This window comes from Armigeres subalbatus, chromosome 3 (assembly GCF_024139115.2).
Source record: "Armigeres subalbatus isolate Guangzhou_Male chromosome 3, GZ_Asu_2, whole genome shotgun sequence".
Lineage (NCBI taxonomy): Eukaryota > Metazoa > Arthropoda > Insecta > Diptera > Culicidae > Armigeres > Armigeres subalbatus.
The window spans coordinates 23,461,894-23,533,982 of NC_085141.1; the positions used below are offsets into that span (position 1 = coordinate 23,461,894).

Genomic DNA, 72,089 nt, shown 5'->3' on the forward strand with positions numbered 1-72,089 from the left:
TAGAATGCTTTCGACTAGTATTCTCTATGTCGTGAAGCAGTTATCGGCTCTTTAAGTCAACGAAAAACGGCTAAAACGAGATGGTGTTTATTCTCCGACGTTCCGGTGCGTATTTCACCATCCATTAATTCTGTCCAACCAACCCCGAAGAAGGTGAATTACACACCGAAACGTCGGAAAATAGACGCAATGGTATTGGATTAATTTAAATGTTAATTTAAAAAAATCAGCCTGATAATTCTACTTTGCGCTTGCTGCACTGCAATATATCAAAGCTTAACTTCATAAAAGAAGCTAGTCGTTACTTTTTGGTTGATGCCTTCGCAAAAGCACACTTCATGCATGGCTTCAACATAATGTATTCGGTACAGTTCCATTTTAATCAATGGAAGGATTGAAGTGGAATTTTACAAAATAAACAAAAAACGCAATTGGAAATTTGATTCATATAAGCAGATAGAACGTCTCTGATAAGAATTATAAAAATAAAGCTATAAAATTAGAATATTTCTCACTTTTATCATTTTTTTCCACCTCTTTCGCAGACGAACGCTACTCCCTGCTAGCATCGATTCCGGCCGGCCTGTTCCTGTTGAGTTCGTTCGTGATGTTAATATTTTCGCAGACCAAACGAAGCTGAGGTGGTTGACTAGCCTCAGCGGGAACTCAATCGCGTTGCAAGTTTTATTCCAACAGTGCAATATACGAGCAACCGTTGATGGACGGGGTCAGTTAGTTTTAGGGTAAGCCTAAAGTTACAAACAATCTGACAATTAAAACTCTGGGGGTGCTCAAGTTTCCAGTACGTTAGATAGGTTAGAAAGCGTATGAATGATTAGAACGAATAGCGAACCAAAAACCAAAACCGGTGTGATGCTTCCATGCAGTGAACAGTATAGATGTAGGTAGGTAATATTATGCGAGTGCACAACGCGAATGGCTCTACCCAAGTGCAACTGTCAAAAAGTACCTTTCAATAATTTTACAAAGCTGTTGGCAAGCTAGCATTTCATTCCTTGTAGGTAACAAATTGGAAATAGTTCTTAAAAAAAGACACAAATAGGAGATTGTAACAGTCAAGTACTTATACAATAACGAATTGAACATTTGCTAGGAACAAAAGGAAAAATTAGGATGTGATTTGTTTTTTACACAAACTGTTAGGGTTGATTTAATTGTTGGAATGATGATGCGTTTGATTGTGTTAGATGCAGCTTTAATCGATTAATTAATTTGTTTGTCAAATTATGGACCCTATTCCTAACATATAGAGAGTTCAATTTTATTGTTGCCATAAGCAGGTAGATTATTTTACAGTAATCAATTATATTGTGAATAGAAAGTAGTTTTACTTTTACCGAGTAGCAATCCAACGAGAAACGACGATTGTAAGACTTTTTTATACAGTACTTAATGCTACGTTACAAAAGATTTTATTATACACAATATTTTGCCGATGAGCTGCGATGTGTTTAGTTTGTATCCGAAAGTCACCCTTTTAATACTTTATAATTATGATTTCAATAAATAAATATAACCAGCGATAGAAAAAACACGAGAAGGATGTTTGTTTGAATGATTTGCACAATTCCGAGATTATTTCGATCACAGAATTGCAATTTTCAAAAATGGGGTTCGTCGCTTGAAAGTAGTTCTTCGAAGTCGTTGAAGTCACTGAAATTTTTTAAGGTAAATGAAACGGGATATGTAGATATTGACGCCATGTTTTTAGATAAATTGATCAAGGAGTAATGGTCTCACATATTTGAAAAGTTGTATGTTTCCCATATAAATACCGTCATTCCCATTGAAAACTTGAAAGCATATTAATAAAAAGGAAATAGTTAAGCTCTTATAATGGAATGTCTTCAACTGTCATAAGACTCGACATATGAAGCGACAACAGTGCCGGTTCGGCCCAAGAAAGGAAATTGAGAAGATGCAAGGAACAGTTTCTATCTCCGGAAGTGGTTATTTTTAGTAACATGATCTCGTGTACACCTCCTTTAACAAAATTTGCTCAACTTTGTATAAACTTAGAGGAGACCGGAGCTCACAATAGGGGCTTTCCTGGAAAAAGGCATTAAATTCAATATCTCATGAATCCACTGGACTAGAATCCATATTTTTACATCAAAAGATAGATTTTTCGATAAGGAATTTGATAACCTGTCGTTTGTTCACGGCACGCATCTATTTCTGGCAGTTTTAGCCAGAAAACAATGTTTTCACCCTATTTAAGGTCGATTTTTATCGTAGTTTCGATTTAATTAAGTGCGGTGTCCAGATTCCGGACGGATCCGGAATTATTCCAGATTCCGTTGGGGTACCTACGATTTGGCGTTTAGCATATTTCGACGGAAAATTATGTGGAACTCTTCTCAAACTCAAGCCCAAATCCTGGTGTTAGGTGGGACGCTAAACAGCCCTGACACGACAGCTCTCCGACGAGACAGGAGATTTGCGCAGTCCCAATAAGCCTCCTTTAAAGCAACTATTACGAACGACATAGAAGATAATACGACCCGATACAATCGGCAACGACCTAGGCGACGAATAAAGGATCACGATTGGACGCTTGGAACATGGAACTGCAAGTCGCTAGGCTTCGCAGATTGCGACAGGATAATCTACGATGAATTACATCCCCGCAACTTCGATGTCGTAGCGCTGCAGGAAATCTGCTGGACAGGACAGAAAGTATGGAAAAGCGGGCATCGAGCGGCTACCTTCTACCAAAGCTGTGGCACCACCAACGAGCTGGGAACCGGCTTCATAGTGCTGAAGATGCGCCAACGCGTGATTGGATGGCAGTCAATCAACGCAAGGATGTGCACGCTGAGGATAAAAAGCCGTTTCTTCAACTATAGCATCATCAACGTGCACTGCCCACACGAGCGCAGCTGGAGCAGACATACGATGGATGCCCACTGCGGGACGTCAAAATCGTCATCGATGACATGAACGCTCAGGTAGGAAGGGAGGAAATGTATAGACCGGTCATCGGACCGTATAGTCTGCATACCGTATCGAACGACAAAGGCCAACGATGCATAAACTGTGCAGCCTACCGAGAAAGGGTAGTCCGAAGCACTTTCTTCCCCCGCAAGAATATCCACAAGGCCACATGGAAATCACCTAATCAAGTAACGGGAAACCAAATCGACCACGTTCTAATCGACGGCAAATTCTTCTCCTACATCACAAACGAACGCACTTACCGCAGTGCGAATATTGAATCGGACCACAACCTCGTTGCAATATGTCTGCGCTCAAAACTCTCGACGGTGATCAACACGCGTCGGAGTCGTCCGCCGCGGCTAAACATTGGGCGGCTACAAGACGGTAGACTAGCCCAAGACTACGCGCAGCAGCTGGAAGTGGCACTCCCAACGGAAGAGCAGCTAGGCGCAGCATCTCTTGAAGATGGCTGGAGAGATATTCGATCCGCCATTGGAAGCACCGCAACCGCTGCACTAGGCACGGTGGCTCCGGATCAGAGAAACGACTGGTATGACGGCGAATGTGAGCAGTTAGTTGAGGAGAATAATGCAGCATGGGCGAGATTGCTGCAACACCGCACGAGGGCGAACGAGGCACGATACAAACGGGCGCGGAACAGACAAAACTCGATTTTCCGGAGGAAAAAGCCCCAGCAGGAACATCGAGACCGTGAAGAGACGGAGGAACTGTACCGCGCTAATAACGCACGAAAGTTCTATGAGAAGTTGAACCTTTCACGTAAGGGCCACGTGCCACAGCCCGATATGTGTAAGGACATAAACGGGAACCTTCTTACAAACGAGCGTCAGGTGATCCAAAGGTGGCGGCAGTACTACGAAGAGCACCTGAATGATATGACAGACAACGGTGGCGGTATGGTAATGAACCTAGGAGTACGCGCGCAGGACATGCGACTTCCGGCTCCGAATCTCCAGGAAATCCAGGAGGAGATCGGCCGGCTGAAAAACAACAAAGCCCCTGGAGTTGACCAACTACCATTAGAGCTGTTTAAACACGGTGGTGCGGCACTGGCTACAGCGCTGCACTGGGTCATTACCAAGGTTTGGGAGGATGAGGTTCTGCCGCAGGAGTTGATGGAAGGTGTCGTGTGTCCCATCTACAAAAAGGGCGATAAGCTGGATTGTAGTAACTACCGCGCAATCACATTGCTGAACGCCGTCTACAAGGTACTCTCCCAAATTTTATGCCGCCGACTAACACCAATTGCAAGAGAGTTCGTGGGGCAGTACCAGGCGGGATTTATGGGTGAACGCTCTACCACAGACCAGGTGTTCGCCATACGTCAGGTATTGCAGAAATGCCGCGAATACAACGTGCCCACACATCATCTATTCATCGACTTCAAAGCCGCATATGATACAATCGATCGGGACCAGCTATGGCAGCTAATGCACGAAAACGGATTTCCGGATAAACTGATACGGTTGATCAAGGCGACGATGGATCGGGTGATGTGCGTAGTTCGAGTTTCAGGAGCATTCTCGAGTCCCTTCGAAACGCATAGAGGGTTACGGCAAGGTGATGGTCTTTCGTGTCTGCTATTCAACATCGCTTTGGAGGGAGTAATACGAAGGGCAGGGATTGACACGAGTGGTACGATTTTCACGAAGTCCGTCCAGTTATTTGGTTTCGCCGACGACATTGATATCATGGCACGTAACTTTGAGAGGATGGAGGAAGCCTACATCAGACTGAAAAGCGAAGCTAAACGGATTGGACTAGTCATAAACACGTCGAAGACAAAGTACATGATAGGAAGAGGCTCAAGAGAGGTCAATGTGAGCCACCCACCATGAGTTTCTATCGGTGGTGACGAAATCGAGGTGGTTGAAGAATTCGTGTACTTGGGCTCACTGGTGACCGCCGATAACGATACCAGCAGAGAAATTCGGAGGCGCATAGTGGCTGGAAATCGTAAGTACTTTGGACTCCGTAAGACGCTCCGATCGAATAGAGTTCGCCGCCGTACCAAACTGACTATCTACAAAACGCTTATAAAACCGGTAATTCACTAAGGACACGAGACCTGGACGATGCTCGTGGAGGACCAACGCGCACTGGGAGTTTTCGAAAGGAAAGTGTTGCGTACCATCTATGGTGGGTTGCAGATGGCGGACGGTACGTGGAGGAGGCGAATGAACCACGAGTTGCATCAGCTGTTGGGAGAACCATCCATCGTTCACACCGCGAAAATCGGAAGACTGCGGTGGGCCGGGCACGTAGCCAGAATGTCGGACAGTAATCCGGTGAAAATGATTCTCGACAACGATCCGACGGGAACAAGAAGGCGAGGTGCACAGCGGGTAAGGTGGATCGATCAGGTGGAGAACGATTTGCGGACCCTCCGCAGACTGCGTGGTTGGCGAAGTTCAGCCATGGACCGAGTTGAATGAAGAAGACTTTTATGTACAGCACAGGCCTCTCCGGCCTTAGTCTGATAATAAACTCTTCTCAAACATTACCTTTTAACAAAGCTACACATAACACGGTTCTATTAGTGATTTTCAGAATTTCTGAAGTGTTTGTGCGTCTCTAGGATGTACCCAGATTTTTCCGGGGAAGTAGTAGGAAAAGACATTCTCATTTTTAGCCAAAAACATGTCATGCGTCTGCGCATTCTGCGCATACAAAAGACCACTCCCGGAACCTTGCGTAGTGCCCCGAGGAAACCTGTAGGAGATACCATTTCCGTTTTCGACCAAAACAGGTCATGCGATAGCGCATTCTTCACGGTTTGTCTGGCGAACCTGTGACGTTTTTGTAAGGCACATTGGTCACACTCGGAACTTTACGGGATTCCCCAGGGGAACCTGTATCAGGGAACATTTCTGTTTACAGACCAAAACGTCTCATGCGACAGCTCATTCTTCACGGTTTCCCGCGAAGAAACTTCTAATAAGCCAGTAAAGTACGATCAACCTGCCCCTCATGGGAGCGGATATTCAGTTTGTAGACGAAAATGTGTCATGCGACTCCTCTCTATTCATGATTTTTTACGAACAAACTTTTAGTGATTCTGTAAAGTAACAAAGACCTCATTGGCCACTTCTGATACATCAAGGAGCTCCCCAGGGGAACTTGTAGGAGGGAAAGTTTATGTATGCTGGTTGAAGCATGTAATGGGATAGCTCATTGTTCGTGATTCTTCACGAATAAACTTCTTATAAGTCGGTGAAGCACTCCAGCAGACCAAAAAGTGTCGCTTATTCTTCACGGTTTCTTACGAATAAACTTCTGGCGTTTTTGTAAAGGGCGAAAGACCTCATTGACTTTTTCCGAAATTGCACGGAGTACCCCTGAAGAACTTATATGGGAAGCTTTTTCGTCATTTTCGTCACCAATAGTCTTTTGATAAGTCAAGGACAATTGACCTTACATGGACAGGTGTGCGCCACCGCGCTACACAATCTCCGCCAAGATTTTTACGCCGTCGCCGACATTTTTGCATCGTTTAAATTCTTAAAATCTAAATTGAAGAAGTTCGCAGAGTTTCACGTGGCAATTCTGAAGTACTCGCGGAATTTCTCGATGAAATTCTGAAATGCTTTCCGTAAAAACTAAGAAGCACTTTCAGTGAAAAATTTCCCGCCGAAATCCTAAGAATTTATTTCAATATTTTTGTTGGAAATATTTTTGTTGGACTCCCGAGTTAATTTCCTTGAAAGTTCGATGAATTTTTCGTGGAAATTATGAAGAATTTTAGTGCACATTGCGAAGAATTTCCCGAATAATTAACCAAGAAAGTTTAAAAAAAATATTCGTGCACATTCCACACAACTTCTTGTGAAAACTCCGAAGAAATTCCTTTAGATTTCCCTACTCCTTAGGATTTCCGTTGATATCCAAAGAATATCTCGTTGAAATCAAACGGCAGAAAGCCAAAGCCGAAAACCACAAGGCCGATAATTGTTCTGAACGGCATTTTCGGTCAAATGACATATTAGGGCAAACAACTTTGAGTCAGTTAGGCCGTATGTCTCTTTTTCGACTGTTTGTTAGTTTCGACCAAATAACATTTTCGGCCAAACCATTTTCGACATAATAACCGTTTCGGCCAAACGTTCATTTCAGCCAAATTGTATTCGGCTAGTGACTTTCAGATTAACGTGTTATCCGGCCAAGTGACATTAGAACAAATGGCTTACGCCGAATGATTTTCGGCCAAAACGACGAGAAAGGGCCGTTTGACTGAAAGTTGTTGTAGCTATCAGGCTGATACCCCTCTGATCGAATATTTAATTTGCCCGAAAATGTCGTTCGGCCAAAAAAGTCGTTTGGCAGAACAGGTCATTTTTTTCTGAAATGATCGTTTGAGCTTGAGCTTGAGCTTGATTGACTGCTCGTAGTTGCTACTCCATTATGACCAGATCAGCTGTTCTTGCACAGGGAACCAACAGATGTTTGCTTGGGACTAGCACACATCTTCAATGTACAAGTACTGGTGATCTCATTTGTTAGGTCATACTGGCGCCTGCCACGTCAGAATGCAAGTCAATGTAGGGAAGGGGAGGAAATGATGATGCAACCACTCGCCCACTGCAAGCCGAATATACCTTTGCACTTGCCACGAGTGCATGCGGTTTTTTTAATGAATTTTTGGGTTAGGTTCGAGAGGCAAAGGTTCGCCTTGGTTAGCGAGCTGCCAATGTGATAGAAAGGAGAAGCAATTGATGTAATTTCAAATTGAATGTAGGAAACGAGCTCTATAGTTCATTTCAAATTTTAGGAGATTACTGTTAGAATACTGAAGTGGAAGGTAAAGGAATAGTAATGGAAACGTTATGGAAGTCCATTTCCAGTTCTAGCGATAGCTCTCCTGCGTATGAGGCAGAAGCAGTAGCCATATGACTACCAAGCCTGCTCTCATTTTTTTCTGAAATGATCGTTTGGCAGAAAAAACTATTTGTAACCCTCGTCCACCCTCCAGTCCAAGTCTGGTGCCAGACCAGGACTGACAAACGTTACGTCAATCCATGACTCTGAACGTGCTAGCGGAACCATCATTGACTAGCACTGCGTCGAGCTTCGCTAGCGCCTCTAGTAACGCTTGACCCCTTCGGTTGGTACAGCGGCTGCCCCACTCCACTGCCCAAGCGTTAAAATCTCCTGCTATGACGACCGGCTTACGACCCACTAGGTCAGACGATAGCCTATCTATTATCTGATTGAACTGTTCTAATGGCCACCTTGGTGGGGCATAGCAGCTACAATAGAACACACCATTGATCTTAGCTATCGCGACACCCTCAGCAGAGGAGTGTACCACCTCTTGGATCGGGTACCATCCCGTCGTGCAAATAGCCGCCATCCTAGACCCGTCCGCCACCCAATTGCCGTTATCGACAGGGACGTTGTACGGGTCGGACAGGATGGCCTTGACTCCGAGACCGACTTCCGCAATAGCTGCTGGGCAGTTGCACAGTGGTTAAGATTCAGATGTGTAACTTGCACGGCTTATTATTATTTTTCTCTCCGATGGGACCCACCCGTAACGTGGTTACAGGCCTGCTTTTTGCTGGCGCAGATAAGGCACTTTGGTGCCTTATCACATATATCGCCTTGTACCCTTCCTCACCACAACTACGACAGAGGTTGCTACGGTCTGGGCCCTTACAGCCCTGTCGTCACCCAAGACCTCTTGGGCCAGCTTCCTGTAGTCAGTCCCACTAGCCTGCGTTCCGCGTTTCAGAACCAAGATCATTTCACCGGTCTTGGTGCGTCTGACGCTTCGCACGTCCTGACCTAGCGCCGAAAGCTTTACGGCCGCCCGCATCGATTTAAGGACTTCAGCGTACTTTGCCTTATCAGTTTTCACCAACAAGGCCTCGCCTCTGTCCTTAGCTTTCTTTGCGGGTCGAGATGCGTTCGACTTCCGCTTTGCCCTACTGACCAACTGCCAGGGATTTTCGGTCCCTTGTGCCGATGGCACAGGCTGGCTGGTACCCTCTTGCGGCCCGGCGACTTGCGCCTGGTTGATGCCTTTCGCCTTTTTGGGCCGAGAAGTCACCTTTTCGGGTCGACGCCCTTCGGGCTCCTCTGCTCCACCCAGACGACGTTTGGCCTTTACAATTGCACGTCGTTTGGCTTTGCTCTGAGCGCCTTCGCCGGATTGCTGCCTGAGCCGTTTCGAGTTAGGCGCAGTCTTTTCTTCATTAGCCGTCAAGGCGAAATCAATCGCCTCTTGGGCCATGGTTGCTCCTCCAAGGAAGGAGAAGGCATCGGTTTGAGCACCTTTGTCGGCCTTCTCTCTTCCCACCACCCGCCTGATAAACGCATCCTGTTCTTGTCCTGCGACTCGAACAGCCTGGCGAAGCATCCGAAGGTTCTGTTTCAGTTCCTTACTGATGTTCTGCCTTGCGTTCGCGAACTCGATGATATCATCGAGTTGCTCGGCGACCACCCGCATCCCGGGTAGAAGAATTATTTTGTTTTGTTTCACCATGGGCGTAGCCAGGATTTCGAGCAGGGGGGGGGGCAACTTTTTAGGTCTTCTAATTCGTAGTTTTATAGTGGTTTTATGAAAACACATGAATATTAGTGCTTGGCACTATTTCCTTCTAAGTTCCAAAAACTTTGAATTTTTTTTAACTATTTTCATGAATTAAATGCAAGGAATGAATATTCTTCATGTTCTTTTATTTTGAACCTAATTTAAAAGGCTCAAATATGGAAAAGCATGACGGAGCCAAATTTATTAAGTTCAACATTTGGCTAGCAAACATACTGCTTCGCAAGGGTTGAACCCACTAATATTACAGTGTTTGTTTAGTTTCAATTTTATACTTTTTGGATTTAAATGAAAATTAGCGAAATTCGTAGAAATTATTCCAGATAATTGAGAAATTTCAAATTGATTGTTTGAGCTCAAAAAACGACAGGATTCAGACATTCAAGACATAACGATTTCTGAAAACCTAATGATTTTTTATAACATTTCCAAGATAATATAAAACTATTTTAACCTACCGAGATAAGCATGCCAAGACCATGCTGCAGGTGACTGAGTTGTATTCCCGGAAATGTTTAGGTTGGACATTTCCTCGGCATTTCTATGTGGGATGGTTTTATAAAGATATTTTTGGTTTTGAAAGTAAGGAATACATTTTATTCTATGGAGTTTTTATAAATATTAACGGGGCTTAATAATTAGTAAAGCTTTTCCAAATTGCGCTTCTGATCATTGTTGAGCTAGATTTTTTCCACTATTTATTTATTTATTTATCATCAGACTAAGGCCGGAGTGGCCTGTGCTGCACATAAAAGACTTCTCCATTCAGCTCGGTTCATGGCTGCACTTCGCCAACCACGCAGTCTGCGGAGGGTCCGCAAGTCGTCCTCCACCTGATCGATCCACCTTGCCCGCTGTGCACCTCGCCTTCTTGTTCCCGTCGGATCGTTGTCGAGAACCATTTTCACCGGATTACTGTCCGACATTCTGGCTACGTGCCCGGCCCACCGCAGTCTTCCGATTTTCGCGGTGTGAACGATGGATGGTTCTCCCAACAGCTGATGCAACTCGTGGTTCATTCGCCTCCTCCACGTACCGTCCGCCATCTGCAACCCACCATAGATGGTACGCAACACTTTCCTTTCGAAAACTCCCAGTGCGCGTTGGTCCTCCACGAGCATCGTCCAGGTCTCGTGTCCGTAGAGAACTACCGGTCTTATAAGCGTTTTGTAGATAGTCAGTTTGGTACGGCGGCGAACTCTATTCGATCGAAGCGTCTTGCGGAGTTCAAAGTACGTACGATTTCCAGCCACTATGCGTCTCCGAATTTCTCTGCTGGTATCGTTATCGGCGGTCACCAGTGAGCCCAAGTACACGAATTCTTCAACCACATCGATTTCGTCACCATTGATAGAAACTCGTGGTGGGTGGCTAACATTGACCTCTCTTGAGCCTCTTCCTATCATGTACTTCGTCTTCGACGTGTTGATGACTAGTCCAATCCGTTTAGCTTCGCTTTTCAGTCTGATGTAGGCTTCCTCCATCCTCTCAAAGTTACGTGCCATGATATCAATGTCGTCGGCGAAACCAAATAACTGGACGGACTTCGTGAAAATCGTACCACTCGTGTCAATCCCTGCCCTTCGTATTACTCCCTCCAAAGCGATGTTGAATAGCAGACACGAAAGACCATAACCTTGCCGTAACCCTCTACGGGTTTCGAAGGGACTCGAGAATGCCCCCCCAAGTAACACAATAAAACATATTGAAAATTGCAAAGTTTCAACGTTTGTCATATAAGCGTCACAATGACGTTCTAGAGGAACAATTTGGTCATTTAACTGTTTTCAAGGCGTTTTTCTAAAACAATTTATTATTTGTTTTTAAAAAACTGCTTACAAACAGTTTAATAACCAATTTGTTTTTCCAGAACTTCAATATGACGCATATTTCCATGATATGTTTCATTCTATGAATTGTTTTAATTAAGAAGTCATACATTTGTTTTTCATCTTGTTCGATAATAAGTTAGATTACGCTTCATGTCCAAGCTGTGCAACCAACGAGTATGGAAAATTATTATAATCAGTATTAGTCTCATGTAGGCTATATTGACGTTCAAAAAGACATTATTATGTCACAGGACATATTTTCATTTTTCAACAGAACAAACTATATCAAAACGTTGTCATGTACAAGTTTTTCAACAATAAGTAGTCATGTATAAGTTAATAAATTATTTTTATTCATATTCCATAAAACACAATTCATACCAATATTTCTTCATCAATTTTAGGAATCCATGTCTTCAACACGTCATTTAGCATAAATAAATTTTGTCATGATTCTCACTATATGTCAAAATCGTAAATTTAGACTTATTTGAATCGATCACATTTCTCAACATATGAAGTTAAATGTACAACATTTTCTCGTCAGCTGTCACGGTGCTAAGTTCAGTTTTCCAAAATGAATCACGAAATACAAATATCTGAAGCGGACAGAAAGTTATGGCATAAAATAAAAAGGAATGGACACTTTCGAAAACGAAAAACTGAATTACTTAAAAATATTCCCACAAAAGCTTTGCGTAGTGATATTCTCGTGGTTGAAGAATCAGATATTGTGAGCTCGTGCGTGGTTAATACTGACCTAACAGATTCGCATGAATACAAAAACACCTCAATTGCTGACGACGAATGGAAAGCTACTCACCAAGAAACTGATGATAGTGACCCAGAATTTGAAACTATGCAGGCTGATCCCCAAGCTTTCTGTAGCGAAATTAAAAAGTGGGCCATCGACTTTCAAATTAAGCATACTGCGCTAAATGCTCTTTTATGCATCCTTAAGAGTCACATGCCAGAGAATGTGCTTCCAAAGTGTGCTAGAGCTTTAGTTAATACTCCGAGGCACACTGATATTTCCTCTGATGAGAGACTTGGCGGAAAGTATTGGCATTATGGCCTGAAAAAAGTTTTAGTGGACCATCTATCCGAAATAGAAAATCTCCCTGGCGAACTATCTTTGAATGTCAACATAGATGGCTTGCCCGCGTTTAAAAGTTCTTCAACGTCTTTTTGGCCTATTTTGGTTAACATACACGAGTTAAGAGAAGTTCTGTCGCCATTAATCGTAGGAGTTTTTTGTGGAGGCAGTATGACAAACGTAAAAAAAAAATTGAATATTTTTTTAAATAACTACTAATTACAGCAAAACCCAAAGACGTTAACGCATTTCTAGAGCCATTCGTGGACGAGTTAAATGCTGTTCTACGTCACGGAATCGAACTCGCGAATGCAGAAGTGAAAGTTAATCTACGTTGCTTCATCTGCGATACTCCAGCAAGATCCATGCTCAGAGGTAAAAAGTGAAAGCCTTTCTCAATACCCTTTTAACATTTGAAAATATTTACAGGAGTAATCGGTCACAATGGATATAATTCATGTTTGAAATGCGTCACTGAAGGGGAATACTGTCACACATTCAGAACTATGACATACCCCGATATTAACGCACCGCTCAGAAATGATAAGGACTTCAGATCACGAATTTATGAAGGCCATCACAAGCATGACTCCATATTGGAGACGATTGTCGGACTGGATATGATAAACGATTTTCCTATTGGAGACGCTTTACATCTACTTGATCTCGGTATAACGAAAAGATTTTTGAATGGTTGGAAGTGCGGGTCATTAAACAATCATGATGCAAAATGGTCAGCCAGTCAAACTGAATCCGTGTCGAAGTACTTACAAAGTTGTAAACTGCCGCGAGAAATCAAAAGACCTGTGAGAAGCCTTGATCAGCTATCACGATGGAAAGGAACCGAATATAGAACGTTTCTTCTGTACCTTAGTCCGATTATCACAGCAAAGTATTTTGAAAAATCAGAAATAACGGAGCATTTCCTTAACTTTTTTTGTGCCGTGCAGATATGTTCCAGGTATGACCAGACCACGGAAAACTACTTGATTGCCAGGGATCTCATTAAAGACTTTTTGCATGGAACACAAATATTGTATGGTGCTCAAATGTTCTGCAGTAACATGCATAATTTGTCACATTTAGTCGATGACGTCGAAAGATTTGGCCCGTTAGACTCATTTGACGCGTATCCATTCGAATCCAAACTGTACTACTTGAAAAGATTGATTCGTAGTGGCAATATGCCCTTATCACAAGTTGCGAATCGAATTTGTGAGATTCAATCCAATGTCTCCAGCAAAAAGTTTAAAAAAATTAAAAAAACAACACCCACTTGCAAGAAAAAATGCACTGGTGTCATTGACGATGACCTATCTTTCATTGATTTAACTAATTCCAATCTCTATTCATTCATTGACCTTGAGAACTTTTGCTTGGATACTGAATCTGTTGCAGACTCATGGATTCTGACGGAAAAAACTGAGATTGTTTGCGTTAAGTATGTAATACAGAACAAAATTAATGGTAACATTCAGTTATGTGGCACTCCTCTATGTAAAATTTATGATTTTTTTCTAAAACCAGTGCGATCCTCATTACTGTACATATTTGCCACTGACTTACAATTAAAACCGCTGCAGCTATACTCTTTACAAAAAGTTTCATGCAAAATGGTCAAAATTGATTGTAATGATAGTAATTTACCGAACAGTGTCTTACTTCCGTTAATTCATACATTGTAATTTGTTACGGTCGTGTCATATATCATTCGAATAAATATAAAAAATATTGAAAATACAAAATCGAGTTCTTTTATTGTTCTTATCAACCAAATATGTCTACAAACCAAGGTCTGCTGATAAAATTATTCGTCCAACGATTCTAGTTGTTGTGTGTTGTCAATAAAAATTAAATCTTGTTGTTCGAGATTAGCTCCATTGCAGTTTTTGGTTTTTCCAGGATTATCCTTTCTCGCGCGAGTGCAATGGGATTGTCTTTGCGGCTTCCCATCCAAAAAACGTTGTAGCTCAATGTTCTTTTGCCGAAGCAATTTGCTGAAACATTCGCCGTTCGCTTCTGCAGTGAACTCAATGTCGGCGGCACATACTATGCGTTGCATTAAGTTTACAAACTTCGGAAATGTGTCCTTAAAGCTACGGTTTTCCACCGCATTGTCGGGACCAGGTATCTTCCTCGATTGCCCTTTCCATGAAAATGGTTGTAGCACTGTTGGCGCTAGAATTCTTCTCACAACGATCTTAAAGAAGGGATTACCTTCTCGTTTTCCGTTCAGGCAATATTCAGTTTGGAAGAAACGGTATAGTTTGTCCGCGAAAACCTCACACTTCAATTGAATTTCAAAAGCAGCCATCTGACTTTCTTCCTTGATAGGGAAAAGCTTCTCGAATTCAGTGAAGTCTTCATATTCTCGCTTTTTCTCCGATGTTGAACTTCCCGAATGTTTCATTGACATAAACTTATTTATATTGGCCATGAAGAGAAGTATTTGATCCATTTTGGCTTCGATTGCATCCAATCTTGTCTTCATAGCAGCAATATCATTCTGAAGCTCGCACAGCGCACGAAAGGAAACATCGTTCTGTTCTTCTATTAGTTCATCCGTTAGATTTCCTGGTATCTCATTCTCACCCAGATCGATCTTTACTTCGTCATTCTCTGTCGACTGCGTCTCCCCTGGTAGCTCGGCGTAGCAATCATATCCCATTTCTACATATTTCCGTCCGTCACTGCCTTGGATGATCTTCGACGACTGCATTGTATCATCGATCTGTTATAATAAATGGAAAATCGTGCATTAATGGATGAGATAATTATTTATTATTTGAATAACAATAATGAAAGTTTATTGCTAAGTATTTCATGTATGGAACTATAGCATAGGTTGAGAACCACTGTATGGAAAGTAAAGCTCTTAATGCAATGTATACACGTATATATAGGTCGGGAGATGAAACAGAAAGACAAAAACAATGATGCATCGATATTGATTATTGAATTGGTCGTCTCTGTGGAAGTACTTATGCGTCAATTGTCGTGCCTGATTGCCGGATGCACTCTGTGTATTACTATTATTAGGCCTTACTGCATTCTAATGTTATGTTACAACTGGAACAAATCGGAATTCATCTGTGGACACTGTGGTAGAATAAGTTGGCCTACAACGAATAAACGATAAATAAATAAATTATATTTCATTCCATACTTACTTGAGTTTGCTTTAACTGTGAAGACCGCAAGAATAGTTGAAAATAACGGGTAACTTCGATTGCAATCAGAATGCAGTTCGAAGTTGCCCGAATATTTCAAGTGAATAACGGTTTATAAACATAAACATTGAAGAGCTGTCACTTGAAGCAAATCATCATTGAAAACGAACGAGTGTGTTAGTGTAATGCACTAAAGTAGGTAAAAATGACAAACAAGGTATGCTCACTGGCTAGTTATGTGGTGAGTTACTGGACCGAGTGGAAAGTGAACTTCATCCGACAATGCGTGAGATATGAACCCGAATAAAAAAAATGAGAGCCTGAGAGTAGAAAATATTCTCGGAGAGAAGAAAAACATTTATGTATGGGTATTATAGTCGGAGGTTGACTAGCTGGTACTCGAGCCTATACAAAGTATTTGTTTAGCGCGTTCAAACGTTTATTTGTATGAGTGAATATTTCCGTTCGCACGTTGAGCGCGCGTGTGGATTGAGGGTTTGCGAAGAGAAAATCGTGAGAGCATCGGCATTCAATCGACGAATCTTGCGGCGTACAGACGCATTAATTATCAAAGTTCGCGAGTGATACAAAATGGCCGACCAGCCGAAAGAAAAAAATTACCACAATGACGCAGCGAAAGCTCCCACAAAGTAGGTATAAAAAGAAAATGAGAGTATGCAAAAGAAAAATGAACAAATCAAGAGAAAAGTATTTTCATGAGCGACAGGTTTCATGAAAATTATTAGCGCTGAAAGCTTGCGACAGGTCAAGCTGGCTTATCCGCCATTTTCTTGACGTGCGACAGGTCACGTAAGAAAGCGCATAATAGCTTACGACAGATCAAGCATTGAAAAAGTATTTATACGGCTTGCGACAGGTCAAGCTGGTTCACAAGTGCGACAGGTCACTTGAGAACAAAAGCCTTTAACCTTCTACGGCACAACAAAAAAAAATGTATAAAAAATAAAGTGATAAAATAACAATGTAAGAAGTCTGTTGAACTGTAGAAAAAAAAACTGTCGGAATGAAAATCCGCTCAAGATAATACAAAATTTAAAAAATAATAGTAAGCAAATATCTGATACTTTGTTACAGGAGTGGATCTGGCTCTAAGATGTCTAAGAAAGATCGCAAGATGACCAAACTGGAGAAGTTAACTTGCAAGTTAGAAGCAGAAAAAGCAGAGATGGCGGAGCAGCTCAAGAAAATGCAAGCGGAAATGGAAGCGATGAAGTCTGGAAGAGGTATCAGCTCCACACCCGATAAAGACGTTGTTGAACAAGATAGCGTGGATTTTGCAGTTGTACCGTGCGCATCGAGTACTCGCCATGGGAGAACAATTGGAACTGCAGAAGAATCTCGCTTCTTATGTTCTGTTAATCAACTCTCGGTATCATCTATTACCATTCCGGAGTGCAAGCCGGCAGAAGGAGACGACGAAATACACCGGCGTACATATGAAATGTGGAAGGACCTTCTTACCGATAGTTTGACTCTAGCCGGAATCGAGGATGAGATGACAAAATTCATTGTATTCAAAGTGAAGGCTGGTTCCCGCTTACTTTCTATCTTCAAGAATACCAAATCCGACGATGAAGCTCCTGATGCAACGACATGTCCTTTCTCTAATGCGCTTCACAGACTCAAACTTTATTTTGGGTCTGGGTCTGATGTAATGTTCCAAAGGCGTAAGCTCTCTCTGATGGAACAAAGACCAGAAGAATCAGATTTAGCCTTCATCACCAGAGTGGGTGATACGGCACAGCTGTGTGATTACGACAAAACCAAAGAGTTTGAGGAAATCGTCAAAACTGTCGCAGAGCACGCCAAGTGCAAAGAAGTAAGAGTTACGGCACTCAAGATGGTTAGTCGAAACGGAACCTTTACGGATTTAGTGGACAAGGTCCGGGAAATTCAAGCGATCCGCATGAATGAAGAATTCTTCGAAGCAAAATATGGACGACGCCAAACAATAACAAAAGAGGCAATGCTGGCTCCGGTGAGAATGGATTTTCCAAAGCAATGGGTGCCACGACGAAATTTTACACCTCGTGGTGGTGGAAGATATCTCCCATACTCTCGAAACATTCAACGTCCCGGACAAGTAGGATGGCGGCCGAATAAAGCTTACGAGCCGTTCAGAGGAAACTCGGAGAACCGGAACGTCCCTTCTCGATCTGATAGGTGTTGGAGATGCCTCAGCTATTTTCACTTACCATCGGAGTGCGGAGCAGCAAGCCTTGTTTGCAGAAAATGTGGCCAGTTGGGACACATTCAGAGAGCGTGTGAATCACCGAAGAATCAAAAGCGAGTTGCAACTAAAGAATTGTCAGAAATCGAAGCAAAGCAGTCCAAAATGGAATCGGTCGAAGAGAAGACAGGTGATACGAAAGCGGATGAACAAGTGAGTGACTAACTGAAACCAATTTCTTTCCAAATTGACAACGTTAAGGTTGACGGTTAAAAATATAGTTCTAGTTGTTTAACAAAACCATTCGTATAGTTAGCGACAAAAGGGGTATAACCGATTTTCTCGTTTCCTTATTTTCCTTCATTAAGATGGGATTGTTTTTTTGTTTGTTTTAATTACTAAAATTGGAATATAAACTTAATCGAGAATAATTTTATCAATAATATTGGTACCTAAACTTGTCATTTATTTGGAAGTATAATTTTAAAGAATAATAAAGTTGATATCAATAAAGTTTGGATTTTGTTCTGATTTGGTTTTACATTTTATTAGGTGACTACACCCGAAAAGCAAATCTCGAACGAACGATATGTCATAGCCACCATTGGTGTTGATACGGAAGAAGGTTCTATAACTGCATCGGTTGCGGGAATGCAATGCGTATTTCTTGTCGACTCCGGTGCACAAGTGAACACACTTATCGAAAGACTGTTTCTAAAGTTGAAAAACGACGACAGGTACAGTAAAAACTTGTATAACATCCGCGAAGGGTCCGATATATCTTTAAAAGCATATGCTTCGAAGGGAGAGATAAAGGTGGTGGCTACATTCGAAGCCTTCTTGACTATCTCCGAAGACCGACCGATGTACCTTGAAAAATTTTATGTCATAAGAGAAGCAAATCGCTCATTACTAAGTCGATCCACTGCCATAAGATATAGTGTGTTAATGGTAGGCATCGACGTACCTGTTCAAATCCGAGACCTGGATAATCAAGTGGAGGATTTTTTCGTATCATCCATCGAGGTCAATGAACCATTTCCCAAGTTCAACATTCCTCCGGTAAAAATCAGCTATGATACATCCCGGCCACCGTGCCGTAACATATTTTCGAACATACCAGTAGCTATCAAGCCTTTGGTACAAAGAAGACTAAACGATCTGGTTAAAACTGACATAATTGAACCTGTGCGCAACGGAATGGATATGTCGTTCTGCTCTTCGATGTTGGCCATTCCCAAAGGCAAGTTCGACATTCGTTTAGTCATTGATCTTCGAGGGCCAAACCAATACATCAATCGGACTCCTTTTCCTATGCCGACCCTTGAGTCTATGCTGGCGAGACTAAATGGTGCAACGTGGTTCTCGACCCTTGACTTATCTAACGCTTTTTTTCACATAGAGTTAGATAAAGATTCTAGACATCTAACAAATTTTTATACAGAATTTGGAGTGTTTAGATGTGTCCGCCTTCCATTTGGTTTGTGTAACGCGCCAGACTTATTTCAAGAGGTGATGCAGAGAGTAATCTTGGAAGGCTGCGAAGGTGTGAAAAACTATTTGGACGATGTCCTGGTATTTGGTTCCACAAAAGAAGAGCATGATGCAAACCTATCAGCAGTGCTCAATCGCCTCAAGCAACATAATGTAAAACTAAATACTGAGAAGTGTGTTTTCGGCAGCCAAGTGGTTAAATTTGTTGGATTCACTCTCAAGCCACAAGGATGGAGCGTAACGGACGAGAAGATAACCGCAATCAAGAGCTTCAGAACGCCAACATCATGTGCAGAGGTCAAGAGTTTTCTTGGGTTGGTGACTTTTGCGGACAGATTTATTCGGCGACGAGCAGATTTGACCGAACACCTTCGTGCTCTTGCAAACGCAGACAGGTTTTACTGGACTGAGGAGGAAGATAAAGAGTTTGTATACCTGCAAGACCATGCTTTGAAGAAAATACAAGTGCTTGGATATTATAGCACAACCGATACAACCGAGTTATACGTGGATGCCAGCCCAATAGGTCTAGGAGCTGTACTGGTGCAGTACAATTCAGACAATGTACCTCGCATCATATCATGTGCCTCGAAATCGCTCACGCCTACGGAGCAAAGGTATCCTCAGACCCAGAGAGAAGCCTTAGCCGTAGTATGGGGTGTTGAGCGTTTCACAATGTATCTACTGGGCAGATCGTTCACTATTCTAACAGACGCTGAGGCAAACGAGTTCATTTTTAGCACAACCCATAGAATCGGAAAAAGGGCTGTATCACGTGCAGAATCATGGGCGCTACGACTTCAACCATACGATTTCGTCATAAAAGGAGTGAACGGAAAAGACAACCTAGCGGATACTCTGTCCCGCTTAATACATAAGTCGCAAAAAGCGGAACCATTTGAGGAGGACGATGACGGTCATTTCCTATACTCATTAGATGCAGGATCGATGAATATTACCTGGGACGAGATCGAAAAATCTTCAGAAGAGGACGAAGAACTGCAAATGCTACAGGAAGCTTTGATATCGGATATTTGGCCAAAAGAACTACGAAAATATGAACCTCAGAAGAAGAACATCCATGCACTAGGGTTCTTGTTGTTCAGGGGGGACCGCGCAATATTGCCGCCAGCACTACGTACGAAAGCACTGAAAGCTGCACACGATGGCCATATCGGAGAATCATCGATGAAGCGGATCATGCGAGAATTCTTCTGGTGGCCTGGCATGTCGAATGATACTGTTAAATACGTCAAAAACTGCGAAACCTGTACCATGCTAGCCAGGAAGAATCCTCCACTTCCGCTTTCACCAAGGGAAATTCCAGACGGACCGTGGCAAATATTACAAGTTGACTTCCTGTCTATTCCGGGGTGCGGCACAGGAGAATTTCTGGTCTTGGTGGACACCCACTCACGATTCCTGTCTGTAATCGAAATGAAGAATAAAGACGCTGAAAGCACAAACAATGCTTTGTGTGAAATATTCAAAATGTGGGGGTGCCCTCTCATTCTCCAAAGTGATAACGGGCCCCCATTCCAAAGCAACACCTTCATTCAATATTGGGAGAACAAGGGTGTGCGTATCCGGAAATCATTACCATTATGGCCGCAGTCAAATGGCGCCATAGAGCGACAAAACCAGGGAATAATTAAAGCAGTAGCTGCCTCAAAACTGGACGGAACGAACTGGAGAAATTCATTGCAGAAATATGTGCATAACCACAATACATTGATCCCACATTCTCGGCTAGGAGTAACCCCTTTCGAGCTCATGGTGGGTTGGAAGTTCAGGGAACTTTCGTCAGTATGTGAAACCAACAACACTTGATAAAGAGGATATAAAGGAAAAAGATTCTGAGGCTAAGCTCAACAGTAAAAATATATGGATTATGCTCACGGTGCAAAGGAAGCTGCTATACAAGTAGGCGATACGGTTCTCCTAGCACAACAACGCAAATCAAAACGGATCCGACATTCTCTAGAGAACACTACAAAGTACTGGCCAGGGAAGGAGCAAAATTGGAGTCCTCAGGCGCAGTGGTGTGCAGTACACCCGAACTGTACCTGATGGGAAGTGAGCACCATGCGATCCACATTTTGAGCAGTTAAGCCGCACATCGGCTCCAGAAGTACTCAACACTGGACAGGTCGATATGAAGGTTGAGTTAGATTCGACGAGCGGCATTCCATCATCTGCTTCAAATGCTGTTCCTGAGAGGCTTCTGCGAGACCATTCAAAATAAAAAACCAGCGCGATTCGATTCCAAATTTGTTTACGTCGTCTACGATTAGAGTGGAGGTGAGAGCGAATGTGGTAGAATAAGTTGGCCTACAACAAATAAACGATAAATAAATAAATTATATTTCATTCCATACTTACTTGAGTTTGCTTTAACTGTGAAGACCGCAAGAATAGTTGAAAATAACGGGTAACTTCGATTGCAATCAGAATGCAGTTCGAAGTTGCCCGAATTAGGTTCTGCAGCGTCTGTATCTAACCTCAAGCTGATGACTGATTAGTAGTACTTCGCGTTGGACTCGGGGGCAGCCTGCCAATCACGAACTCGAACCTTGTCGGAGTCAGTGGAAAGTACTACTGAACTGTCAAAAAAGTTCATTCGACGAGGACCGAATTCATTCGTGACGTCATGCTGCAGAACCTAATATTTCAAGTGAATAACGGTTTATAAACATAAACATTGAAGAGCTGTCACTTGAAGCAAATCATCATTGAAAACGAACGAGTGTGTTAGTGTAATGCACTAAAGTAGGTAAAAATGACAAACAAGGTATGCTCACTGGCTAGTTATGTGGTGAGTTACTGGACCGAGTGGAAAGTGAACTTCATCCGACAATGCGTGAGATATGAACCCGAATAAAAAAAATGAGAGCCTGAGAGTAGAAAATATTCTCGGAGAGAAGAAAAACATTTATGTATGGGTATTATAGTCGGAGGTTGACTAGCTGGTACTCGAGCCTATACAAAGTATTTGTTTAGCGCGTTCAAACGTTTATTTGTATGAGTGAATATTTCCGTTCGCACGTTGAGCGCGCGTGTGGATTGAGGGTTTGCGAAGAGAAAATCGTGAGAGCATCGGCATTCAATCGACGAATCTTGCGGCGTACAGACGCATTAATTATCAAAGTTCGCGAGTGATACAAAATGGCCGACCAGCCGAAAGAAAAAAATTACCACAGAAACCAGCTACACAACTTACTAGCAACCATCAAATTAGCATACGGACTTATTGTAGATGGCACTTCGAGGCAATTTCTTCACCTTACGATTAGAAATCTTTCTTTTGCACTTCATTTAAAATACGGATAACAGATATAAACAAACTTGCTTGCTGTGTTAAGGCTACCTTACACCTCGGGAATTTGGTCCGCGGTTTTTTCCCCATGCATTTTTGCATAATTATTATGCGATGTTTTCGGAATTTGGGCACGGAAAATCAAAATCCCGGCTCCATTTAAAATGCACTGGGACCAAAATCCGGCGGAAAATTTTTCCCGAGGCGTAAAACTAAGGACACACCTTTGGTACTTGTATACAACTAAATTGTGTTTTGCGTTTTATTGTTGTTATATTGCCTTCAACCATTTTCTTACTTGACACACATATTTTTCGAATCTGTTTCTCCCTCCCAGGTGCTACCCAGCAATTCCAATAAGACATCGATGCAAAATGATTCGATATCTGTCAAAAGTAATCTTGCTCTGCGAGCAGGGTTATTCGATAATTAATGAAATGTCACTTTTAAGTTTAATTACAGTTTAATTCTTTAAATGAGACAGACCCTAAAAGATGTTTTAGTTACAAGATAAACATTGTCGCTGTCGTCGCTGTCCGCAACATCTTTTGCTGGCGAGGATAGGGGATCTAAATGTCAATATCTAAATGTCAACATACGATTTTACAGTTAGGTACCACACATGATTTGGACAGCAGAACAAAGGGAACCGAAGCAACAATCTTTATCTGGTAACTAAAATATCTTTTGGCTGACTTGACAAATATTTGTCATTACAACAAACAGTGTACTACCGGCTTTACGTCTGTTTGTCTGTGGTGGAACTTCCATATAGATTACATCGAGCTGTTATGCTACGTTTAGACGGTTCAAGTGAATTGAGCAAATCACTTGAATTGAACGTCTATAATCATCATCATTCAACTAACTTGAACGAAAAGAAAGATGATCATATTTAACCTTTGGCAAGTCAATTTAATTCAAATGAGTTGTTCAATTTACTCGCTCTGTCAAACGTAGCATTATTTCTAGAATCCAATCAAGCCCCATAAAACATTTGACAGATGGGAAATTTCTTGATACACCGACGAAGTCGGGTGCCGATGGAACCAACTGATTTTATCACCGACTTAATCGGGTGTCAAGGGAAACATCTGTTTTTATCGCCGACGAAATCGGGTAGTGACCAAGGTCTCGACGAAACCAACAGATTTTATCATCGACGAAATCGGGTGTCGTGAAAATCAACCATCATGAATACCAACTAAATCTGGTGTCGACCAAATCATTTGTATGGATAACCTATTTTGTCGGGTGACTCTCAGACATAATTTAGATCCACATATCAATCGATGGATTAAGTAGTGTTTATACACCAAATTAAATCGGAATAATGGTTGATAGATTACATTTGCTTAACGTATTGTTTACTTTTGAGGATGTTGTGATTATTGAACACAATATAATTATTAAAATTAGTTGAATATCTATCACGTAAATTGCAAAATGTAGTGCAGTATGATGGTAAGTATGTGTGTGCGTGTGTGCGCAAAAAGTATCGCAAAAAATGTTGGGCAATTATCATTATCTCGCAACAATTTTCGACGGGAAATTCTGTTTCCTATTGAAAATTGACCGGAACGGACAATGGGCTCAGAGGTTATGGCCGGAATATATTATTATCAATCCAGTAGAAACCCGAAATGGGCGATTAGCGAAATTGGATTTTTCTCAAAATCCGTACACTAATCCTAACTTCGGAAGTGGTGCGCTGTTTTCATTTGGTAATGTGCTATACAGCGCAACACTTCCGAAATTAGATTTAACTTACGGATTGTGAGAACAATCCAACTTCGCTGGCAGCTAATTCGGTTTTCTACTGAATTGATAATATTTTATATTATTTTCATGTAAAATTGATTCTTCATTACAGCTTCTTGTACAAAAACGCTTTAAAAATCTAGTCTATTTTTGGCTACTTTATCTTAAACTGATTTGCCCTTGATTTGCTCGCAACAGGTTTCAATCGACAAGGAATCCTATCCCACTATGATAAATTAGTCGGATCTATATGGACTCTGAAGCTATGGCCAAAATACAATTTTAATTCAACAAACACGTAAAAAGTATCTGCCACATTACGGAACACTTTGCGAAGCTAGGACTGTATCTATTGAGAATGGTCTAGAAGTGATCAATTTTCAGTCTACATTCTATTAAGGTAAAGTTTAATGTTTTTCTTCAAAAATATTAATGTGACTTGTCATGCGTATTTATTTTTAAAGTATTGATAAATCATCTCTCTTTTTATTTGCATTAATTTTCCATCAGCCTATTTCCATACGAGTGACAAACATTGGCGCCAGGAAGACGACTTTCATGCCCGAACCCTATTAATATCGTACACGTCAACGCATTGGCCGGGGCCTACGGCTTTTCGTCCTAACTGTGTAAGAAGGCATGACCACATATTTAATGTCTTACCGGGATGTGAAGCAGTCTCTGCAGTACCATCGGCGATGTCAACTAAAATCGTCCAACTAAATAAAAATAAATCACTCTATTTCGTCGGGTTATGTTTGTTCTCTGTTTGAAACATCCGATTTATAGCTTATTTTAGTAGAACAAAAACAACCGATTTATTCGGGAATCGTCTAATGTTCATTATAATATAGTTACTAATCGAGCAATTAACTTAGTTTTCATCAGCCGATTTCGTCGGCTATATTTCATTATTGAATTAAATCAGTTGATTAATCAACCGATTTTGTCGGCTATATTTTATTATTCATTTGAATCAGTTCATTAATCATTCGATTCTTTGGGTTTTCATCGGTCGATTTCGTCGGTTTAATTGCTTTTTTTGCGCTAGAATACTTTAGCCGATTAATCTGCCAACTAAGTTTCTTCAAATCAGTTGATTTTTTTGACCGATTTAATGTATCGATTAATCGCTAAACGCCCCTGTAAAACTCCCATAAGCGTCTGTGCAACAAACAACCGATTAATCGGCTGCAAAGTAGGCCGATCCGACCGACGAAAACCGACTAAGTCGGGGGAAAAGTCGGTAGGATGTTTTATGGGGAGCATTGTGGACGTCATAATCGACTAAGTTCTTATAACTCAGTTGAATTTAATTAACAGTTGAACATGTTCAACTTTCTGTTCGTTCAAGTATAAGATAGTGTTTAGACATTCAATTCCTGTTCAAGTCAAGCGATTTGCACAATTCACTTGTCTTGTCTAAACGTAGCATAACATTATTGAATTTCCTTATTCGTTCCGCCAGACTATAGTTAAGTGACGAACCGGTTGACATTCCGTCAAATCAACCAAAATCATCGAACGTCAACAGACCAGTGTAAAGACTCCAATCAAAACAAACTTACAGTTTTGCATCGCGTTTCGTATTTTATAAATAGTAATAGTGCTTAAATAACTTGGAATCGTTTGTAAAACAATTCCGAATTTAAGTTAGACAAAGTTCAATACCAATGGCCAGGAAGCGTTGATATCTAAAACCATCGATGAAAGCTTTAAAAGGCACAGGCACAGGTTTTGATCATTATTATCATTTTGATAAGTAGTGGATGCTGCTAAATCTCAGGTACAAGCACTGGCTATCGCTGCAAGGATTAGAAGGCCTTTATCCTGATCCAAAAGGAATATGTAGATCTTGTGCACCTCGATGTCGCCAGCATAAAAAAAATATGCAATTTAAGGTGAGTTTTTACTAGTATTACCTGATCCATTAGACGTGAACCATAATCCTACTGTCCATCAGTCACATTGGGGGATATTCAAATTTTGATTCTACGAAGACTATTCTATCAGAAATGCTTTTCAGCCGATAAGTATAATGTTGCTTTAGGGAATATCCTTAAATTACGTAACACTTAGAGGGGGGAAGTGGGGCTTGCTTGAAGTGTGACGATCCACACAATTTTCAGATGTTTCACACAAAAAGTGTGACATAGGGGGGTAGGGGGGTTGAAAATAGCCAATTGTTGCGTTACGTAATTAATGGATCTTCCCTTACAAGGAAAGCAAAACAAATAGTACACAAAACAAGTAAAATAAGTACCTTGTTCACACTAGACTGGGATGTCTTCGCAGCAATAGGTGTCATTGTCCTTGAGCTACCGGCAATTTGATTAGCATGACAGGCGGCGTTGAATGACGACGATTCATTAGGATTTCCTTGGGATACGGTGATAGTTTTCAACGGAAGTTGGTTCGATATTGGTGTCGACATAACTTCAGCCCCACTTGATAGTGAAGTGTTAGCATTTGAAGCCGTGCCAGATAATAGGATCGGAGTCTCCTGAGTTAGGGTACTTTGTTGGGACAACTGGTAACTTTCCAACGTACCTGATGCCGAATATCCTGGAATAACTTCATATTCCAATAATCTATCGTTGCGAACCGGCGTATTCGATTCATTGGATGGCGCTGATACAGATTTTTTTTCGCTTGTAGGACTTGTGACCTAAAAATGTATTAATCATTACCTTTCAATAATTTTACAATAAATAAGTTTCTTACGGCGACTTTTTGCTTCTTAGGCGGTTGTAGATTGTATGATTTTGATTCGAATTTGTCCTTTTTTTTAGCAGGACGCCCTCGCGTTCCTTGGGTCATGTTGACGGCATCCTCTGAGTCAGTTACCATTTGCAGACGATTGACTTCGTTTTCGGCATCTCTGAAAGTTTTTGTACGCCCCACTGCTTTGCAAGCTTGCTTTGTCCAAGTTTTATAATCCGGAATGGTTGTTTCATCCGTCGAAAGGGAGATGAAATTATTCGGTGGCCACCAAACTTGATCGTTTTGAACCCAGTTGGACGGAACGATGGTTAAAATCGGTTTACTTTTTTTAGTTTTCCGAGTTTGCACTACTATGAACGCCATGTCACTGTCACCTTGTCACTGAAAAACTTCACTGGCTTCTTGTTACGTTAGCTTAATAAACTTGTCCTAAAATTGTCATTTTTATGTTTTCTAAAGAATTTTCAAAACATTTATCAAATATGTCTTATAATTGTTTATAGCATGTTTTCTAAACGTTTTCTTAGCATGTTGTAAGACTTATTTTGATGATCGTAATGCCATCTTGAATTTAGCATATACATTCAAATTATTTTACAGTGCTGGTCAAAAATAGTGACAAATTCAAGATACATACGTAATGAACGTAAAAGCCACGAATAAATATGTTTTTTGACAATTTGAAAACAATTGCGGATTGGGCGTTTATGATTTTGAAAACATTGATTTGTTCATTTTATAAAATATAAACGCTTCTCTGCAAAATTAATTCCCTTATCTGATGAAATCACATTAATTATGTCCTGATAATTTGTTTGTTGGACTTGTTGGTGAAAAGGTATGTTCTACGGAGAGTTGTGCAAAGGGAATGAAGATATGGGAATATATACGGTTTCCTATTGAAAATATGACAGGTCGGTCTCATGACCAAAATAATAATTTCAAATCCTGAAAAGGAAAATGCATTGTTTTGGCATCTATATTATTCGGATTTGTTCTCAACAAGTTCCGATCGATGTGATATTTTACAATGCTTTTAAACAAATGCGAAAATTATGAGCTGTCTACCTATCAGTGTTAATTTAGACTTTCCTATATGCCTTTCCATGAGGCATTATCATCGCTAGGTAGATTTATTGGGGTTATTTATTTAATTTATTTGAGCTTATGAACGAAGAAAGCTTTATACCAATGCCTTCGCTTGGTTAAATTGATTTTGTATTTGGGACATTTTGGGTCACTTAAACGCAAAATTATTCCACATACTGACGTCATAATTTAACGTACTCATTCGTTTTCATTGGGATACAGCAAGACAAACGGGCGCCTAACTAAATCGTAGTTCATCCAACTAGTAAAAGTTTAATATTTTTAAAACATAGTGAACCCAACTATTGCAAATAAAGTTTTATTTTGGATATTTATATTCAATTTCATTTTCACTTAGGCACATATTAACCAATATAAATAAATATATATATGAGCATAATTTGAGTGATACAATGCATAGCTTAAAATCAGTGTTCTCAATTTCCCTTTGCGTGATTGTAATACCAGAAACATTAGCTTCTATTGTATATTTTTAATCTCTGTGTAGAAAGCTATCAGAAATCAGGTAAGAAAGGATTCTTTTTGTCAATCTAGGACAAAGATAATAAAATATTGCTATTCCCCGGCAACGCTTTTTTCATCATAATATAGGAATGAGTCACATTAGACCAAGAAGTAGACGCGATCGCGCGATGCGACAGTGCAATTCGGCAGTTAATTGTGGTTTTACCTTTATTGTTAATTCACATAATGAGTACATGTCTTCAACGTTACTAACAGGAATGAAAATTTTAAAACTACAATATAGGTTGTTTAGGCCAGGACTAACTTAATACTGACAATGTGCTCATGTAAATCTTGTTGCGCAATACACGTATCTATTTCATCTATCCACTGTATCCAACGTTACGAGTTACTTTTTGCTATCACATGTGCTCTGTTTGAAGAAGGTGAATCATAAACAGAACTTCGGGCAAAATAGCGGTTTCAGGATTTACGCAGAACGTATTCCTTACGTAATAACCGATTTCAGCGTATTGATATTTTTACATGACCGTACAAAATCCGTTTTATATTTTTGGTCTAGAAGTTTTTTTTCGTCACTGTTAAAGTTATTCGATCCTACCAATAAACGCCATTTTGATTCATAATATAAAAAAACTGAAGCGGACAGCAAAATCTGGAAATTTTATGCATTATTTAACTCAAATGCATGGCGCATGCATTTTTGGAGCTAAAATGTTATGTTTCACCACAATTTTTTCTCGCATTAATGATTTAATATAGAACACATATAACTATAAACAATAAAAGAGCTTTAGTTTGTGAACGGTTTGTCGATTTTGGGTGAAGGTTCTTCATTTTTTTCCTCTAAGCTATTTATTTAAATTTTATTATCAACAGCAACCAAAATATTTCTTTTTGTTTTGGTCTCACACGATTTTCATGATATAGGTTACAATTTGGCTGAAATTTGTTTGTGTTTACGCTTGTCATACAAACGACACTTTACAGGTTATATAATATATTTTCAAACAACAAGAGAACAAACCAATTTGTCCTCATGATGTTTAATAAAACAACTCCCGAGACTAAAATATGTTTTATTAGACATTATTTTTTGCGCTTTTTAGGGCATATAGAAGTTTGGTTGTTTGTCACCCAAACGAGTATTGATAACTTAAATATGTTTCTGAGAAGTGTAATAAACATTTCTGTCACAAGGTGTGTTACTTGGGCTGAAACTCGAACTACGCACATCACCCGATCCATCGTCGCCTTGATCAACCGTATCAGTTTATCCGGAAATCCGTTTTCGTGCATTAGCTGCCATAGCTGGTCCCGATCGATTGTATCATATGCGGCTTTGAAGTCGATAAATAGATGATGTGTGGGCACGTTGTATTCGCGGCATTTCTGCAGTACTTGGCGAATGGCGAACACCTGGTCTGTGGTAGAGCGTTCACCCATAAATGCCGCCTGGTACTGCCCCACGAACTCTCTTGCAATTGGTGTTAGTCGACGGCATAAAATTTGGGAGAGTACCTTGTAGGCGGCGTTCAGCAATGTGATTGCGCGGTAGTTGCTACAATCCAGCTTATCGCCCTTTTTGTAGATGGGACATACGACACCTTCCATCCACTCCTGCGGCAGAACCTCATCCTCCCAAACCTTGGTAATCACCCAATGCAGCGCTCTAGCCAGTGCTTCACCACCGTGTTTAAACAGCTCTCCTGGTAGTTGGTCAACTCCAGGGGCTTTGTTGTTTTTCAGCCGGCCGATCTCCTCCTGGATTTCCTGGAGATTCGGAGCCGGAAGTCGCATGTCCTGCGCGCGTGCTCCTAGGTTCATTACCATACCGCCACCGTTGTCTGCCATATCGCCATTCAGGTGCTCTTCGTAGTGCTGCCGCCACCTTTGGATCACCTCACGCTCGTTCGTAAGAAGGTTCCCGTTTATGTCCTTACACATATCGGGCTGTGGCACGTGGCCCTTACGTGAACGGTTCAACTTCTCATAGAACTTTCGTGCGTTATTAGCGCGGTACAGTTCCTCCGTCTCTTCATGGTCTCGATCTTCCTGCTGGCGCTTTTTCCTCCGGAAAATCGAGTTTTGTCTGTTCCGCGCCCGTTTGTATCGTGCCTCGTTCGCCCTCGTGCGGTGTTGCAGCAATCTCGCCCATGCTGCATTCTTCTCCTCAACTAACTGCTCACATTCGCCGTCATACCAGTCGTTTCTCTGATCCGGAGCCACCGTGCCTAGTGCAGCGGTTGCGGTGCTTCCAATGGCGGATCGAATATCTCTCCAGCCATCTTCAAGAGATGCTGCGCCTAGCTGCTCTTCCGTTGGGAGTGCCACTTCCAGCTGCTGCGCGTAGTCTTGGGCTAGTCTACCGTCTTGTAGCCGTCCAATGTTAAGCCGCGGCGGACGTCTCCGACGCGTGTTGATCACCGTCGAGAGTTTTGAGCGCAGACATACTGCGACGAGGTAGTGGTCGGATTCAATATTCGCACTGCGGTAAGTGCGTACGTTCGTGATGTCGGAGAAGAATTTACCGTCGATTAGAACGTGGTCGATTTGGTTTTCCGTTACTTGATTAGGTGATTTCCATGTGGCCTTGTGGATATTCTTACGGGGGAAGAAAGTGCTTCGGACTACCATTCCGCGGGAGGCTGCAAAGTTTATGCATCGTTGGCCGTTGTCGTTCGATACGGTATGCAGACTATCCGGTCCGATGACCGGTCTATACATTTCCTCCCTTCCTACCTGAGCGTTCATGTCACCGATGACGATTTTGACGTCCCGCAGTGGGCATCCATCGTATGTCTGCTCCAGCTGCGCATAGAACGCTTCTTTCTCGTCGTCGGATCTCCCTTCGTGTGGGCAGTGCACGTTGATGATGCTATAGTTGAAGAAACGGCCTTTAATCCTCAGCTTGCACATCCTTGCGTTGATTGGCTGCCACCCAATCACGCGTTGGCGCATCTTTCCCAGCACTATGAAGCCGGTTCCCAGCTCGTTGGTGGTGCCACAGCTTTGGTAGAAGGTAGCCGCTCGATGCCCGCTTTTCCACACTTTCTGTCCTGTCCAGCAGATTTCCTGCAGCGCTACGACATCGAATTTGCGGGGATGTAATTCATCGTAGATTATCCTATCGCAACCTGCGAAGCCTAGCGACTTGCAGTTCCATGTTCCAAGCTTCCAATCGTGATCCTTTATTCGTCGCCTAGGTCGTTGCCGATTGTATCGAGTCGTATTATCTTCTATGTCGTTCGTAATAATTGTTTTTAAAGGCGGCTTATTGGGCCTGCGCAAACCTCCTGTCTCGTCGGAGGGCCGTCGTGTCAGGGCTGTTTAGCGTCCCACCTAACACCAGGACTTGGGCTTGTGCGCTTTGAGCGGCACACGGTCGCTTTGGCGGAGCCTACTTGCGGATACATGCAGCTTTTTATAGAGGTTTAACAGGGCCCACTGTCAAACCCCACCACATCCTAGGCAGGCGCCACAACTCGCAGATGGCCTGGGGAGGGATCGTCAAGCCCTTGGACATAGTCCCTGCTGCCCGAAATTTTTTTCCACTAGATAGATGAATAAAAGTAAAGCTCAACGATTACTTCAAAGTCTGGTGGTTGTACCAAGAGTCATGAAAATAAGTGTCTTTTTAGAAGAAGATGCATTTGATGCATAGGGCAGGAGATTGATTTTCGTTTACTGGTTAACTTTTCTGAACTCTTAGGCAATTTAGATTTTATTAGAGTCATCCCTTCCAGAGGCGTCGCGTCCGCATGTGCAACCTGTGCACTGCACAGGTAGCAATTTTGTCCCTGACATTTAAACTCACGATAGATTTCTTGTCATTCTTATACAAATATATACTTGGATTATGTGCATTTGTCATATGCTTAGTACAAATTTAACGATTAGGTATAAATACATAATCGTAAAATATGCACGGATTTTTTACAGGCGACATGTGATATGAGGCAACTGAAATGCTGCGATGGGGACGCGTTATATTTTACTCCACGATACCGAAACGACGCACCGCCACATGTTGTCCATCACGTGCACTTTCAGCAGAGAACGCCTTGCAATCTTGCAATGCATCATACACGCATTATTTTGTATGTGTAGGTCACCCGCTTTAACCGCAATCGGCGCTGTATAGGTAGCCAAGGCGTTCATCGTTAGCAGTGCACGGTTTGGTGCCGATGGAGAAAAGCACATCGGTTTGGTGCCTACCGAGTAGGTATACCTATACCGCTTCAAACAGCGCATGCGCCTTTGGTTGAAGAGCGCGCAATCGGAACAAAATAGAGGAGGTGGAGGAGCGCGCAATCGGAACAAAATAGAAAAGAGGTGGTGATTAAATCATAATAAATTTCTGCTCTCCAAAGCGTTCCATGGTGAAAGTCCGGCTTTGAATAAGCTCATCGGATCAAAAGCGTTTTGATTGGGATTTTGGTATACGATGAATAATTCATTATTTTTTATTTTTAATAATTATTTTTCGTGAAATGCAATATCCAAAATATTTAGGAGCCATTCGTATACCATGTGGACAACTTAGGGGGTATAGGAGTAGGAAGAATGTCCATGGTTCACACAAATTAATGAAAAATTGCATGATCAGATCAACGCTGATGGAGGGAAGAACACATCTAAATCTGTTCAACATCGGTCCACGTGGTATGAAAACAACCCTTCGAAAAAAAAAGATTTATCAAAGGAATAAACTAAAATAGAATAATTAATAGTTGAGGGACGTTTAGATTATAAACCTCAGACCCCATTAATCTGATATGTATGACAAGCTAATTACAAATGTGTATTAGCCGTCTAATCATTCTTAAAATAATTCAATTTTCTGAACACATAACTATTAAGACTTGTCTCATTCTACGAAATAACTTGAATTAAAATTGAAAGATATTGTTTCATTGAATAGATGTCTTATATGTCATATTGAAAAGCATTATGATTCCCCGGATTAGTTTGTTTTTTAATTTAACGCACTGTCACTTTAAGTTTAGTTTGAATTTAATTCGATAAATAAGAAGAAATAAGAAGCAGATAGACGAAACATATGGGATCGTTTATATTGGATGTGTCATTTCAGGTCCCTTTTTCAGGTCAGGTTTTTCTCAAAATATTTAACTTTGATGCGAGAAGCACAAACAATCATCAATTCGTCATTGAATTCTTAACTTTTTTCTACAAACAAATATAATTTTGAAAAAGTATCACCGGCGCGAGCTTACTCGTAATTTTAATGCTGATACATTGAAAGCTACATCAAACAACTGAAACCGAAATACGCCGCTCGGTGCACAGGTTGAAGAATTGACCACGCGACGCCTCTGATCCCTTCAGCACGACTTTTGTGTCTAAAAATTCAAACTCTTCTCCAAAAACTTCTAAAACTACCCTGGATCTGATCGTCCAGGTTTTGTGTTTGCGTTTTATGTTGGTGGTATTCAGCTTGACCAAATAATTGAACGTTATTGAAAGTGATTGCCAAAAGCAAAATAGCAATAATGCGACAACACAATGAAAAGTGGACTAATTTTTAAATTGGTAATGAATTTCGAGTGAAAATAATCGTTTCGAATGAGTATTTCTCCAAGCTCACGCAGTGCAATATTATAGAAAGTTGCATGTTTGCCACAACATTTGTAGTAAAATGAATTTGCTTGTCTGGATGAATCACTCGTTCTCATCAACTATGCATCGCAGCGATATGATCTCTAGGACAAAATACAGTACATATTTTTAAGTTTTTTTCTATACACATGTCAGTTTTGTTGAAATCAGAAGAGATTTTATTTTAAACTAAAAGCTAGATATTTACTTCCATTTTGCCTTTATTGTGCACTTAGCATGACTCATTTTGCGCTCATCTGTTTACCGTATATCAATTGAAATCAGATTTCTATTTTTATGAGGTATTAAGGATTTCTAGGAGCATGTTGGATAGTTTTAGTGAAAAATTGAAGTCACACTATGAAAAATACGACCGAAAAGAAACTGTAAAAACATAATTCCATGTACCTATATTACTTCTCCTTCTTCGTTTTGGCATTACATTCCCCACTAAGACATTGCCGCCTCACAGTTGAGTGTACAATCAGCACTTCCACAGTTATTAACTGCGAGGTTTCTAAGCCAAGTTACCATTTTTTTACCACAATTTACCACCAAAGTTTCAATTTTGGTATATATTTGGGAAATAATTGGGTGTATATGTGCATAAGATGACGATGCAGAGCATAATCTCCATCCAAGCCTTTCTTAGCTGTTTGCAGGGGATAACATAAATATATCGAGTTCGGCTTCGTCATGCACTTTGACGCTTGAGCTCCAACAAACTATTGATTTAGACTATAACTTGGTAATTTCGGTACCCCTGAGTTTATATACGATTATTGGAATAAAAAAATCCAGGAATCTCATTTTAAATGGGACGCGATAAATATTAATCGTTGGTCTTCCAACTACAAAGATCCGTTTCAGGGAGAAAAAAAAAGTTGTTCGAGACCCCTCGGTAGATTTTTTTCAAATAGTCACGAAATGAAAGCTTAAGAGCTATATTTTCACGTAGTGAAAGTTTTGGCGATGCTCATTTTTTTGTCATAAAGGTCCCCCATACACACGCCGTGCACCATTAATTTGGCCGGGAATTAATCCAAAAATTTCACCATTATTAACTCCAAGAAATCTTCCACGAGCTCCTTTATAAGTTCTGCAGGAATTCTTCCGATAATTCTTCGTGCTGTTTCTCATAAAAATTCTAAAAAATTGCACCGTGAAGTTCCTAAGAATATTCTCAAAAAATCTTCGAATTTCTTGTGTAAATTCCATAAAACTTTCCCTGAAAGTTTCAAATAATTTCTTGTGAAAATTTCAAAGAATTTCTCCTGGAATTCCACCGAACATTTAAACAGAAATTATACCGAAAATGAAATTTTCGGAGGAATTCCTAGATTAATTCCCAAAGAATTCCGGTGAAAACATCAAGATTTCCACTGGGAGATCCTCCAGGAGTTTCTCCAAAAACTCCTCCGGGAATTCTTCCAGGAGTTCCACCGGCAGTTCCTCCAAGAGTTCCTCCAGGATTTCCTCCGAGAATTATTCCAGTAGTTCTATCGGCAGTTCCTACGGGGGTTCCTCTGAAAATTCTTCCGGGAAATTCTCCAGAATTTCCTCTGGGAATTCATTCAGGCTTTCTTTCTGGAATTCATTTAGTTTTCTTCAGGAATTTATATAGAAATTCACCCAGAAGCTCCTCCGAGAATTTCTCTGGGAGCTCCTCAGGGAATTCTCCGGGATGTCCTCTGACGATGACGATGGTCCAGCTATATATCCCTACAAAGGTTTCAGCTAGACGAGATTTGTCTAAAAGATGAATTTTCCACGATTTTTTCCAAGGATTCTTCTGATAGTTTCACTGGCATTTCCTTCGGGAGTTCCTTTGAAAATTCTCCCAGGAGTTTCTTCAGAAATTCCTCCGGAAGTTCCTACGAGAATTCCTTCGAGAGCTCCTTCGGGAATTCCACCAGTAGCTCTGCCAGGAACTCATTCAGGCTTTTTTCAGGAAATCATTTAGGCTTTCTTCAGAAATTTGAATGGAAATTCCGTTTTTGAGTATAAGTAGACTGAAAGCCATAACCTCAAATATTATTATTATCTTTATTTGGGAAGTTTTCAGTCAAAGGCTGGCTCACTTCGAATCCAGGAATTCCCTGTGAAGTTCCTGGAGGGATTCCCGGAGGAGCTCTTGGTAAAACACCTGGAGGAGCTCCCGGAGGTACTCCCATAAGCACTTCCGGAGGAATTCCCACAAGGAAGTCCTGAAATGGCCCTCCTTATCCGTGCGGTAAGACGCGCGGCTACAAAGCAAGACCATGCTGAGGGTGGCTGGGTTTGATTTCCGGTGCCAGTCTAGGCAATTTTCGGATTGGAAATTGTCTCGACTTCCCTGGGCATAAAAGTATCATTGTGTTAGCCTCATGATATACGAATGCAAAAATGGTAACTTGGCTTAGAAACCTCGCAGTTAATAACTGTGGAAGTGCTTAATGAACACTAAGCTACGAGGCGGCTCTGTCCCAGTGTGGGGATGTAATGCCAATAATAATAAGAAGAAGAAGATGTCCTGAAATAATTCTTGGAGAAGTTCCTGAAGGAATTTCTGGAGAAATATCAGAAGTAATTCCCAGATAAAATACCATGAGGAATTAATGCCGAAATTCCCAGATGAAATCCTGAAAGTATTCCCAGATGAATTGCTGATGAAATTACTGGATGCATTCCCGGGCGTTTGTTCTGAAGAAATTCCTGAAAGAACTCAATGGAAGATGTCCTGGAGGAACTCTCAAATTAATTTCCGAATGAAATTCTGGAGTATATTCCGAGTGAAGTCCGGAAAGCATTCTAGGACAATTCTGCGAAAAAATTCCCGGAGTAATTCCTGAAGGAATTCCTGAAGAAGTACCTGAAGGAATTCCCGGAAAAATACCTGGAAGAATTTCCGGGGAAATACTTGGACGAACTCCTGGAGAAATTCTCAAAGAAATTTGTAGAGGAATTCTTGAAGTATATTCTGAAGTAATTGAGAAAAGAATTCTAGAATGATATCCTAGTTCCTTGAAGAATTTCCGAAGGAATATCTTATAGATTTACAAGGAAAATTATGGAGCGTAATTGGAAAATTTCTGTCATAAATTTTTGAAGAAACTTCTGGTGGAATTTCGGGAGGAAATTACGTATGTATTCTTGGAGGAACTCTCGAATACATTCCAGAAGAAATGCCGGAGATTTTGCTGGAAGAATAGCCGAAGAAATGTTTAGAAGACAAAGAAGTAAAAAATCTTCAAGGAATTTCCTCAAGAATTTCCTAAAATAAATTTAGAGAGGGGTTTCTAGATAAAAAGGAATTACAATGACATAAGAAGGATTTTCGAACGATTTTCAAAAGGAATTTGTGGATAACTTCCCAGAGGAATTAAGAGGTTCCCAGGGGAGCTTCTAGAAGGATTTTAAGGAGAATTTATGAACCCGAAATGTTTCGAGTTGTTTTGAACTTTCATATGTATTATGGATCCTGGATACCCTAATAAGTTTTTGGGAATCTTTTGAATTTGAACCACCTATTATATATGATTGGATTGTAAAGTACACATGTTAAGGGAATTCATTCCAGTCCCCGTTCAATCTTACCACCATTTAGGAGAAGGCGACGGACCCCCCCCCCCTCCGGCTCCGCCCTTGTGTTTCACTCATTGTAAATGGGTCGTCGTAAATGTAGTCGCCTTTTATGATCCCATGGTTATCTTTGCATGTCTTACGGCATGCAGGGAGCCCATGCAAGGGTTGACACTTACGTGTTCAGAGCCGGATCAGCGCAAGTCAGGAAAGGGCATCTGAGCCTACTCCTACCCAGCAGGCAAAACTTGGTGGCAGGATTGGACAGCGTGCTACAAGGCCCGCCACGGTTTTAGGGGACGGAAGACAGCCTAGCCATTAGTCAGACTGCCAGCCCTCGCTTTCATATTATTACTATATCCAAGACAAGGTCCGTTAACACGTGGCCAGACGGCCATAATCAGGATGTTGCTGGCATTGATCCTGGCACTCATTGGGCTCCGGCCAGAGAGTCTGCCCACGCTCGCTAGTCCCGTCAACATGTGCGTTTTACTTTCTTCTCAAGAGCCTCAATAAGGATACAAAGGCTCTAAATGAGCTGGAAAACAGTGAAGTTGCTGGGAAGAACGAGATCCCGGTCAAGCTTCTCAAACTTGGAAATGAGCAGCTGCATCAACATCTATTGATCCACCACATTATTTAAAAAAATGGGAGTACAATTATGAAAAGATCATCCTTCTGTACTCGGGATACAAAACTCTGTTGCGTTTTTTGTGTAACAGACTGAGACCGCATAAGGAGTCCTTCAGCGGCAAATACCAGGCAGGTTTTAGTGAGTTTAGCCTGCGGATGATCCTTGATATTTTCCGAGTACGAATTACAGATTACCATCTGTTCACTGATTTCAAAATAGCATATGATTAAGTGAAAAGAAATTAGCTGCGGCAGATTATGTGTGAACATGGTTTTCTGGCGAAACTGATTAGGCTGCTACGTACAACGCTTGATGGCTTGAAATCAAATATCTATTAGGGGTTAAGTTTATTTGGCCGAATGCCGTTTGACCGAATGCCATTTGGTCGAAAGGGTCATTTGGCCGAACGCCATTTGGTCGAATAGTTGAAAAACGTTTCCCTATTAAGTGTGTAAATTGAGTAGTAAGAAGTAAGAAGGGTGAGAAAGCGAGTAGCAAGGTGAGAGGAAGAAAAATGAAGGACGAAGAAGGAAAAAGGAAAAGAGAAGAAAGGAAGACGAAAATAAAAAGATGGAAGACAGGGGAAGGGAGAAGGAAGAAGAAGACAAAAGAAGGAGGAAGAAAGAAGGAAGCAGGAAGAAGAAAGAAGAAAGAAGGAAGAAAGAAGAATGAAGAAAGAAGAACGAAGAAGAAAGAAGGAAGGAGGTAGAATAATGAAGGAAGAATGAAGAAGGGAAAAAGAAGGTGGAAGAGGGATGAAAGTAAGAAGAAGGAAGAAAAGCCCAGATCAATCCACCTAGCGTTGGTGGTGCCTTTCTCGCGCATTAAAAAAAAATAAGAAAAACACATAAGAGAGATCGAAATAGCACTTAAGGGGGATAGATTTTACTTTTTCCATCAATTCATATGTATTTGCGGTCATTTGAATGTATTGCTGTAATCTTTGAAAAAAAAAATTCATTTTTGGCAGAAAAACAATATTTTTTTTCAATAACTTTGGAACGCCAATAGGAAACAATTAGACCGCAATTCGCGTCGACTCCAACTTGTCGAGCAAATCGAATAATGCTACGTACCAAAAAGTGTGTCTCACATTTTTGTACACACACACACACATACATACACACTAGACTGGCCCAGACTGGGGAGAAAAAATGTTGTCGAATTCCACGGGGCACCCCCCAGAATTGTGTCTTTGGGTGAGAAAATAAATCTCTGAAAATTTCAGCTCAATCGCTTGTTATATAAGCTGGCGCATTTGAATTGAAGTTTGTATGGGGATTTCATCCAAAATGTATAGGAAAATACACCTCCGTCACTCATTCGATCTGGAAATTGGTTCTGATTGCTCGATTGACCTCAGAATTGCAAAAAACGGCAGTTGGTATGCTACAGAACAATTTCACAGAACATTGTAAGATGATTAAATGAACTTTTATATAGTTTTTGGCTGATTTATTAGGAGCTGAATTGTGTATTTTTGGATTTATTGATCGAATCGTATCAGCCGAAACCTATATAAAAGTTTATTTAATCATGACCTGTGGAATTAGTCAACTTTTTGTTTCCTGGGCCAGTCTAATACACACATACAGACATCACCTCAATTCGTCGAGCTGAGTCGATTGGTATATAACACTATGTGTATCCGAGCCTTCTATCAAAAGTTCGGTTTTGGAGTGATCCTATAGCCTTTACGTATACTTTGTATACGAGAAAGGCATAAAGAAAGAAGGAAGAAGGAAGATGGAAGAAGGAAGAAGGAAGAAGGAAGAAGAAAGAAAGAATAAGGAAGAAGGAAGAAGAAAGAAGGAAGAAGAAAGAAGGAAGAAGGAAGAAGAATGCAGGAAGAAGGTAGAAGGAAGAAGGAAAAACAAAGATGGAAGAAGGAAAAAGGAAGAAGAAAGAAAGAAGAACAAAGAAGAAAGAAGGAAGAATGAAGAATGAAAAAGGAAGAAGGAACAGGAAGAATTAAGAAGGAAGAAGTAAGAATTAAGAAGGAAGAAGTAAGAATTAAGAAGGAAGAAAGAAGTAGAAAGAAGAAAGAAGGAAGAAAGAAGAAGGTAGAAGGAAGAAGGAAAAATGAAGAAGGAAGAAAGAAAAAGAAGAAAGGAAGAAGGAAAAAGAAGGAAGGAAGAAGGAAGAAAAAAGAAGAAAAAAGAAAGAAGGAAGAAGGAAGAAAAAATAAATAAGAAAGAAGGAATAAGAAAGAAAGAAGAAAAAGGAAGAAGGAAGAAGGAAGAAAGTAGGAAGAAGGAAGAAAAAAGAAATAAGAAAGAAGGAATAAGAAAGAAGGAAGAAAAAGTAAAATAAAGGAAGAAGGAATAAGAAAGAAGGAAGAATGAATAAGGAAAAAGGAAGTAGAAGGAAGAAGGAAGGAGGAAGAAAGAAGAAGGAAGAAGGTAGAAGGAAAAGGAAGAAGAAAGAACGAAGAAGTGAGAAGGAAGAAGAGAGAAGGAAGAAGGAAGAAAGAAGAAGGAAGATGGAAGAGGAAGATATTCAAAGGGTTTAATTGACTAATTACGTTGTTCACAGCATGGGCTGTAATTTTCTTGTCAGCTCTTCATTTTTCTGGCGCTTGTTGAGGATTTAGATAGAAATGAACAACAGATAGCACGCGAAATAAATCCTTTTTAAATATATTCGCCATTACGAAATATAGAATTCCATTTCACAATATATTTTTAACCTTCTGATGTTTTCCGTAAAACTTCCCAAAAAAGATCCGCTGGTTCATTATGTTACGACTTCCCTCTGATTTTACATTGATAACAAAAAGCTCCTTACAGCGTGCTAAAAGTAAATGAGAGAGTGATAAAACCAATGCTATGCTATTGTCACATGACACCCACATGGAGAGCCGCATGGAAAACATTTTCGCTCTTTCTCTGTGTATTTATTCCACCATCAACATGCATGCAGACTCGTACCTCCCGAAACGTCTCTTGTGGGAAATGCGGCTGTTCTCTCGTTATCCTTTTAGGCACTCCGGTAATGGAAAACTCAGTGGCATACTATTTTACCTCGCATACTGGTTGCAAAATTCGTACGGTAAAGGACCTCGTCGCAGGTGTGCACATCGTTGTGCCGTCGGAAAATTTTCATCGCATTCATTGCATTTTGCTTGGTTTTTCCGCCGCTTGGCAACCTCGAGATGCAAAATTTAAGCATATAAGTGATAACTACTATTATAAGCCAATATTGTTGTAAGTGTTATGAACAATAATACGTCTTCCAGCAACCAAAGCAAAATTAGGTTTTACGCTTGGTAAAAGAGTGTTGTGTTACAAGTGAGACTGTGATGGCAAGGTTTATGTTCCATTTGTTCATTAGCTGTGAATAATTTTCATTCGCCGTGGTTTTGAGTGCAATACGTGAAAAGGCTTGATTGAATCATTATTTGCTAAAATACAAGCAATAAAAGAAGAACAAAATTACCATTTCGAAGTGCACCTCTGCATATTTAGTGAGCGTTATCCAAAATGGCAATACCCAGCAGGCAACGAAGCACACTCATCAGCATACCAAAGCAGGCATTCACCTCCAGCAGCCTGTTACTCATCTGGCTCGTCCTCGGACTGCATCAGGATCGTAAGTGCATTCAGGGGTTTATGCTAAGTCCCTATTCAAACAATTGCGAACAAAGGATTACATGGTATGGAACAAACTTGATACGATTCGCCGAGTTTTACTTCTCATAATGTGATAAATTTATGAAAGGTTTTTTTTTTCATCAAACTCATTTTATCCTATAGACGACTTTGTCACAATTGTGTTTGTTGATACTTGTTATGATATAGAAAAAGTATTCATGACAAATTTTGGCACAAAACACCAAAATCGTTAATTTCACTTGATATATGATAAATTGGTAAGCATAATTGCCCCAATGCCTATGATGGCAGTAAAGTGATTTAATGAAACCAAAGGAGATCGGATTATATTCGTAGCTTGTGTGTCCCTTTGGGATTGTCAAACATTAGTTGATGTGTCTGGATTCAATTTATTACGGGTATAAAGTTGTATATACTCTCTATGCATTAGCGAAATGAATTGTGAGACGAGAGATTCTTCAAATTAGGAAGCCATCATAGGGTAGGTTGTTCGACAATTTATATTTTTGGTGGCACCTAGATTCTAAAATTTTAAATGCTATTTACTATTAAACTATAGTAGGGGGAAAGACGGCTTTGGCAGGTTTTGTTCTATTATTGGCAGGGGGTTTTTGTCGACCAAATTCTATGAAATTTGGCCACAATATTCTTTGATATCAAAGAATGTTTAGGCCAAATTTGAGCCTAGTCAGTCATAAAAACCCCCTGCCAATAATAGAACAAAACCTGCCAATTGGCCAATTAAAGCCGTCATTCCCCCTACATATATACTATAGTAGGGGAAACTTGAGCAAGACTCTGGTCTGGTCTGGCAGGAGTGTCGAGTTGCACGAAAGTCTCGCAATGCCTGGCAAGAGTGTCGGGGGGTTGAGAGGCACCTCAGAAATAGGAGACATGCAAAGCAAGTAGTGTCACTCTGTTGCAAAACGGGGTGACTACCGCACTAATTGAGGACTATCTGGGCTACGAACTGTCAATATGAAAGCCGTAGGCAGTATCAAAGTTCAGGTAGGTGAGCATTAAGGCACAAGTTATGTGCGGAGTGTGGGCGGGCCCAAATGGATGCACATAAGGTGCACAAAGTGGAAACATATTTTAGATGGGGGTATTACAAGTAATAGGAGGTAATAACAAGTAATATTACATAGTCAGGAGAGTGATGTACAAGTTGTGTAAGCGAATGGGAGAGGGGGTATTACAAGAAATCCCCCCACAGAGTGAGGGACCGAATGTGTGGGCGAGCACATAAGGAAGGGGCGACTCACGTAAAAGAATAACAATCATTATCAACAGGCTGACAAATTGCACTGTCGCGTCGCGCCGCATCGCACGTCGCGTTTACTCTGGCTTGCCCATAACCCTCACATCACCTCACATGGGACGTGTGGTCAGTAAAGGTGTGCGCTGGCGCCTACAGTTTTTGGCACACCGCCGCCGCCGACATTTTTGCATCGGTGCGCCGCCGTTTATAATTTGTCACGCCGCTGATATTTAATTTTTCATGCCTTTTCAAATTTAGAAGTCCACAGAATTTTCCGGAGAAATTCCGTAGATTCAATTGTTACCGGCGTAGTCCACGATTACGGGAAAATAGTGACATACATTGTAAAATTTATTTTTGGAGCTATAACTTTCGATTTGTATTGGATGCATATGGGCACTGGGGAGTCGATATATGCGCGAGGCGCACCATAAGTGCGATGAATTATCTGTGTTCCGAGTGAGTGTCGAGCTCCACTGAAATGGAGCAGAGGAATGGGTGAAAGGAAGAAGAGAGCCTTTTTTTGGATGGAAAGGTGCTGCACTCTAACTTTCACATACTCAGTGACTGAGTAAAACTGTATTGCTATCTCTTTTCTTCCCATGGAAATTTTACTCAATTTCCGTCAAAAGCAGGATTACTCATAGTTTTGTGTCCCGCTTTTGACGGAAATTGAGTAAAATTTCCGTGGGATAGAAAGAGAGAGCAATACAATTTTACTCAGTCACTGAGTAGGTGAAAGTTAGCGTGTGTTGAACTCACCGATAGCCAAGTGATGTAAAGCGATAAAGCGAGTGAGATCAAAACGATAAAGTGACGAATTCCTTCCCGAGTAACGCTTTGCTAAAGTGTAAGATTGATTCACCAATTTCATTAGGAATCAACCTTCTCCGGGCCCGCCTTGCCGCCGCCCATCTTCGGCGTCCAGTTAACGTGACCCCATCCAGACCGACTTCCTTGTGGCCTCTACGGAAAACCGCCGAAAACGTCAAGATCACGTGGCTATCACCCTCCGCCACATTCGACAATCACCGTGACGCGACTCCGTCCAAGCTTCCCGCCTCGGCCACCTGCTGGCTCCGGTGGAATACCTCCGGAACCGTCCAAGTTACCGCAAGTTCCAGGAGTTCTTCCCCCGGCGGCATCATTCGACGATCGCAACGATGCTTTTTTCGCCGCTTGCCTCGACGCCGATCCGCCCCATTGACAATTGGCGGGAAGCCCAGAAAAACCAGTGCATGAAGTGGAGTAGTCCAATAAAGCGCCGACTGTGAAGAATTTGCGTAATTTCAATGAAGGCGTGATTAATAAAAAGCAGCATGTAACGCACGCTTTCCACACATCATGCAACGAAGCGACTATAGATGCGAGGTATAGGTTGGGGCCTCTCAATCGTGACGTCAATAGTTCGAAACTAGTTTGAACGGGAATTTTTTTGTTACTGGTATTCTTTAGGAAATTCTCTATATTTCCAAACTCTAACTTTCTAGAAGCTTTCCAGTATTTCTAAAAGATTTAGATAAGATACTTGTGATACTGACTTATGGAGAGAATAATTTAACACCCAAAAGGAAAAGCTCTTCCAGAAGGCAAATTTGGAAATTGAAAAAATCATAACTCTGTTCGCTTTCAACCGATCAATGTGAAATTTTGAGACAAGGCCCAGTTTCTATTCAGAGTGGTGCCCAGATTCCGTTTGGTTTCGGAATTATTTCAGATTCCGTTGGGGTTCCCCCTGATATGGCATTTGGGGTATTTTGATGAAAACTTAATTTTTTTTATATGGAACTCTTCTCGAACTTTTACCAAAAACAAAGCTATAGGGTAACCGTACCCTTAGTGGAGGTAGCACCAATAGTGGAGGTAGTGGGGTTTTAATGAGATTTATCATATTTATACACTTTACGATGGTTTCAGTTGATGCGTCGTGCTTTAAATATCCTTCTAAATTCAACTTACCTTAAGATTTCGCTAGAAAAACTATTGAAAACAAATATTTTCCTTAACAAAATTGACTCCCTTGCACCTATAGTGGTGCAACTGTACCAATAGTGGCGAGTCTCATAAGAAACCAATGGATAGCACCACTATAGGAACCAAAATTAATGTTTACCGCCACTAAAGGAACAGTGTACCCATTGTGGTGCAAACAATATTTGGTAATTGTTGAAGTTAAATGACATCTATCTCATTTTTGTTAGCAAATTTATTAGTATATCTATTGACTAAGATAATAAACTGCCGTAATCTGGAAAAGTGACGTAACAGCCATTTTACAACATACATGTTTTTCATTTTTCTGTTAAAGAGCTCGATGAGTAGTACTCGTTAACACCATTTTTGGGAAATGGCGTATACGTCACTTTCTCAGATTACGTCAGTAAAGCAATAAATTTCCAATAATTATCAATTTTTAAAAAATATTTTCTTTTGTGGATCTACTAATACCTCCACTATTGGTACCGTTACCCTACTACGGTTCTATTAAGGATTTTTCAGCTTTTTGAAGTGGTTATAAGCGCCTTTAGAATGTCCCCAAATGCCCCCGAGGAGGCCGTAGAAGAGGACATTTTAGTTTTTAGCCCAAAATATGTAATGTGACAGCTCTTTCTTCACGATTTCTCACAAATAATCTTCTGGCACCTCTGAATAGTCTGTAAGGCCTCATTGGCCACTTCCAGAACCTCATGGAGTACCCCGGAGGGACCTGCAGGAATGGACATTTTCATTTGTTGACCCAAACATGTCATGCGACTGCTCTATCTTCATGATTCATCTCATGAAAAATCTCCTGGTGATTCCATAAAGGACGACGAACGACCTCACTGGCCACTTCCAGAAGATTACATGGTGCCCTGGGGGAACCTGTAAAAGAGGACATTTCCTACTTTAGACCAAACGTATCGTGCGACAGCTCTATCTTCATGGATGTTCACAAATAATTTTTTGGTAAGGCTGTAAAGTGTAAAACAACTCATTGGCCACTCCCGGAACGTCTCAAAGTGCCCCAAGGGAACAGGAATGGACATTTTCATTTTTGCATTAAAACATGTCATGCGACTGCTCTATCTTCAAGGTTACTTACGAATTATCATTTGATGATGTTATAAGTGACAATTGATCTCATTGGCCACTGACGGAATCCCTTAGTACCCTGGGGAAACGTGGAGAAGCGGATATTCCCATCTTTAGAGCAAAACGTGGCCTGAGACAGCTCTTTATTCATGGTTATACACAAATAATTTACTGGTATTCATTGGTCACTTCCGGAACCTCACAGAGTGCCGTGGCGTAACCTATAGGTATTGACAATTCCGTTTCTGTACCAAAATATGTCATACGACAGCTTTACCCTCATGGCTTCTCACGAATGATTCTCTGGTGATTCTATAGAGGACAATTGACCTTACTGGCTACATTCGGATCATTATGGAGTGCTCCAGAGGGACCTTATTTCTTCGCCCAAGCTAAGGCCGGAGTGGCCTATGCAGTGCATAAAAATCTTCTCCATTCAGCTCGGTCCACGGCTGCACGTCGCCACCAACTAGTCTACGGAGTGTCCGCAAATCGTCCTCCATCCATTTTTGTGCCTGTCAGATCGTTGTCGAGAACCATTTGCACCGGAATGCTATCCGACATCACTATTATTATCTTTATTATCGGTATCGGTCCCTACTAGGTAGGTAGAAGAAATTTAACCAAATATCAATGAAGAAGTGATTAATAAAAAGCAGTATGTAGCCCACACTTTTCATACCATGCAACGAAGTGATTATAGATGGTATTAGTTGAGGCCTCTCAATCGCGACGTCAATAGTTCGAAGCTAGTCTGAACGGTTTTTTTTTGGTAATCTTTTTGAAATTCTTTATATTCCCAAATTCTAACTTTCGAGAAGCTTTCCAGTATTTCTAAAAGACTTAGATAAGATATTTGTGATACTGATTTCGCTCTGCTGCGTTGATACTTGATTGATATGCCGATAATTCAAATCGAAGACTTACCGGGTTAGAGACACTTTTTGCAAAGTTGTGTATTTTCTAAATTGTGAAATAGTTTGGAAGATTTCTAGATTTGTTCCTCGGGTTGAAAATCTCTTTAATACAGATTATAGAAAAAATCTGGATTTTATGAAAAGTAGTGCTGAAGATACAAAAAGAATTCCAAAAGAACCACAGGGGATTTCTGATACCATATTTGGATCTATAGAACGCCGTTGTACATATTATTTAATGAATTAAATAAGCATACATATACATTGGCATTCCAGATAAATAATTGAAGTTTAGAAGTATGTAGTAGCTTAAACTTCAAGGGCCGAAAATATTCTAAATATAAAATCAGGAGATAATTTAGAATTTATAGGTGTTGCTGCGGTGTTTTTCGATTTTCAAAATCAAATATCAGATTTAAGTATTTGTGTTCCAGGAATCTGTTCTGTTTCTCAAAAATATGTACATCTCTTTAGTGTCTCAGGAAACCACTAATCTGTTTTATGTCATAAACGATTATGATAGGAGTTCGATTGATCAGGGTAATTATGCTACGTTTCGGCTATGCAGTCTCAGTAATCAAAAGATAATTTTGACTTTAATTATCGTTTGATTACTGAGACTGCATAGCCGAAACGTAGCATAATTATGTCATATATCTACAAATGAATTCAAAATATTCACGTGCAACATCAACGGTGATATTAAAAACTATTTTTACAGTAGTTCATTATTTGAAAATACTATCAACATCATCACTGCATAATTTTAAAAAAAATAAAATAATAATACACACTAAATTAATGATTTCGTGTGTGTTACTTCTACGTGAAGTTAAACGATTTACAATGATATGGAAATGCTAATATCATCTTCCAAACTTGGACGTACATGTTCATGATAGAATTAGAGGCGAAAGTATAGAATTGATAGTTCCGTTAGGATACGGCAGGCATGAAATCGACTTCTGTAAAAACATTCTTCATGCCTGCCGTATCCTAACGGAACTATCAATTCTATACTTTCGCCTCAAATTCTATCATGAACATGTACGTCCAAGTTTGGAAGATGATATTAGCATTTCCATATCATTGTAAATAATACACAGCTGACAGAAAAGTTTGTATGAAAGTCAAAGGAATACCTTCTAAAAAATAGAAAATTAGTTATAATTCAAGTCTTTGATTTGAATTAATGGCATTATTGCATATCAAAGAAGCAAATCAATTCCATTAGGCTCTGCTGTTGAGATTATATTGAAAACAAAACTTGATGTCAATTATTATCTAATAAAAATTGATATCGAAACATGTTTTCAATATGTATTCCTCAGTTATCATAACGATAGCAGCTTTACATCAAATTATGCTGTCGATTATCTAAAATGAGTTATTTGCGAATATTAAAAGCAACCTGCAAACAAAATATGCTGTTGTTGTTTTGAATGCTCATAAGAATAATCTCATTTTGATATCAAGTTAAGAATCTCATGATTCCAAACATAGTAATCATGTTGATTTCATTGACAGCAAAATTTGTTTTCAGTTTAATTCCACAGTATAAAAATATGCTCCCATTTCTGCTGTGTTAATCCATGAAAAAGGAGATCAACTAGAGTAATGAAATAATTGACATCATAACATCAAATTTTGATTTCAAACTTTGCTGTTAGTTTAAACCTTATATAGAATAATCACTAATCCCCAGCCAGTTAAAAACTAAAGCCCTCGAGCGAGTGGGGTTCTCAAAACAGCGATATTGCGGAATATAAAAAATAGCTAGAATCATCATCAACAGGACCCCATTTTTTTCAAAATACTCTGAAATTTTGTAGTATTTCCCAATACCATGATTTCTTTATTATCAAATAAATTAAATTTAATAAAACATCTAAAAACGTCAATAATCAGGTTGTCAGTCCTTGGCTGATTCACACTTTTCGAAACTTCAAGTCGCTTTTTCTTCAAGTTAGGTTACTTAAACTCAATAAAACGACATTTGTTCTATAGCTTATTTGACACTGCTTCTATGTAAAACTGGGTTCCATTATTTATCATTAGAAAGCCCGGAAGAAGACTTTTAGGAAGCCCGGTATTGAATCTGATTATTAAATTTTTTTGGCAAGTACATGCTGATATTTCCTGAGTAGTACGACTAGTGACTATTACATCAAATTTCAAATGCTACCCTTATCACTATTTAGTTTGTCACTTGAGACTAGAACCGTAATTCTTTCCTTCTACATAAAATCAGAAAAAAAGCACAACCAACCACTTGGCTTCAACACGAACATCCACTTGAATTCAGTAGCTTCTACTTCCTTTATTATTTCGACATATGCAGGGCGGTACTACACATTGGTTTTGCTTTCTCGGATATATGTCGTTGCACAATTTTTCCACCCTTCCCTCCCGGGTCGTTCGATATAAAACTTTGTCACCTCCTCGCTTGTGCGGCACCCTTTTCCGTCTCATTGATTGATCAAACTTTTTGGTTCATCAACTATTCCGGTCGGTATTGGCGAGAGTGAATGTTTTTGCAATAATCATTTTATGTTATTGAGCTGTTTCCAAAATGGACCATTAAACATGAGTGCAGGCTTCCTTTGTCTCAAGTTATGTATCGGGAATATGGATCGGATTGTTAGGAGTAGTGGAACTGATTCAATCGTAACCCAGTTGTCGTTCGAAAACTCGCATGAAGTAGGACGAATGGAAGTTAATCGTTTTCCATTCCAATTATTGTTTCATAATTCATATTTATTCGCATTGAACTAAATTTTTTCCTTTCAAAACTTTTAAACTGATCTCTGATGATTTTCTTTCTAAATTTCTCGTACACCAATATTTGATTCTGTAAGGACCGATGTTCACGTAGCGGTTTTTGGGATGGGATATAATTATGCACATTTAAAATATTCTACTCACTTTCCTTTCTATCGAACCGGCTTGCTAACCACAAATACGACCAAACGTGCACAACTTAATTTATTTACCTGCCGCACAAGGTAGAACAAATAATTTCGTATGAACGCGCGATCGTTCTAATATTCATCTTGATATGGACAGAAATGCAACTTAATCCTGATTCATCCACCTAGCGGTGCTTGTGCCTTTCTCGTGCATTATATAGGGGAACTGTTCCGTTTTCCATCTCACTGAACATATATTCATCTCATCGCAAAACACATCATCACCAATCTCGTCGCTTTTTTTTGCTAACACGCGTGCTCACTGCTGAAAAAATCACAAAAATGAGAAACAAACCAAATTCCTTATCATTGCTTTGTTTTTGATGGGATGGAAATAGGAGCTATGTGATGAAGTGCCGAGTAAGATTTTCTTAGCGTGTTTTTGTATAGGAATCGCACGGTGTCTCTATGGGGAGATATTATTTTTCAAAAATCAGTATCTCCGAAACACCCACCACGCGAAAGTATAGGCTCTCCTCTTTCATATAGTGGGTAAACTAAAATGTTCTATCGGGGGATCTAGAACAAATTTTATTTTTTCACTATTTTTAGTGCAAAATCCATAGAAATCTCAAATGATAGCCGATTTAACCCCCTCAAAAATGTATGGAAAAATGACCCCCGATAGAACATTTTGAAAATGCACCTACGTGAAAGAGGAAAACCTATACTTTCGTGTAGTGAGTGTTTTAGAGATACTGATTTTTTGAAAATAAGCCTCTTCGGACAAACACACCGTGAATCGTATTTTGGCCATAACTTTTGATCCCATAGTCCAATCTGGCCAATTTTTAATAGGAAACAATGGGACAGAATTCCTCGTCGAATGCAATCAAATCGGATCAAGATAAGTGCCTAAAAGATGAGTGAGTTTTATTTTGCGCACATACATACACACACGCACACACACACATACAGACAGACATCATCTCAATTCGTCGAGCTGAGTCGATTGGTATATAACACTATGGGTCTCCGGGCCTTCTATCACAAAATCGTCTTGGAAGTGAATATATAGCCTTTTCGTTGCACCTTGGTGTACGAGAAAGGCAAAAAGTTATAGAAAAAATACAAAATATCGAAACATTGAAAAAATTATTTCTTTCAGGTGAAGTAACTGCAGCTCATCTCAAGTACAATAACTACGAGGCCCGGTACATCAATGACTTCATCAATTATACACGCCCGGCAGCTGACATAATGGAGCCCATTTTCTACGACTACGACGCCGAACCATCACGGAAAGCGTACAACCGAGAGTACGAGGACGGTCTTGCCGGGTTGGGATACCGCATTCCATCGCTCCGTCTAGCCATGGAACTACCGGAGAGCAGTAGCAGCTCCAGTGTTTCATCGCAGGAAACGGAAGTCACTCGACCACCGGACATCTATCCCGATCCAGATCACATCTATGCAACGTTCCTGAACAAAAGTACCATGAAGCGGAATCGATTTCCAGGAGAGGAGAATGTGATCAAAGTTTGTAAGTACATTCAGATCAAATACACGGCAGAAGATCATATTAAAAAAATTCCACTTCTCAGATTCCGGAAAATCTCTCCGTAAGAGTCCCCAAGCACGCATCGACGATGACGGTTCGTTCGACAGCCTGAATAACGATATGAAGGGACACGACTTCATCGACAACATAATGTACATCTATTACGGCACGAACGGGACGCTCCGGAAGGATCTGGGCGGAAACGTAATTGTGATAGGGGCCGTATTCGCATTGGCGCCCCAAATATTAACGGCAATAATTTTGTTCCTGCGGAATCGCCGCCCACGACACTTCAACACATTCTATCCGATCTGTCTGAACTTGTTACTGACCTTGGCGGCGTCCAATTTTTCCTTCGTGCTTGGAGTGCAGGCCACTCGCAATGCGATCAAGTGCGAACTGATCGCCATCGTTCTGCATTATCTACACTTGAGCACGAGCATTTGGTGCTTCATCTACATCTACGTAATCTACGATTTGATTGTGAACGAGTGTGGGCCCAGACTTAAGTATAACTATCTGATGGGTTATGGTGTTCCGGCAGTATACGTTTTGGTAAGATTTTTGTGGCATCTACGATTCATGATCAAAAAATGTTACTCTTTATTTCTAGTTTTCATATGCTTCATCGATCGACACATTCGAGGTACACCGCTACTGCTGGATGTCAATCCAGAAAGGAATGATCGTGAGCTTCATGATCCCGATCTCGTTTCTCATAATCCTGACTACAGTACTGGGTACGATAAGTCTGAAGAAAATCTCCAGCAAGCAAACAGCGATACTGTGTGAAAGTATCGAGAGCATAATAGAGAGCACTTCCAAGTGCAACGACATAATGTTTCCGAGGTTACCTTCAATGCAAGTACATCTGGCCAACCGTAGCAATAGTTACCCGCAACTCGAACTGAAGGAAAAATGTTGCCAAGAGTACGCCGACCAAACACAGGAAAGTCGCCAATCTGTCGTAACACTGCCACAGCAAACCACCGTCGGGCACGGATTCAGCGTTAGCGGGTTCAAAAAGTCCCTCGAGTGCTACGACACCCGGATTGATTTGGGTCAACTGTCGTTGGCTGAACTTTCGACGCCCAGTATGGCGTCCGACTTACAGGACTTTACCGAGTTCAAGCGTGCGATCAAGTTTGGACTTTTCTTTCAGCCGATCTTTTCGATCTGCTGGTTCCTCAGCGTGATCGCGCTGGAAAATATGCACTCGTGTGTGATGCCCGTCATCTTTGCCATCTGCTTGAATATTTTGGTGAGTTATTTATTTCGTATTAATAAAGTAGCTGTCAGAATTGGGATAAGAAACAACTGTTACTTTCATAGGAAAATCGTATGCCAATCAAGCCAAGGATCTGTCAAATACGAGACATTGCGATGATATGCTTAAAAAAACATCGTCGATGATTTTAATGAAATAATGATATTTCATATCCGTACAAAAAATGCACTATGTTTGAAACTACATATCAGATATCAAAACGATCGGCTCAGGGGACACGCTCCAGCAGTGCCATATGGAGCGAGGAAGCGTTCTTCACTAAGCACTTTGAAACTGTACTCTCATGAAGATTCCTTCCTCGGGATTAAATCTGGCGCTGAAGCATCGGTCCTCATCGCCATTGCTTCATTCATCCAAGCCCTGGAAGCCTCCTTTTAAGTGGCTCGAAAACCGCCATTCAAAGGCTCAGCAGTTTCTTATCAAAAGATGCGGAAACCTTCTTTCAAGAGATTCAGAAGCTCCTATCAAAAGGCTCAGAAGCCTCCCTTCAAAGGGCTCGCAATTATTCTTTGAAGAGGCTTGGAAGCCTGCTTTCAAGAGTCTCCGGAAGTCTCGTTTTAAGAGGCCCGGAACCTTACTTTCAAATGACTCGGAAGTCTCCTTTAAGAGGACCGAGAGCCGGAAGGCTCCTTTCAAGAGGCTCGAAAGCCTACCTTCAAGTGAATTGAAGCCCCCTTTCAAGAGCCTCGGGGAGGTTTTTGAAAAGCTCGGAATTCTTCTTTCAAGAGGCTTGGAAGCAGTCTTTCAAGAGGCTCAGAGGCATCCTTCAAAGATGCAAAGGAAGCCTCCTTTTGCTCGAAATCCGTTATTCAAGTGGCTCGAAAACCTCGCTACAAGAGGCTTACAAGCCTCTTATCAAGGAATGGCGAAGCCTACTTTCAACAGATTCAGAAGCTCCTTTCAAAAGGCTCGAATGCTTCTCTACAAAGTGATCGGAATTATTCTTTCATGAGGCTTGGAAGCCTACTTTCAAGAGGGGGTACCTCAATGAATGCAAAAGTTTGAAGGTTGAGAACCGCTGGTTTAGATAGTTTTCTGATTTTCGCGATGTAAACGATGGATGATTCTCCCAACAGCTATTGCAACTCGTGGTTCATTCGCCTCCTCCATGTACTGTCTTTCATCTGTACTACGCTGGTCTTCCACTAGCATTGTCCAGGTCTCGTGTCCGTAGACTATCGGTCTAATGAGCATTTTGTAGATAGTCAGTTGGGTACGGCGTCGAACTCTATTTGATTGAAGCATTTTGCGGAGTCGATACGTACTATTTCCTGTCATAATGCGTCTTCAAATTTCTCTGCTGGTATCGTTATCGAAGGTCACTAGTGAGTCCAAGTACACGAATTCTTCAACCACCTTTCGTCACCACCGATAAAACTCATAGTGGGTGCCATTGTCCTCTAATATGAGCCTCTTCTTATCATGTACTTTGGTACATTTGCTACGTCTTTTCATGGTCTCGCTCTTCCTGCTGACGCTTCTTCCTTCGGAAATCAAGTTTTGTCTGTTCCGCGCCAGTTTGTATCGTGCTCTCGCACGGTGTTACAGCATCCATGCTACATTTTTCTCCTCCACTAACTGCTCACATTCACCCTTATACCAGGCGTTTCTCTGATCTAGGGGCACTGTCCTAGGTTGTGGTGCTTCCGAAGGCGGATCGAATAACTCTCCAGCCATCTTCGAGAGACGCTGCACCTACCTAGCTGCTCTTCTGTTGGGAGTGTCACTTTCAGCTGTTGCGCGTAGTATTGGGCTAGTCTACTGTCTTGAAACCGCCCAATATTAATCCGCGGCATTCAACTTCGACGCGTGTTGTACACCGTCTAGAGTTTTGAGCGCAGACATACTGCAACGAGGTAGTGGTCGGATTCAATATTCGCATTGCGGTAAGTGCGGACGTGATGTCGGAGAATAATTTACCGTCGATTAGAACGTGCTAGATTTGGTTTTCCATTTCTTGATTAGGGGTTTTTTTTTCTAAAATTACGTAACGCTAAATTTAATGATTTTGGATCCCCACCCTCCCCCTCGTAACACTTTTTTTATACAAAAGGTTTATATTTTTTATGGATCGTAGCGCTCGGCTGAACCCCCTCCCACCCCCTACAGCATTACGTAATTTGTGAAAGGCCCCTTAGGTGATTTCCATGTAGATATTCTTGCGAGGGAAGAAAGAGCTTCGGACTACCATTCCGCTGGAGGCTGCAAAGTTTATGCATCGTCGTTTGCTACGGAATGCAGACTAAGCGGTCTATACATTTCCTCCCTACCTACCTGAGCGTTCATGTCACCAATGATGATTTTGACGTCCCGCAGTGGACATATCCATCGTATGTCTGCTTCAGCTGTGCATAGAACGCATCTTTTCGTCATCGGGTACCCTTCGTGTGGGCAGTACACGTCAATGATGCTATAGTTGAAGAAACGGCCTTTTATCCTCAGCTTGTACATACTTGCGTTGATTGGCTGCCACCCAATCAGGCGTTGGTGCATCTTGCCCAACACTATCAACCCGGTTCCCAGCTCGTTGGTGGTGCCACAGCTTTGGTAGAAGGTAGCCGCTCGATGTCCACTTTTCCACACTTTCCGTCCTGTCCAGCAGATTTCCTGCAGCGCTACGACGTCGAAGTTGCGGGGATATTCCATGAAGATTAGGCGTACGTACTTTTGGAGTGACTCTAGTACCGTGATCTCCTGGATGCAGTCAGATGCTCGTCGATATACGCGTGCCCGTGGTTCACTCTTTCACAACCGAATCGTGTAAGAAGGCGGTTCGACGATTTATCGCGACGCCCAGACATAATGGCAGTTAATTCCACCGGCAGCCCCGCATATGGGTGGATGTTGGGAGCGGATGGTCCGTTCCGTCAAGACAGCTCTTGGAACATTACCTGAGTCACGCAAGATGGACGATGAATCTTTCCTGACAATGGCGGAGGCGGAGCATATGGTGGACTCACCTCCACTAACCTTTTTTCCACTGGACAACGAAAGCCAAAAATCTCTAACACTAAATCATTTGTTGATGCTCAGCTCCAGTGGAGTTCGGCAACCAGTTAAAGCACAGATGACAGAAAGGCGTTAAGAGGAAGTTGAGAGATGATTCACAAACTTGACTGACTCGTATTGGAAACTTAGGATCTTTGAGTATTTGCCAAGAATATCTCGGCGGACAAAATGGTTCATCGACTTTCCTGCTAAACAAGAAAAGAGCATTGGTCCAGGTAGTTGACGTCACAATGAATCGATTAATCGAAGTATAGTCGATAAATTTAAGACACCTCTACCATCACCAACCAGCTACGCCATCGACTAAGTAAATTCCGCATCGATTTAGTTTTCTCCAGTAGAAGCAATCAATTTACGACTTTGTTGCCTCTATGAAAAAAAACAGAGTAAATTGTGGAAAAAGGCGGGGGTTTATAAAATTAATTGTTGGAAACTTGATGCTGCCGAGAGCTTGGAAATCTACCGACAGGTGCAAACGCGGTTGTTAAATAAAGATCAAGAAACTGGTAGCTCCTGGCTTTTCAAGTTTTTACCTAAGCATTAAGCGTAACAAGCTTACTTCTAGCACTGTAGTAGAATTAGTAAATATACTTAAATAGTACCTACGCCTAGTGAAAATAGTATAAGCTAAGTATAAGCTAAGTATAAGACTAGTAGGAGACACGTCCCAAGCAACTAAAAGTTCGAATTAAACTTGAGGATTGAACTAAGAAGTTCACATTTAGTTCGAATATAGCTCCATTGTTCATAAACCGAACTTAACTATCAATTAATACTATTAATAAACTTGAAAGTTCAAAAAAGTTGCTTATTCTCTTCATCTGAACTTTAAAGTTCACGTTATGCTACTTCAATTATTGTTCCGAACTTCTAACAAGAAGTTCAGTTCAAGTACTAACCGTACTTCTAATCCAGCTTGAAAATCAATATTATTCCGAACTCTAAAGTTCACACCACGGTGCTTTGGAACTTGTTCCGAACTTCTAACATCAAGTTCCACGATAGCACAAACCGAACTTGTTGTCAGCACAAAAGTACTCCATTTTTTTTTAGGAACTTGAACATAGGCACACTGTTACAAAAACAAAACAAAGTCAAACTGTTCAAAGCCGCCAATCAGGTCTACATGAACTTTTTATAAACTTTAAAGTTCAGAATCAAGCTCCATACGAACTTTTTGTAAACTTTCAAATTCAGAATCAGTTCGGTATGAACTTTTTGTGACATAAAGTTCACATTTAGTGCCACCTTGGCATTATACGAACTTTCTAGTACACATTTTATCCTAATTGAACTTATGGTAAACTTTGAGACAAGTGTCATATATGAAATCAACTTATGAAGGAAAATTTTGCCACATTACATGTCGTTCGTATGGAGCAGTGGTACGCACCCCAGATTATAAGAGGAGTACTGGAGTTCAATACTTGTGGTAGCCGCATCGTCACGTGGAGTTCCGCATCCTAAATAAGAACAGCATCTACATTCTAGCGAACAATCATTGAAAAAAAAAATTAAAATGCTTCTTCCAGTACATCGTTTTGTACATTATTTTGTGAAGTACACTTTAAGTTCATTGTCTAGCAGAATAGCATGCTATACAGGACTCTCACCGTACTTTTTGTGAACTTTGATAGCCACTTTAGAAGCATAGTGATGAACTCTTCATATGTTGAAAAATCACTTTAATAAAGACACAAAAAAAAAGCTTTAGAAGCTTGAAAATAACTTAATTTGAACTTGATAGTTCGGTTAACTACTTAAAAAGTGAGCTGAATAGAATTCTATTCAGGATTCCTCTTGGAGCTGATTAAGCCAGAAATGTACTGTTATCCGAACTTTTGGTTGCTTGGGAAGCCGGCCCTATTGGGTCGAAATATGTATCTGTCAAATGTACAATCAAGTAATGGAATTAAATGGGATAGTACGAAGTCGTCTTATGACAAGTGAATTAAGTTGGGTTTTTACTTTATTACATCATCGCTACCAATCGTTTTGGCCTCCTCCTACTATTTTATAGAGATATACACTTTTTGACTAAAATCAATCAATTGTTTTTTTTTTATTTCTCCAACCAGAACTGGTGCATGCTGGTCCGATCATCCAGCATCTGCCCGTTCGTCAGTGCCGGTTCGGAGGAATCCAACGAAAAGGCTGGCCTGGACTGTACGGACTCGATGCTACACGGCCCCAACGGCAGCGGTGGTCACGCAACCGACAACGAGACCACCCAAGCCAGCATCTGCACCGACACGATCCCACTGTTGTGCGCCTCGAATCCGTCGATCATTAACAGTTCGGCAGCCGGAGGGCTGGTTTCGGCCCCCTTGCTCGCGAGAAAGTGCTCCACCGGGTCCGATCTGGACCAGCAAACGTTGAACTTCATCAGCAGCAACAATCTGAAAAATACGTGGGAGTCCAGCGTGGACATCAGCAGCCACCACGTGAAGGCAAGCGATTGCATCAGCACAATCAGCAATTGAAATGGCGTTTCTTGTGAACCAGTAGTAGGGCTTTAGAATTTGCGCGCGTTTAACGCTGAAACAGTGGGCATATCAAAGTAGGGAATATTTTGAATAGTTTTGACATGTGATACAGTTGAAAAACAGTTGTACATATACATACAGAAGAAACTTGTTCAAATACTTCTTTTTGAACATTTATTATTGTATCTATACCCACGAACCATAACTTATCTATTTAGACACATACTTACGCATTGTAACTGTAGCATACCTAATTACGATATTAGAATAATTCCTTTACAAACCAGTATCAGGATTGAAGCTATCCAAATTTCCGCGTTCGGTAATGTACAAGTCTACTCGGAAACCTTATCCTTAAGGTACAAACAGAAGTTCCCAGCAGGTTATTCAGCTTTGGCACATCCCGATAAAACGATATTTTATTCGCTTTCTTCAGTTTTAACTAGCTATTGTAAATTCCCAAATAAGGAAAAAAATACGATAGAGATTTGATAAAATAAAAGTATTGCTATCCGCCTGTGCCGGAGATGATATATTTGTTGCTACCCCTTCTATAATGGATAAGCAATCGAATGTTTAGATTAGTACGCTATACAGTTTGAATGATGTTTCCATTTAAAAAAAAGTGAACAGATCGCAATGAATTATTGGCAGTGGCTGATTTTCTACCCGCCGCTGCCACATCCAGGCGCTATAGTATATGCGCAAAATATCCAGCAAGAGTTAACCGCCAGAAATTTGTATGGCGAAAAACATCTAACGTGGGTTTTCTAAAAAAAGGAACTTTTCATGAAAAACTATTTGGTACCGGTTATGAAGGATGGTGTCCGCTACTACGCCTACCAAATATTTTTTCGATGAAGGTGCTTAATTTTGAGAAATCAAACCTTAGATGCCTTTCGCCATACTGATTTCAGAAAGTTAACTCCTAGTGTGCCGCTGTAAGCACGCTCAAAGCAGGCGATTCATTTATTGTGTACTCTATATATTGTATCTAGTTTTTTTTTATTTACGATCATTTAGCAGTTTGCTAACATCGGTTGACACGCAAGCCTTTAGACCCATGGTCTGCATATTGCGAAGATTGTTCCCCCAACAATAGCCTCTCACAGGGGCCCTCCTTGGCCGTGCGATAAGACGCGCGGCCACAAAGCAGAACCATGCTGAGGGTGGCTGGGTTCGATTCCCGGTGCCGGTCTAGGCAATTTTCGGATTGGAAATTGTCTCGACTTCCCTGGGTAACTTGGCTTAGAAACCTCGCGGTTAATAACTGTGGAAGTGTTTAATGAACACTAAGCTACGAGGCGGCTCTGTCCCAGTGTGGGGATGTAATGCCAATAAGAAGAAGAAGAAGAAGAAGCCTCTCTCTCACTTACCAGATGAACGACTTCATTTTAATAATGGGGACAATATTCACCAGTGTTCCAATCAATTTTTTTGGAAGGACTTGTGAAATCCGATTTTTTTTCTTTTTCCTTATCTTTATTTATGTGAATATCGATGGGGAGAGGGTTAGAAACCTATGAAACTTCCGTAGCAGATATTAATGACTACATAGTAAACTGTTTGAAATTGGGCTTAACACGTATAAAAGAAAAAAATTTGGACTAAAACTCGATTAGATCGATAGAAATTCACGCGGACAAAGAAAATTGCTGTTCAATAATGGCGACACAGGTTTTAGGGTGAGTTTCTAAGATTTTGTGACAGTACACATACTAGGTATACAAATAAGCGTAACAGAGGAGGGAGAGGGGCAAAGAGAGGGGTCTAGAAATCTCAAAAAGTAGTGGACGTCATACTTAAATCGCCCTTTTAAGAGGCTGAACCGGATAAAAGTACCCCAAGTAACATTTTAAGTTTTATTCCGCTCTAAGAATGGTTTTCAAGATCAATTTATAAGATTTAAAAAACCAAGTAATACACGACAACCTTCTGATGACCACTACAAGAGTAAGATATTGCCAAGTGGCCCTCTCCAGATAACCACTTTAAACCTATTATAAGAGCATTTAGAAACCCTTTTTAAACCACCCGCAAAAAAGGGAATTTGGCTGCGGCAGCTGTCAAAATGTTGCATTAAAAAAAGAGAAACAAATCTTTGCAGAAAAATAATAACAAAATTGATTGTTGATGAAAATTATGATGATGACAACAAAATAATATTTTATTTCAGGTTTTTTTTTCGATTCAGTACCATTGAAAAGAAGTGCGCTTCCGATTTTATGATCAAATGTTGAAAAAAAAATAAGGTTGAACACCACGCGCCGGCTATATAACGTAGTTCAGGGAAATAAATCGAAAATATTGATTACAACAACATCTAGGATGTCCACTAAATCGATTAGTATTTTTGCCCAAACTATTAATTAATAAAATTATTTATCGGAAAAAGTATGATAAGCGGTGAAAATTTCGTTAAATCATGCATTTCAGTGATATATTTCACTGACTGCGAAATGCTTTTCCGTTTTCAATATGGCCATCATGGAATTTGATCAGAAAAATTTTGCTTTTATAAAACACCGTCATAAACTCTTCGCAATACAAACATTCTTATGGGGGTAATTCATTTGACCACATTATGACCAAAAATTGTAGCTTTATTCGAGCGTTGAAAATTGGAATTATTACGCTCTTCATCACTACCATAGATCTGTTCATATGGTCAATAGGCATTTGACGTTTGAAGCATTTTTCAGCAGATTTATGGTAGGTTTATTGATAGCAATAAGACCGCCAATAAAACTGAGCAATCAGCTTGGTGATTGCTGTCATAAGTCCGCAATAAGAATTAGATAAATCCAAGAAGCATGGAAATTGTTACTTGGGACCGGCTGTTCAGTGGAAGTCCGGATGCACTATAGGATTTCGGGCGGTCATTAATCGAAAATGTCATGTCTTCCGAATTATTTTAAAATATTTTCTCTCCATTGTCAATACTCTAATTAAGAGAAATTCTGAATTTGAAGTCTCTAGGTGCACTAGTTCCAAAGATATAAGGTGGCAAAGTCAGAAATGGGTAAAAAAGTTAGCAAATTTTCTGAAAAAATATTTTATTTTCAACTATTTATTGAAATATTTTTAAATGTTTTTTCTTCAATGTTAATACATCATTACAAAGGTTATTGTATAAGCTTTTAAATGGTGTGCAAAAACTAATGGTTACACTGTGAAAAAAATTGAAAAAATGCGGAAGCAATATTTTTTCCAAAAGCGACGATATTTTCAACTTTGATAGTGAAGAACTTTTTTTTCCTAAGGAATCCCCAGGTTCTTTTATGATACACATCAAGGACAAAGCTTCGACTAAAATGTCCCGAAAGAATTTCTTGCCAGTATTTGCAATTAACAGAGTTAAGTCACTCTGATTTTTTTTCATTTGTTTTTACCGTGTTTTGCCTCTCTCGTACTCCAAGGTTAATGCTCATTCCAAAAACGAATGTTTGATAGAAGGCCCGGAGACCCCTAGTGGTATATATCAACTAACTCAGCGCGAAGAATTGAGGTGATGTCTGTATGTGTGTGCATGCGCGTCTGTATGTATATGTGCGCAAAAGAACGCAATCGCCATTTAGACACTTATTTGTGTCCGATTTTCTCGCAACAAGTTTCATTCGACGGAAATCTAGTCCCATCGTTTCCTATTGAAAATGGGTCAGACTGAACTATGCGCTCAAAGGGTATGGTCAAAATACATTTATTGGTAATAACTTCGACTTTATTTATAACCATTTGAGCTCATTTAATTAACTTTTCAAAGGAGTAAATGAATAAAACCCCCAATGCAATGCAGCACAACGGTAACGGAAGGATTTAACAGTTCGCTCATATATTTCCTGTCAAATTTTACCGTTTCCGTCGCCATTCCGCTGAAATGCGTTTGGGGCTTGAGTGGTTTGAGTCATTCTCTAAACCTAATTTTCTGAGCTATTCATTAGCTACTGATGGAGAACTAAATATGAGATTTCATAATATGTAAATATTTATAAATCTCCTGGAATCAATAATTCCCGACATGTTTATTGCAAAAGTAAAGACGAACAATATCTTAGTTAGAACGGAGCGTATGAAATTCCTGCTAGTGTTCATGAATGTCTGGCTAATGGTAGGGAAATATTTATTCACTCATCTACACTTTGAGGTTCACTGGCTGAACAACCAGCGGAAAGTCAATATAAACAGTTGAAGAAATTTAGAACTCATAATGCAAGAAAATGATCAAGAGAGGCAAATGTTGACATTTTCCTTCGTGCCTTACATGAATCAGATCCATTTTAAGCTCGATTTGGATAACGAGGAGACGTTGGAAAAATTTTTCACTTAGTTATTCTTATGCCATGCGTAATTTTGTAATATTTGAAGATTTTCAAAAGTTCTTTATCTTCTAATACTTTAGATGAATTTATCTCATCTTCCATCGTTGATGGAATTGAAGAAAATATCATTGAAGACTTAAACCTTGACACAGAAAAAGAATGATGCTGTATATAACTTGTAGAAATCATGAAAACAAATCAAAAGTAATTCAAATAGTGTTGTTATTTAAATTAAAAGAATTTTGCTTTTCGGAAGAATGGAGCATTCTTACATTCCACAATGAATGTCCACATTTTTGAGAATATATTAATCTCATTTTTGAATAACTTGTACACGTAAAAATGTCATGGGATTGCGATTTCTAATTTGCTAATACCCTTTTTCAAAAGTTATTTTCAATTCTGATTATTTGATTAACATTTAATGCTTTATGATCCTTCAGATCCTAGTACTTTGTCAAACAAATTGTTCTAAATACAAATTGTGAGGCATGAGAGTGAGAACAAAAAATATCACGGAATGTCATGAAATTAATGTCATTTAACATGATCGCCGCCATAATGTCCATAAATTGCTGAACTTAGTTTTGTACAGCCCCTTCCTTCTCCTTAAGAAAACGCACGAAATTTCAACTTCCCAAATAGGTTTGCTTTGTCACGTTAATCGAACCTATGAAAAAATAATTACGTAATTCATAGACGATCCCCAAAGGGGGGGGGGGTGGAAATTGTATATTCATGCTATTTCGACCATACACAGCTAAAACTAAGTGGAAAATCACTTTAAAAGTCCAATTTTATTTTTGACCGCTCGCTTGTATGGGGATCCCCCATAGTGGGATGTCCTAAGATGGCCGTAGAACAAGAACTGCATTGGATTTGATGCGCTGCTCTCCGGATAAATTGAACTGGCTTGAGGCAATCTATATACATAATCTTCTTCTTCTTCTTCTTCTATATACACAAAAAAGAATTTCTGTCTGTCTGAACCTTATAGACTCGGAAACTACTGAACTGATCGGCGTGAAAATTTGTATGCAGAGGTTTTTGGGGCCGAGAAAGATTCTTAAGATGGTTTGAGGCAACTCCCTCCTTTGGAAAGGGGGGCTCCCATACAAATAAAACTAAAATTTCTGCATATCTCGAGAACTAATCAGAGAATAAACCAATTTGAGGCGAAAAGAAATTCGTCGGGTCTGCTAGTACTAAATAATATTAGCAATTATTCTACCAAAAAGGGTGTATTGAACTCGTCATCGACGGAAAAAGCCTTACGTTGCAGTTGATACGATGTTTTGGGCCATGTGACTTAAAATAAACTGTTATTACAGGCCATTTATATCTCAAAAACTCAAAAAAGCCACCGAAATATAGGTTTGCATTATTTCCGTTGGCTGGTGTTGAAAGAAAACCGGTTAGACCAACTGAAAAATTGCTTTGAACGCTGCGTCGCAGCAAGCGTGAAATAATAAAAATGACTGTTGTACGTGCGTTCCTTCCGTTTCGAATGATGTGCCCTTGAAAACGCGAGTGGATTTAGTTATGGATTCCGGGAGGCTTGGGCATTTTTCGTGTTTCAAAATAGTCAAACTTTGACCGCTTTGGTCAAACACTTAACAAAGTCCGATTGAGCTGAAATTTTGCAAAGGGACTTTTTTCGAGGAGATGAAACTTTTGAGCACTACCCGTTTTTGAAATTCGAAAAGTCGATTTTCATTGGCACCCTATTGTACCTACATGCTTCGGAGTTTCTTTAATTCAAGACCAATAACGATGCCGGTCACGTCCTCACAGTCAATTAGGATAAGGGGAGCAAAATTTGTTCGACACTCATTGCTACAAAAGACCGAGGAATCCTCTGCATCTCTATGAGCGCACTGGAAAGGAATAGTATGTTGTTTGGGAAGGAAATATATTGGAAACCGCCTTGGTAAGCGACTGATTATTTCATTTGAACGACACCATACTTAAGATGATACAAAAACGGAAAAGCAACGCGTGCCTAACGTATTTTCCCGAAGGAAGACTGATTCGATATCTTAACTACTTCGCGACGACTAAAACACGCACTGCACAACGCTTGCTCGATGGCTACTGCAAACCATTGAAGATCGCGCTTGTTTCGACCGGAGCAAAGCGCAATACATGCACATAAGCCACCGAACACCAGATAGATAATTTATCATATTCGCATCGATTGAAACACGCACTTACTTGTTCGATGGCAAATTAGACAACACGGGGCCACAAGACAACCCCCCCCCCCCCCTTAACCGCATGCGGGATGAGGTGTCGTCGATAATAACCGGCATAAAATCGTCGGCATAGATATGAAAATTGAAGTTTTGGCAAGAAGCGAACGAAGTACACCGTTCATGGTGACAAGGAATATTGTCACCGCTAGCACGGAACCCTGAGGTAATCTCCTCTGAGGACTTTCCTCGAGCATTGATTCCTGATAAGAGCTCGAAAGGAAAGCCATGTGAACAAATCCCGGACAAAAGCAAGAATATTGCCGGAAAATTCCCACTCACTCAACTGCTGGAGGACGAAGGGGTCGAAATCTTGTTGACGGCCTTGGAGATATCCAGAGATACCAGGTCAACTAGTATGTGCTCGTACCGTATCCTGAGCTGAACGCGCACTATAAGAATGCCTTGTGCTTTAAATTTGTCCCGTAGCCACCAGTTCACCAACTTTTTGACGACCTTGGACACACAATAGGTTAGCGAAATGGGCCAATACTCGGTGATGTCCCAGTTGTAATTAGGAATGGGATGATTAAACTTTTTCACCACTCATCCGGGATGGTTTGGTAAGACCATATTTGATTGATCAACACTAGGAACAATTGTACTGCGTTTGGCATAACGGCCGTTTCGGTAATAAGATCTGTCGAACCATTCAGCTGCGATGTTTCTACCAAATGGGCATTACATGATAATTGAACGCATGATTGTACGACGCGGAAAAAGTAGAATAAAAGTAGAATCAAATCCTCTATTGCCTTCTGGCCTGCAAATGCATTCTTTGAAAAAAGGAATCATATTGTCGCTTGTCTTAAACCGATAAAATGTCTGAATTGAAAGAAGGAACCGTATCGTTTTTTGCCTTCTGCCTGGCTAATGCATTCTAGGAAAGAAGGAATCATATCCTCGCTTGCTTCAAACCGAAAAAAAGGCATTACCTGGTTGGGTGTTGGCACGATGTCCCCAGGATGGTGCTTGATCGACGAGAGATACATGTGCGGTCAAATTTAGGTATTTCCTGGACCCAGAGATAGGGTCGGAAGAAAGAGCTGGATGAAGATGTTGGAAGTTGTAGACCTTACAACCCAGGTTGGAGTGCCTGGAAGGTCTGGGAAGACCGAGTTGCGTTAGTTAAGGCTAAGCCATCCGGAATTCAAATCTAAATCTAGTCGCGTGAAATGATAAAAATAACATTTGTGCTTTGCTTCCGTATTAAGTGGTGTGCCATTGAAAACGTGTTTTGGATTCGGGGAAGCATGTCCTTAACCTTTTTGTCTATGCACTGGGGTCAATATGACCCCAGACCACTTTGAGTGGCTGCCATTTCTTTAGTTTTCAACCGATTCTCCTTATTTTTGGTAGTTTAGTAAAACTCGCCGAGATCTGTCTCCTACGTTCAAATTCGCTTGAAAAATCTTGAAAATATGCGTTACAGTGTACTTTTTTCAAAAAACTTACGTTGTCTGTGCTCTGGGGTCAAATTGACCCCAAATTGAAATTGTTATAACTTTTTTAATGTTTAGCCAATTTTGGATTTTTGGGGCTATTTCGAAAGATAATTTAATCATCTTTCAGGTCGTTAGATTGACTATAGGTGGGCGGGTACATCGCGGGGAGGTGTTTTCGTAAAAAAGGGGAAAAAACAGTGATTTTTTATGCTTATTTAACTTATATCTGAAAACCATTCTACCCATGAACTGCACCTTTTCAAAAAGGTTATGCAGGAAGGCGTGTGCTTTGACATGAGGCATTGATAAGTTTAGAGCTTGGTCGCTAGGTGGCGGTATAATTGAATTTATTATTTTAGACTACTCAAGTAATTCCGATAAGGTACCCCGGGGCAAGTGGGACCTAAAAAAACGCAAGTTCAGCAAAATCGCTAAAGCATACTTAGAAAACAGGATATTTCAGGACATTAATCACGGATACATCAATATATGCTTCCGTTGTTGAAGTGTAGACTTGTTGTAAGCCATTTATTCAGTTACAAAAATATTGGTAGTGACATAAATAAATTTACCTGTGGGACCCACTTACCCCTTCAAACGGGGCAAGTGGGACCTATTCTGCTCTATACTGTCAAACGAAACTATTTGAAAAATGTAGATATAATGCTCATGTAATTTCTGAGTTGTAGTATTTCGGATCATGGATGGAGGTTCATTGCTTTTCAGACTTTTGTTTTTGGCAAAAGAAAGGGATTACAATGTTAGCAGATATAAAATCAAGGCAACAGCCGGTTTACCGTTTAATTGTCTGTTGTCTGGCTTTACATTAGCTTACTTTCTTACCAAATGTGTTAGATGGAAGAGATAAGCAAATCTTTGTTCACTTTTCGAATGTATGTTTCTCTGTTTAACACAAATTATTACATACATTAGAACCTTAAAAGGAACGTTTATTCAGGTGGTGTTGTAAATTTGTAATAGAACGAAATGGCCAATTTATGTCTTAAGCACCTAATTTATCTTAAAATCTGTTAATCTGATGCGAAGTTTAAAAATAACAAAACACAAAACAAAACCTGTTGATCTATTGTAGAATAAGTAGATTGTTTGCACTGTAAACGGAAAATTTTGTATGGCTATTACCATTGCTCTTTTCCATGAGGGAGATAATTTTCAGAAAGTATAATACACATTTGGTACATCAACTGTACACTACTTCTTAACAACTAAACCAACGATATCAACTGCATTTGATTTAGATCCATATGATATATGAGTGTCGAAGTTATTTTTCACTAGACAACAATCTAAAAACAGGTAAAATTTCTCTATCAAAAATGTTGTTCAAATATGTCCCACTTGCCCCATGTATGTTAAAAATCAAGGGAAAGTGAAAATTGCAGATTTTGGCTTCAATCAAAACTTTTAAATCGTTTTTGATGTCACACAATTATTTAATTGCTCAAAATATTCACTTTCCACATCAATGATGAATTCAGGAACAACTATTTTGTTGGAAATCAATTGAATGTCATGATTAAACAATAAGATTAGTATGGTGCCGCAAATGGTTTTGATTCCAAAATGTTTTGTGTCAGGCGAATTCGTTGATAATTCTGCTTCATCTTTCTAGAACATTGTTACCATTAAAAATGTTCACCGATTAATCGGCAGCCATAGTACCCACTTACCCCGTATTTTCACTTGCCCCGGTGTACCTTATGTGAAACTTTCCTCATTGTAAATATTCTTATCGCACAAATTTTGAAATTTGTAAAGATTACGTCTTTAACAAAGTTCGTCTGGTGGGAATAGACTGTCATATGACGGAAGAAATAATTAGGAAATTGACAGATAGGCGGCGCTAGTGTACTTGCAATATTCTTGCATGTTTGAAATACTGCTTTAGCTTGAGATCCCTCATACCTACACCCAAGTTGTATTCGGCAACATTCTTCAAGATGTCTAGGACTACATAGTGGTGCTCAATATAATGAGCACTTCTTTCAAGATGCGGCGCTAGTGAGCTGTTATATTTGAGTATATTGTTCCATGTGAGATCTGATGTATTTTGGTTTGTAACATTTTTGGCAAATATGAATGTTGTGGTAGAGTTCATCAAAAGTTTTCTTTGTATTCAACGTACTCCAGCGATGCAAATAATAGAAAGTGTTCACAGAATATGTTTTAGGTCATCCAAGAAAACCCTGGAATTAAGGCCTTTGGGTATACATGCATAACCAAAGATCAGCCAATTTGCCGCCTATTTGTAAAATTCCCAATTATTACTTCCGTTACATTCCGTCCGTCTTACGTCCATTCATACTAGACGACCTTTGATCAAGACGCCATTTTAACAAATTTTAAATTTGTGCAATAAGGATATTTACACTGAGGAAAATTCTATTTATCGGAATATCTTGAGTTGTCTAAAATAATAAATTCAAATATACCACCACCTGGCGGCCAAGTTCCGAACTTATCAACACCTCATGCCAAAGCACACGCCTTCCTGCATAACCTTTTTAAAAAAGGTGCAGTTCAAAATGGGTAAAATTTTCGGATATAAGTAAAATAATCGAAAAATCACTGATTTTGTACCATTGTTCACTAAAACCCGTCCCCGCGATGTATCCGCCCACCAATAGTCAATCTTCGGTAACGACCTGAAAGATGATTAAATTATCTTTCAAAACAGACCCAAAAACCCAAAATCGGCCTAACAATAAAAAAGTTATAGCAATTTAAATTTGGGGTCAATTTGACCCCAGAGCACAGACAACGTAAGTTTTTTTTGAGCACAGACAGGAAATTAAGTTAACTTAACAATTTTGCGATAATGAGGTTTACTTAATTACAAACATAAAGTTTGTGTATAATTGTGACAGAAGTCGAGAACTGTTGAACAAATTGATTGACAAATTGAAGCGGGACTCTCTCCTGTATGTATGACACTACAGATAGATTTCTCTACGACAGAGACACAACATTATACACTTCTACTGAGGGTGCATGGTGACTTTTTGTGGCAGTCCATTGGTCTTCTACGATGAATATCTGGGACACCTTACAGAATATCTGGGACACGAGTGTTTAATTCTTCAACGGAGTATATTTCACAGTGGCACCTTCCAGTCATCGTGTGTTGAATCGTCGTCCAAAACACAACGGAACATTCACACAACACCCAGTGGACCAGTGGAGAATTTTCCGCTTCACGAAAAGTTTTTTATTTCAGGCGTGAATCGAACCCACACTCGAGCACCTGACTTCTTCTGCTTCTTCTTCTTCTTCTTATTGGCATTACATCCCCACACTGGGACAGAGCCGCCTCACAGCTTAGTGTTCATTAAGCACTTCCGCAGTTATTAACTGCGAGGTTTCTAAGCCAGGTTACCATTTTTGCATTCGTATATCATGAGGCTAACACGATGATACTTTTATGCCCAGGGAAGTCGAGACAATTTCCAATCCGAAAATTTCCTAGACCGGCACCGGGAATCGAACCCAGCCACCCCCAGCATGGTCTTGCTTTGTAGCCGCGCGTCTTACCGCACGGCTAAGGAGGGCCCGCACCCTCTAAAAGTTTTAAGCACCTGACTAAAAGTTTTAATTCAATGTGTGATATAAACATCATTTGAGGTCACTCCTGACAGAATCCAAATTTCAACGTGCTCGCGTTTTCGGGGGCACACCGCTCGATACGGAAGCAACGCACAACTGTCATTTTTATTTTTTCAAGCATGCTGCGACGCAGCAAAGCTGAATCAACAAAAATGACAGTTGTCCGCCGCCTCCGTATCGAGTGGTGTGTCCCCGAAAACGCGAGCACTTTGAAACTTGGATTCTGTCAGGAGTGACCTTAAAGTGCGTGCTTTTTCCATTTTGTACATTGCATGCCAGATATTCGTTATAAAGGTAAATACGATCCATCCTAAATAGATTACCACGCGATTAAACTAGTTTTACAATTTACAGAGCTTGTTAATAAGGACTAAACTGCCGTTATACGCATAACTGTCCCATGTATATAGGAAATCCCAGCAAACATGGGACAAATATGCGTACGATGGCAGTAAGAAGTCTCCGACTTCTAGCTGAAAATAAAAAATCGGAGTTTAAACTTTCGCTTAGTGATTATATTATTACTATAGCATTAAAATTTGGCATTGGTCTATGGTCTATTCTAAACAAAAACGAAAACCTAAGGAAAAAATACAAATACACGGTAGCACAAAAAATAAAACAGAAAATATGTGATGCTATTTCTGATTAGAAAAAAAAACTAAACGTAGATTTTTACCTTTGATTACCAGTATCAATCAACTAGCGGATAGAAGTTTACCAACACTACTAATAAATCAACATAAAATTTACAATAATTGGGAAAACAATATATATAAGGGAAAAATTATATATAATCTGATATTGAATAATAGTACAAAATTACTCAGGCAGTGCGCATTCGTTACTGTCATGTGATTCAAATTGAAAAAATGTTCCAGATCAGTGATGGCGACTCGTCCGATTGAGGTGAATTTATAATCAATCTCGTGATTAGCTTCGAATTCGTCAGTCATCCACACGTTTTCCACTTTCAAAAGTCAAATTTCAACACAATGTTGAAATTTATGTCGATTGCTTATCACAAGTAATCAAATGATACGTGCCCTAAAAAAAATAATGGAAAAAGGCTTGTGATTGTTGTATATTCACCTTAAGTACGTCATGCTTAAATTCAGGAGATTGTAACGCCTGTCATCCGCGGTGCAATCTCGAGCAAAGGCTGATATCATAAATAGAGCAAACTGAAACCATATTTTGATATAGACAGCAAATTGAAATCAGAATTTGTTTTCAAATTCTAATTTTCGTGATTGATTGTATTCTTTAATTTCATCCTAACTGCTTATTTGGTTATCATAAAAGTAAATCAACATCAAAATTAGTTTTCAATTTGCTTTCATTGACAGCATGAATAGTTTTCTATTTGTTCTGCTATAGACTTTGATCTTTTAACCGTTAAGACTACCAAAAGGATATCAACCAGAGTTATCAAAGATAGGCGATTTCACAACAACGAAATTAGTTATCGATTTGCTCTCAAGCTTTACTCGGGATGGCACTCTACCCCACATCGTTTTTGGTAGTTCGGTTTTTTGTATCCATTTTCTGGGTGGTATATCCTAAAATTCTTGAACCGATGTTATAAAAATTTTGGTAAAAGTATAAATTAGTAGAAATAATATTTTTGTGTTTAAGGGCCGATTTCTTCACCTCCGTTTAGTGCTTAAACCAGGTTTAAGCGTATGGGTAAGCACCGCTTAAGAGTTAAGCGGAGGTGAAGAAATTGGCCCTAAGACATTTTAAGGTAAATTCTGGGCTTTGCAACATTTCAGAACGAATGAACCACCAGCCTAAAAGGCCCATGGCATGCATATATTAACT

General features: G+C 40.2%; 4 protein-coding genes across 8 annotated transcripts in view; 3 read left to right on the top strand and 1 right to left on the bottom strand.

Annotated features, from left to right (window-relative positions):
- The window catches only part of LOC134224692 (glycerol kinase), a 43,194-nt gene extending 41,734 nt beyond the window's left edge, over window positions 1-1,460 (top strand). For all 5 annotated transcript variants that reach the window (XM_062704208.1, XM_062704211.1, XM_062704212.1 and 2 more), the window contains exon 12: window positions 546-1,460. In XM_062704208.1, coding sequence (XP_062560192.1) covers window positions 546-640 — 95 coding nt within the window. In that variant the 3' untranslated portion in view covers window positions 641-1,460. The remainder of the gene's footprint in view (window positions 1-545) is intronic.
- Window positions 1,461-14,191: 12,731 nt separating this feature from the next.
- On the bottom strand, window positions 14,192-27,471 carry LOC134219410 (uncharacterized). Its single transcript, XM_062698134.1, has 3 exons — window positions 27,117-27,471; window positions 26,656-27,060; window positions 14,192-15,191 (listed from the first exon to the last, which is right to left on the bottom strand). The coding sequence occupies exons 1-3, from the start codon at window positions 27,240-27,242 to the stop codon at window positions 14,268-14,270; spliced, it is 1,455 nt and encodes a 484-aa protein (XP_062554118.1). The 5' UTR covers window positions 27,243-27,471; the 3' UTR covers window positions 14,192-14,267.
- On the top strand, window positions 15,897-18,038 carry LOC134227587 (uncharacterized). The gene is made up of 3 exons (XM_062709174.1): window positions 15,897-16,280; window positions 16,726-17,629; window positions 17,739-18,038. Exons 1-3 carry the CDS (start codon window positions 16,222-16,224, stop codon window positions 18,036-18,038), a joined length of 1,263 nt encoding a protein of 420 aa, XP_062565158.1. The 5' UTR covers window positions 15,897-16,221.
- A 14,095-nt stretch (window positions 27,472-41,566) lies between the features above and the next one.
- On the top strand, window positions 41,567-59,698 carry LOC134219116 (uncharacterized). The gene is made up of 5 exons (XM_062697807.1): window positions 41,567-42,096; window positions 51,450-51,824; window positions 51,886-52,397; window positions 52,456-53,103; window positions 58,218-59,698. The coding sequence occupies exons 1-5, from the start codon at window positions 41,988-41,990 to the stop codon at window positions 58,620-58,622; spliced, it is 2,049 nt and encodes a 682-aa protein (XP_062553791.1). The 5' UTR covers window positions 41,567-41,987; the 3' UTR covers window positions 58,623-59,698.
- The last annotated feature ends 12,391 nt before the right edge of the window (window positions 59,699-72,089 follow it).

Coding starts and splice junctions, on each gene's coding strand:
- LOC134227587 (XM_062709174.1), top strand. CDS start 16,222: ATGGCCGACCAGCCGAAAGAAAAAAATTACCACAATGACGCAGCGAAA. Junction 16,281..16,725: donor GCAGCGAAAGCTCCCACAAA/GTAGGTATAAAA, acceptor ACTTTGTTACAG/GAGTGGATCTGGCTCTAAGA. Junction 17,630..17,738: donor AAGAGGCAATGCTGGCTCCG/GTGAGAATGGAT, acceptor CCGGACAAGTAG/GATGGCGGCCGAATAAAGCT.
- LOC134219410 (XM_062698134.1), bottom strand. CDS start 27,242: ATGGTAACTGACTCAGAGGATGCCGTCAACATGACCCAAGGAACGCGA. Junction 27,061..27,116: donor CTAAGAAGCAAAAAGTCGCC/GTAAGAAACTTA, acceptor ATACATTTTTAG/GTCACAAGTCCTACAAGCGA. Junction 15,192..26,655: donor CCCAGTCTAGTGTGAACAAG/GTACTTATTTTA, acceptor TTATTATAACAG/ATCGATGATACAATGCAGTC.
- LOC134219116 (XM_062697807.1), top strand. CDS start 41,988: ATGGCAATACCCAGCAGGCAACGAAGCACACTCATCAGCATACCAAAG. Junction 51,825..51,885: donor GGAGAATGTGATCAAAGTTT/GTAAGTACATTC, acceptor TCCACTTCTCAG/ATTCCGGAAAATCTCTCCGT. Junction 52,398..52,455: donor TTCCGGCAGTATACGTTTTG/GTAAGATTTTTG, acceptor CTTTATTTCTAG/TTTTCATATGCTTCATCGAT.